Raw genomic sequence first — 68,789 nt, forward strand, 5'->3', positions numbered from 1 at the left:
TTATATCTTTTTGTTTAGTTTAAAAATAATGTTTATGACCATTATCGATCAAATATATGTAATATTTATTAGATGTTAATAAACATATATATAATTCTAGGTTCATCACGTACACCTTACCTTCCTAGTCCAATAATATATACAATAAACCTTATCAAAAATTACAAAACATAAAAATTAAAATCAAATATTTGGGAGCTTATTCTTCTTCTTTGTCAACTCAATTTTGGGCCAATCAATTTCCATAATTTATGAGCATCTCGATTGCTTCTCCCAAAAATCGAAATTTATTTGTTTCATATTGTTTGAGGCTCTATCTTTATCCATATCCTAAACTATTTGGATCATAGAATGAAATGATTAATGCATGATATATAATATATAGATAGTAAATATAATGATTTATATAACTTTTATCACTTATAAAACTATAACTGTACGAGGATGTAAGTGTAGAAACTAATAAGAGAATGATATTTTCACATATCTCAAAGAATGATGACATGAGATGTTTATATACAACAATAAAAACCTAAGAAATATAAAGATTACAAAGAATAAAAGATTACAAGATAAAAAAATATATAATATACAATACATATACAATATATTCCAATAGACCCCTCAAGATAGTGGGCTCATAGAGACACTAATCTTGGAACACGGTAGACGAAGACGAGAACCAGAGAGTGGCTTTGTTAAGGCATAAGCTAGCTGGTAAGAGGACGAGACATGAGAAACATGAATTTTGTGGCTCTGAACCAACTCGCGTAGAAAATGATAATCCAAAGCAATTTGCTTCATGCGAGAATGAAACACAGGATTCACACATAAATAAGTGTCACTGATGTTGTCACAATAGATAGAAAACTGAGAAGACGCACAAACAACACCAAGTTCAGCAAGAGGAGAGCCAACCCATTGTACCTCCGCAGCGACAAAGGTGACAACACGATACTCAGCTTCCGTATAAGATCGAGCAATAGAGCTCTGCTTTTTATAGCTCTAAGAAACTGGATTGGGACCCAGAAACACAATATAATCACCAGTGGACGTGCGACCATCCATATCACCAGCCTAGTGCGCATCACAGTAAGCATGGAGTGATAGACAATTGTGATGCTAGAGACAAAAACCATAGGAGCGCGTACAATTGAGGTTGCGCAGAAGCCGATTGACCACCCCCAATGAACAAATGATGAATAGTGCATAAACCGAGACAACTTGTTCACAACAAAAGCATTATCTGGGCGAATAAACGAAAGATATTGTAGACTACCAACCGTCTGACGATACACGGTGGCATTGGCAGGGGAAGAGCCATCAGACTGGTGGAGCGCAAGGGGAGGATGCCATAGGAGACTGCACCGGCTTTGATTTTTTCATGTTAACTCATGTAAGGATATCAAGCATATACTTTTTCCGAGAGATACGGAGGCCCCCTGCATAAAAATCCACTTCAACACCAAGAAATTAAGACAAGGAGCCCAGATCCTTGACAGAGAACCGACGGCTTAACTGATCAATGAATTCCTGGATGACGCCATAATTATTTCCTATGAGAATCAAGTCATCAACATAGACAAAAAGATATATAGTAACACCTCGAGAACAATAAATAAATATAGATGCGTCAGAATGGGAGGCAATAAAGCCAAGACTGACTAAAAATTACCGAAGGGCCATCTACCAAGCGCGGGCGCCTGCTTAAGACCATAAATGGCTTTGTAACTCGCAGACATAGGAGGAAACATTAGGATAAAAAAACCCAGGCGGCTAAGACATATACGCACAGTCATCGATTTGACCCTGCAGAAAAGCATTATTGACATACATCTCATGGAGAGGTCACCCATAGGAAAGGACAAGGGATAATAGAATGCGAACTGTAGTGGGTTTCGCCACATGACTGAAAGTATCAGTGTAGTTAAATCCAGGGAGTTGATGAAATCCCTTCGCAACAAGGCGAGCTTTGTAACCATCAACAGAGCCATCTGGTTTCCACTTAATAAGAAACACTCATTTTCATCCGACCACATTTTGAGATGTTACAGATGGAACAAGATTCCAGGTGCCATTACGAAGAAGAACATCAAACTCCTCAAACATTGCGGCACGCCAACGGTGATCCTTGAGAGTTGTAGTGTGCGAGGATGGATCAGATGGAGTGGTGTTAGTGATAGCAAAGCGAGGGTAGGGCTTGAATATATTATTTCTATAGGGGGTAACCATAAGATAAGAGGTCGAGGGTATGAGTGGGGTGGTTGCGGCCGTTTCGAGAGGTGGCTCATGAGGCCTAGGAATAGTGGGGCAAGGTTCAGCGACGGGTGGAGGCTGGATGGAGAATGTGGGGGGAATGATGTACAGTGCAGGAGGACAAGGAGGTGAAGAATCGCGAGATTGGGAATCCTTCACAAAGACTCTATCAGGCAGAACTTCAGGAGGAGAACTAGCACCAGCACCACCACTAGCAAAAATAAACGCAGACTCAACAAAAACAACATGACGCGGGAAAAAGATTTTTCCAGAGGAAGTCTCAAGACACATATAGGCACTCTGGGTAAGGGATTAGCCAAGGAAGACATGGGGATATGAGCGATGAGAGAGCTTATGTGAAGCGTAGATGCAAAACCAAGGATGTCACATATACCAAAAAATACGAAGCTTGGATAGATTAGGAAGAGCAGCGAAAATGCATTCAAAAGAGGACTTGTAGGAAAGGTTGTTTTTAGGTAGCCGATTAATGAGATAGATTGCAGTGGCAAAGCGTACGACCAGAACTGAGTAGGTACCGATGCATGGTGAAGGAGGACAAGACCTATTTCAACAACATGACAGTGATGACATTTGGAGTAGCCATTATGCTCAAGAGTGTGAGGGGGTGTGGTTAGGTGAGAAATACCTTGCAAACCAATAAATTCTTTGAAGGCCAGGAATTCACCACCATTGTCAGTGTATAAGGTGAGAATAAGAAGATTAAACCATTTTTCGACGAGAGATTTAAAACATCGGAATACAGAAAGAACGTACAATTTTCGTTTTAAGGGATAAATCCATATATATTTACTGTAATGGTCAACAAATATAACATAGTATTTATAACCATTGCAGGAGAGAACTGGCGAAGTCCAAACATCAGAGAAAACTAAATCAAGTGGAAATTGCGAAGAAATAGATGAGTCATGAAAGGGTAATTTATGACTTTTATTGCACTGACATGAATTAAATTAAATTGACGCAACAGAGAACTAAAAGATGATAATGACTTAGACAAGACTAACTAACATAAGAATCGATCAGATGGATGACCAAGACGACTGTGCCAGACATGCAATGACACAACAGAGGATGAGAATGCCAGTGGTGGAGAAGGCGTGTATGCGGTCCACGAGTAAACATCGCCCTTAAGTGGACCCTGATGGAGAATGACCTCGGTTTGAGGATCCTTCACATTAAAGAAAGTGGAAGAGAAAACAACAACAACATCATAGATTTGAAAAGTTGAGAGACATATAAAAGTTGCTTATTAATGGAGGGAACACAAAGGGCATGTGAAAACTTCAGGGAGAACGGAGTAGAGGGCGGTAAGAGACAACCTGTGTGAGTGATGGGAAGACCAGCACCATCACCAACAAAAACACCATCGGAGCCAACATAGGGAGCATGAATGTAGAAATTGGCAAGATCATATGTCACATGGTGAGTGACACCATAATCAAGGATCTAGTCAGACAGAGAGGATGAGATAAGCGTGTAGGCAACAACATGGGAGGCAGACGATCCAGAGTGAGGCGCATTCGTAGGTGCAGGAGCTGACATATAATGAAAATCCAGATAGCGGAGAGCAGAGTGGCCCTGAAGACTGCAGAGCTAGCATCGCCCGAGATACGGGCGCGGGGCATGCTGACCAGGCGCTGACTGGTTGGGATTTGAAGACGGTCTAAAGAGCCAAGAGCCAGGATGGCGGCTGACGGCGACGTGTTGTGGGACAGCGAAAGAAAACGGACTTAGGTAAGAGCCGTTAGATCGGGCAGATGATAGTGTCGTGACTGGAAGTGAAACGAAAACATCCTAGCAAGCAATAACATTTGGATTATGATTGAGGAGTTTTTCATGTAATTCCTCAAACGAGATTGCAGTGTCCGTGCCTGAATAACATTGGTGAGTTCCTTGTAGTCATCATCCAGACCATGGAGAACCTTGATTGTAAGGTCCTCAATATCAAGAGATGCATTCATGAGAGCGAGTTCATCAGCTTTGGATTTGATAAACTGCATAAATTCAGTGATGGACTGAGAGCCCTTTATCGGATTTTGAAATTGCGTCTTGAGTTGAGTGATGGGACCACGAGAGGTCTTGCCATAGGTGATGACAAGAGTGTTCCAGGCGGAAGCAGAGGTGGTGGCAGTTGCAATAAACGAAATCAAGGAAGGAGAAAACGATCCAATGACGATATTCAGGATCAACTGGCGGATCCAGGAGGTGCACTCAAGATTGAGAAAGTGAGTGGCAGCAGTGGTGATGGTCTTGAACAGACAAGGATGAGAACCATCAATAAAGCCAAAGAGATCGTGACCTGTGAGGAGGGTCGTGAACTGCAGACTCCAAGAGAGCTAGTTCGACAAAGTGAGCTTCAAGGGCGCGCGCGTGGGCATCAACATTGAAGAAGATTGGAGAAGAAACAATTCTGGTGGCATCCATGGAGTCGATCAGAAAAAAAGAAAAAGATTTTCCGGTGACGGGATGGCGGCGACGATGATGGCTGCTGGAGTCTGGGGTTAGGATTTAGTGACGTAGACCGTGGGCTCTTGATACCATATAGAAACTAATGAGAGAATGCTATATCATATATCTCAGAGAATTATTACATGATATGTTTATATACAACAATAAAGACATAAGAAAGATAAAATTACAAAAAATAAAAGATTACAAGATAAAAAAAAACATAATACCGTTTGGTACATGTTATTATTAATATATGTATAACTTATCTCATCCAATCTCGTGTTCTTCTCATCATATTATTTATTTATCTATTAATTATTAATTTTACATCAATCAAATCATTACTAATTTATCTTACATCAATCAAATTATTGAATTTAAATTACTATTTTATCCCTTATAAATAATATTATTTATAATTTATTTAATATTAAAAGGGAAAAAAGTCATTTAACATTTTTATATAAATTAAAATTTAATCAATAAAATCAAATAAATTATAATTTATCAATCAAATCCAATACTATATTAACTATAATTTTTTATTTATTTTTATTACATTTTATTACTTATCTATGTATTATTTATCTTATCTCTCAATTACCAAACGGTACTAAATATACAATATATTCCAATAGTTAGCGTAACACCATAATCCCAAACTATAGATGTGAGTGTAATTTGGCTAATGAACAGTGGAGAAAAATGAACAATATAATTGAGAAACTAAAGAAATAATGAAAAACTGAACAAATATTATAAATAGTTGCGGAAATCATAATAACTGAGAAAAGGATTGCATGAATTTTCAGAAATGGTTGTTCTTCACAGATTTGGCCAATTAATTTGATGCTATTGTTCAGACGATGAATTTTCAGACTATTGTTCAGACGATATACAGAATTAGAGTGACTCAGATATGCTTCTCGACCCGTTCATGATTTGGGTTCCGTTTGGACATGTGATTTAAAAATATTTTTGTTGTTTTATAAGTGAAAAAAAGTTAAAATATGTGTTTGAATAAAATTTATGTAAAATGTTTTTGAAAAATATTTTTTAAAAAGTATTCTTCAAGTATATTTTTTGAAGAACACTTAAGATGTGTTTTTAGATTTTTTTAAGAATAGAACTATAGAAGACAGAAATGAACAACATTATTTTTTAAATATTAAAATATTTTTATATAATAGTTGTTCAAACATATATTTATTTTTAAAACAACTTTTAAAATATTTTATAAAAATTTTTAAAAAACACTTTTATAAAAACATTTTATAATTACTCCTACGAATGAAACCTTGTTATTGACTGGTTGAAGCAAACCGGATTAACAATGAATTAAATATGAATAAATATTAATTAGGTGTATTATTCGGAGTTGACCATGTTGTTTTCTTTTTAATTATTTCATGTAATTAGATCAAAGCCACTTGAGATCTTACTTTTCATGAAATAAACAATGACTTCGAATATGATACCCGTGAACGGATCCAGGATTTTATATTAGGATAGACTGCATTTAATATAATAAATTATAAATTTTTAGTGGAAATATAATATATAAAAATTAATATATATAATAAATTAAATGTATCAAAACTGTAAATATTTAAATATTAAATGCAATAAAAAATAATTTAAAAAATTTATAGTAGGTTTGTTTTTGAGGTATTTTTGAATATATTTTTAACAATCATATAAATATATATAATAACATATGCATAGTTTGACTAATATTTAAGCCAACTATTATTTTTTTTAAAAAAACCCTTGAGTTAATTTGGATTGATTAATATTTTATTAAAAAAAAACATGGCATATTTAAAAAAAAATTTAAGTCAATTTGGATTGATTAATATTAATATATTATTTAAAAAACATAGCATAATTAAGTAATAATAATTTCACTACCATTTATATATACATTTCAAGTCCAACCACATATATTTAAATAATATATTAATATTATTCAATCAAAATTGACTTAAAGATTTTTTTAAATATGCTATGTTCACATGTATTTGATTAAGTCCAAATTAAGCCCAACCCAACACATAAAAAATTAAGTAATAGACTATATATTCACACCAAGCCCAAGAATTGGGGTGGGCTTGATACCACTTGGAAATGTTTAGTTGCTGATTCTAACAAGTTTTCAATATGTTTATATATAAAATATAAATTAATTTTAATAACCAAGATAAGCTAAGGTAGTGTTTGTGAAAGCTTTTAGGAAGCACTTCTCAGATTCTCCATCACAATAATTTGAAATTTGTTGAAAGAAAAGTTGACAAGTGCTATCTATAAGCTCTCTCAAATACTATCTGAATCTATTGTCTACTAGTTCGCAACCACCACCACAACATTTTAGCAAAAAATAATTTGTTATTTTATTTCAACATGCATGTGTGAGTTGAATAAATTCTGATATGAATTCGATATTGTAGGGTGATATTGGACATGTTTAGCTAAAAGAGAATCTGTGTTGTCTACAGTGTTAGCAACGTTAAAAAATAACATGCAGCGAAAATAGTAAAACACCAAAAATAACATGCAACGTAATATTCTTCACAGATATATATCATTGGTTGCAGCTCAAATTTACGTTTGCTATTTTATTACTCCAACTGATATGATGACATTAGATGGAAAATTAATGGGAGGATAACGCATCCCCTGATTGAGATCGTAAACCAACTCCTTGAATTGTTCTTATTTTGAGGTGATAAATTTTGAATCTTGATTATTTAAAGAAGAAAGAAAAAGACAGGCTGCTGACATTCTTCTCCAATTCTCTGTTTCTTCTTTGTTTAAGCTTTAGTAGTTGATCAATGGATTTTGTAATTCTTAAAATGCAAATTTAAGTCAGTCAACTCCCAATTTATTTGCCATGGCCAACTTATTATTATTATTATTTTTTAATACTATTTTATCGCTCCAACGTAACTGATCATGTCATGTCGTTCTTCGATCAACTTGATGAATTTTATTTCTGCAACAGCTTATTTGTTGCTAGCTTTCGAATTGCACTCCTGATCAATGTGCCTAGCTCACCAACATTTTCAAGCAGCTAAGGGCTTAATCGTTCGACGCTGGGTCTAGCTAGGAATCGAGACAAGACCATATTAATTCCTAATATATATAAGAAGAAGTTTACGCCTTAGGCATGCAGAGTAGAGTTTTGGCGCAACATGCAATGCAAAACAAACCTTTTAAAAGTGAGGCACTCATGATGATCATATACTAGAATCTACCTAGTTATGCAAAGAGAAATAATTAAAACGAGTACTACATGCTATCAAATATATCCTTGTCTTTTTATTTCTTTTTTATCCAATATCTCCACATATGAGGTGTGCTTCCGGAGCGCGCGCTTGAAAAGCAGACCAAGGAGCAAGCATGAGAATTCTTCATGGTTACGGCGAACTTCATTGGACGGGTACATGACCAACTTGAGTTGTAGTGCAAGAGTTAGGATTTTCAGAGCCTCGAGCCTAAACACGTTTCACTAATCCTTTACTGTTCGGATAAATCTTGTTCTGCCTTTTTTTTTTTTTTACTGATCTTGAAGTAGTTGAGAATTAAAGGAATAGAAAATAATTAATTAGTTGACGTTGAAAAGTATAATACATATCAGCCAGTTTGCAGCTATATATATATGGTGGTTTGTATTGTGTATGCATTAGATTTGTTGGATATCATAAGTAGCAAAGATGCTCACAAAACTAATTCTTGTGTATGCCCTTTTGTATCATCTACCAATGCTGCAAATTTCCCTGCAGGTGCATTCTGAAGAAACCAACACAACCCAACCCCTCACAAACATCACAAAAGGTGACAATATCGCCAAGCCTGGATGCCAAAGCAAGTGCGGGAATTTGACCGTTCCATATCCTTTTGGCATTGGCTTAGGCTCAGGTTGTTCGGTAGATCCTTCGTTTGACATCAACTGCAATACTTCTTTCAACCCTCCCAAGCCCTATATCACTGAAAATCTTGAGGTGGTTGATATATCAAACTCCCAAGTGAGAGTCAAGAACTGGTTAGCAACTCGCTGTTTCGACAAACAGGGCAACGTGACCTCATCCAACCCGTTCTCTATCGAGCTAGACCCCTACTTCAGCTTCTCTGAGGTAAACAAGTTCACAATCATCGGATGTGACGATCTCGCTATAATATTAGGAACACAAGGAGCTAATTTTACCACAGGGTGCATTTCCACTTGCTCTGCAAAAGAGGATCTTCTGGATGGATTTTGCACTGGAATTGGATGCTGCCAGACCTCAATTCCCAGAGGACTACAGAGCTTTGATGCAGCTTTAGGTAGCCTTCGTAATCACACACGAGTGTGGTCCTTTGACCCTTGTGGTTATGCCTTTCTAGGTGAGCAAGACAGATTCACCTTTCGCGTGTCTGATCTTTCTGACCCGACGTTTGAAAACAGAACAACAGAAAATGTCCCCATAGTCCTGGAGTGGGTGATTGGGAACAAAACTTGCGCCGAAGCTCGGAAATCCAATGATTTTTCTTGTGGTCAGAACACTAGTTGCATTGATACGGATACCAAACTTGGAGGATACAGCTGCAGCTGCTTTGATGGATACGAGGGGAATGCATATTTGGAGCCGGGCTGCAAAGGTTAGCTTCTATATATACCACGATTAATTAAGTTGTCTGAAACAAATTCATGTCTGATACTGTGATGTTAGCAGATATAAATGAATGCCTGAATAATCCCTGCGATCCACGGGGAAGCTGCATCAATACTCCGGGTAATTATAACTGTTCGTGCCCCGGCGGATTTGACGGTGATGGCCGAATCAATGGACGTGGCTGCACCAAACGTCCTTCACAAAAACAAGTAACGGGGCTCTCTTTAGGTACTTACCATTGTTCGTTAATAAGCTTTTGTGTCTCTCCTTTCCTTTCCCCAAAAAAATATTGTTTCTTTTTTGTTGCCATTAATTTATTCATTTTTATGTTTGATAACTGACTTTAATTTACGAATGTAGTTGTTCAATTATTGATGTAACACGGGTCACGTCAACAATTAACAAAAACGATGAAATTAATAGTTAATGTACAAAAACCAAAATTTTAAACTTATTAATGAATCAAAACTCAAAATTGAACGATTTAGTACTGAACCAAAAAATATTATCTCTCGTTTGTTTAGTTAGATCGTAGAGGAAGCTCGACGTTCTTTAGGGGCTGAAATGAGAAATGATTAAGTGTCAACTTTTTTTTTTTTAATATGAACATATTGTTTTTATATTTAATAACAAAAGAAAATTAGTTTAAAAAATAATATAATTTGTGTATATTGTTTAAGGTTTTTTTTTTTATTCATCTTCTCTAATCTGAGTAAAATAATAATTTTTGAGTTGACTTGATTTGATTATATATAATTTATTTGTATTTTTGTACTGCAAGAATACAAATGCAAACAATATAGAAAAGCACCACCACTCTTAATAATTATTCATTCATATTTATACACAAAAATCCTATAAAGACTTTTATATATCTAATCTATATATAATTATTATACCAGTTTCCATTCTAAAAATCCAATTGATAGAAATTTAAAATAAAAAATTTAATAATATGAAAATTAAAAATAATAAAAAAGGGAAAATTTTTAATAAATATTTTGTCGTTGGATTTTTGTGAAAAAAATGGTTATATTATGATATATGTGTTGTATTTTAACAAAGGGGAGTGTTATTTACACTTCAAAAGTGTTAATCACACTCCAATTCATGTATTTAATTTTTTAGATTGACATTATTAGCCTTGCATATTCTTTCCTAATTTTGTGTTGAAAATCTATCATTTTAAAATTTACACACTTTCCTATTTCGTTTCTTTTTTTTAATGACAAAAGGTTATATTTAATATAAACTACAAATACAACTTTCCTATAAAATAAATTTTTTAATGAAACTAATTTTCAAATTACAAAATATTTTATATAATAAATTATCTCTAAATATCATCGTATTATTGTGAAAGATTTTATTTGAAAATATCTCAAATAAGTTATGTCACTAATTTTCTTTTTAAAAAAATGTCACCAAAATGATTGTACTCACGAACTAATTATATTATATTTCTTATTATAATCACAAACTATTATTATTATTTCTAAATGATATTATATTATATTCAAATGTATAATAATAAATAATAATATTTTAATTAGCATGATAATATTTTTTTTATTAAATATGCTAGATTTTGTGATATTGGTTTTTAATATATATTATAAAATTAATATAGTAATTATGTGTAAGAATGTTACTTGATTTGATTACCAATTAAATCAAATGAGTTTAATTTAATTTTTGAATAAAAAATATTTTCATTTAGAACTTTTATCAAAATTTTTGATCGATTTTGAAATTTTTAATAAATTGAAAAGAAATAAAAAAAATTAATTTTAAAATAAAAATAAAAAATTAGATAATTGAATCTGGCTAATTATAAGTATATTTTTATTTTGATGATTAATTTGATTAATTATATGAACTTTCGGTAAAACTTGAGATATAAATATAAACATATTAAAAATTTAAACTTACAGTGAAATCATATAAAATATGAACTAAATTAAAATATCAAAAGATTTTTCCACAATAATAAGACTAATAGTTAATATGGGAAAATATAAGTTTAGATTTTGAAGGATCAATTAAAGTTTTGTATGTAAAGAAATATTTGTATATAAAGAAAGTTATATGTGAGGGTATGTTTGTTAACTAATGAAATAAAAATATGAAATGAAGTGTTATTAACATTTTTTGGAGTGTAAATAACACTTTTCTTTAACAAATCCAAAAATTATTATAATCATATAGTGGCATTTTGTACCAAATGTTTTATATTCTCAAAAAAATGCATACCAATTTTAGGAAAGACGCGTGTCAACCAACTCATAATCAGAAGCGTAAAAAGTACAATGCCTGATAAATTTGTACAAAGAAAGAATAACACATTTTTAATATTTCATAGGAATATTTGATGTAAAAAACTATTTTCATAAAAGATTTTAAAGTTGTTTTAAGAATAAATACGTGTTTGGACGATTATTCTTTAAAAACCTTTTCATAGTTAAAAATATTTAAAAAGGTATTTAAAAAACTATCTTATTGTAATTTTCTTTCTTCTCGTTTTTTCTTGTTTGTGATATATTGCCCATTTTACTCACTTTTTTCTATTTTAAAATACCATAAAAATATTTCTCAATTCTTCTTTAAAAATTATATTAGGAGAACAATTTTTTTAAAAAATAATTATTATTATTTTTTTTAAAAAAAATCTTATCTAAAAACATACTGTTAAGTGTTTTTATTTATTTGTCCAACAAAGCCTAAGGTTTCTTTAACTTAAAACTCTAAGAATATGTTGTTAACTATGTTTTAAAAGACATCGCGCCTAGGCAGTGGGCGGTCACTCAGTGTCCTGATTTTGCTGTGCTGAAAAAATCGATCGCCTAGCCGGTTCATTTTTTTAAAAAAATATTAAATTTAAAAAAATATATAAATTTTTTAACGAAAATAGTTAAAAAAATTTGTTGAAATATGCACATAAAAAATTATTCATATTAGTAAGCATTAATACTAAAGAATATTAATGAAAATGTTGAACACAGTTATGCATATGGATTAATTTTAGATATTGTAAAATTATATATATTTTTTAAAAAAAAAAAAAAAAACTGTCTAGCGCTAGTGGAGGATGGGCTGTTCGTCCGGGCATTACGCTTTTTAGAACCTTGGTTTTTAAGGTACTTGTGCAAAGAGGAGAAATGTAAATTATGAACTTGATAAAATTTTGTAGAGCAGACGATGCCAAAGATTGGAGCAGTTGTTGGGATAAAAATTTGTGAATGTCATACACCATTGGAGCGATGAATAATCAACCAGTCACCACAGCATTCTTGCCTTGAAACTTCTTGTCATGAATCATGAAACTGTATGTATTTGAACATGGAAGCCCCGTTTGATACAAAGATGAGATAACTCATAGATTAGAATGTTGATTGACAAGTGAGGAAAAATAAATATGTATTTGATAGTTTTTTTTAATGTTTGATATGTTTTTTAAAAGTGAGATAAGTTAGTATAAATAATTTAGGTTGACCAAAATGCCTTTCACTCAATTATTATTATTAAAAACAAAGTTATTCAAAAGAGTTGTGTTTTTTATTATTTATAGTGAAGGGATATTTTGGTAAATTACTTTTGTAATCAATGTGGATAAATATAATCCAACCTAGATTGTGTTGATGGGTTGTCAATGAGCTAGTCCAACTTTTATCAATCCATATCATAGTCCAACTATAAAAATCAATTCAAACACGGGCTTCTATAACAATGCAGGCTTAATCAAGCTTACTAAACTGAGCCGGAGAGTTATATATATCATTGGAACATGAGCAGTGTGACTCTAATATGTGCCAAGTTGATGTTGCTAGCTTCCATGTCTCTATCTTAGTGTGTTTGTTCTGTGCTCCGAAATGTAAATTTTTCAGGCTTGAGCTTTGGCATATTGGTCTTGATGATTGGCATTGCTGGTTCATACTTGATCATCCAGAAGAGGAAACTAGCTAAACTGAGAGAGAAATTCTTCCTGCAAAATGGCGGTGTGCTACTAAGGCAGCAGCTTTCTTCAAACGAGAGCATGACGGAATCAGCTAAAGTCTTTTCGGCTGGAGAACTCGAAAAAGCCACCAACAATTACGCTGAGGATCGCATTCTTGGTCGAGGTGGTTATGGAACAGTTTACAAAGGGATCCTCAGTGATAATCGTATAGTCGCGATTAAGAAGTCAAAAATAATGGATCAGAGCCAAATAGAGCTGTTTATCAATGAGGTTGTTATTTTGACTCAAGTTAACCACAGAAATGTGGTGAAACTTTTAGGTTGCTGTTTGGAAACCGAGGTGCCTTTGCTCGTCTACGAGTATGTTTCCAATGGAACAGTCTTTCACCATATACATAACAGTGGAGGAATGCCTTGGTTTTCATGGGAAAATCGGCTCAGGATCGCCACGGAGTCTGCTGGTGCACTTGCCTACCTTCATTCCTCAGCGGCCATGCCTGTTATTCACAGAGACGTAAAATCTCCCAATATACTGTTAGACGATAGCTACACCGCGAAAATAGCAGATTTTGGAGCATCGAGATTAGTCCCACTCGATCAAACGCAAGTGACCACTCTGGTACAGGGGACGTTGGGATATCTTGATCCAGAGTATTTCCAAACAAGCAATTTGACAGAGAAAAGCGACGTTTACAGCTTTGGAGTCGTCTTGGCAGAGCTGATGACAGGGAGAAAACCTCTTTCGCCCGAAAAGAGTGAGCAGGAAAGGAACCTGTCCACTTATTTTGTCATGGCCATCAAGGAAAATCGCCTGTTCCAGATTGTGGATCCCCGAATTCTGAGAGAAGGGAGTTTGGAACAACTTCAGGCAGTCGCGGAGCTTGTTAGACGATGCATCAAGCTAAATGGTGAGGAAAGGCCGACGATGAAAGAAGTGACGATGGAATTGGAGATGCTGAGAAAGTATAATGTAGTACATTCCAATAAGCAAGATGTGATCATTGAAACAAGCATTGGTTCGAAAACTGTCGAAACGGATCTCTTCCCGCCCCCGGTGTCAACGAGTCCTGATTTTTTTACTGGGGAGTACTCGGGACTTTATAGTTTGGAGAGCCACATGTTGCCTTCCAACAATGTCCCTCGCTAGACACCACAGATTCGAGGATAAGTTCTGCATTCTTGGTTTGGTTCTTCCTGTCCGTCTGTCTCAACTCTCCCATTCTATGCCAATTATGTGCATAAAGACTCTGTTTTGTTCTGTTCCGTTCCATTTTGGTGCGAATAAGTACGTGCTTTTGTTTATAACAAAAGTAGTTTTGTAAAAAATCAATTGTTATTTTATTTCAAGTTAAATATATTTTAATATGAGTTCAAATATTCAATATCATTGGGTGGGGGAAAGACTCGGTTCAATTTCAAATCTTCCGCTCCATTATCGATTTGGTCTTAAATATTTTGGTATTCTGGCTTTAGTACCAAATGTTTAAAAATTTTGACTGAGTTAGTCAATCTGTCAATTTTAATGATTAAAACTAAGGATAGACATGTCATGTGATAGTTACGTCCTTAAAACAGAGGTCGTGAGGCTAACAAGAAGATAAAACAAGTGGAACAAAAAAAAAAGAAAAGAAAAGAAAAACCAGCGGAGTACTCGTTTTGGGGATTTCAGGGGCTTGACTACAAATGTCATGTCTACGGATAATTTAAACTATTAAATTGATGGAAGAATCAATTTAGTCAAAAATTGTAAATGTAAGTATTCTTCGCCTAATGAACAGTGGAGACTGGAGAATAATTAACCATATAATTCAGGCGGAAACAAAAGAAATGACGAAAAACAGAACAAATGTTATAAATAATGGTGGAAATCATAATAACTGAGAAAACGACTGTATGGATATTCAGAAATGGCCGTTCTTCAACAGATTTAGCCAATTAATTTGATGCAATTTTTCAGATGAAATATAGATCTAGAGTGACACGGATATGCTTCCCGGCCGGCCATGATAATTATTTGTTCTTGACTGGTTAAAGTCTACCTGATTCACAATGAATTAAATAGGCGTATTATTCGGAGTTGACAATGTTGCTTTCATTCTAATTTTTTCATGTTAGATCAAAGCTATTTAGGATCTTACTTTTGTTCATGAATAAACAATGACTTCAAATTTGACTAATACCACTTGGAAATGTTCAGTTGCTGATTCTAACAAGTTTTCAATATGTTTATAAAATATAAATTAATATACTAAATTGTAGTAACCTTGTTTGAACAAATAAGTTTTTACTTGCTACAACTTGCAGTTAAATGTTCTAACATGTGTGGATTCATTTCGGGTCATTCGTTTTCAGATTAAATTCTTTGGTAATTAATAGATAATAGATGAGTTAAATCTATTGAGTATTGTCTCATTCGCAACCACAACAAAATGCAACAGTTTAGCAAAAAATAAATTGTTGTTTTGTTTTGGAGCATGTGTGAGAATCCATGTCGAGTTAAATAAATTCCAATATGAACTCGATATCATTGGTTGCAGCTCAAAAATCTACGCTTTGCTATTATATTACTCCGAGTGATGTATATGATGTCATTAGATAGAAAATTAACGCCTCCCCTGATTCAGATTGTAAACCAACTCCTTGAATTGTTCTTATTTTGAGGGTGATACGTTATGAATCTTGATTATTTATAGAAGAAAGAAAAAGACAGCCGCAGTTGACATTCTTCTCCAATTCTATGTTTCTTCTTTGTTTAAGCTTTACTAATTCTTAAGATGCAAATTAAAGTCAGTCAACTCCCAATTTATTTGCCATGGCCAATCTATGTTTTTTTTTACTATCTTATTGCTCCAACTGATCATGTCATGACATTCTTGGATCAACTTGCTGAATTTCATATTTGGGCAGCTTAATTATTTGTTGCATCTGAATGCACTTCTGATTAATGTACCTGCTCGTTAACATTTTAAGCAACCAATGGTTTTTTCACCATTAGTAGGTACAGCACTCAAATAAGGGGATTCATGTTGAGCTAACATTCAACGGTGGGTCTAGGAATCGAGACAAGAACATATTCCTACGCCTTAGGCAGATTAGAGTCTTGGCGCAACATGCAATGCAAAGAAAGCCTTTTAAAAGTGAGGCACTCATGATAATCATATACTAGAATCTAATTATGCAAAGAGAAATAACACCAGTACAACGTACTATCAAATATACTTTAGAAGCTGTTAAAATGGTAGCGAAATGGTTTATCCTTGTCTCCACATATGGGGTGTGCCTCGTGAGCCTTAAAAGCAGATCAAGGATGGGGCTTGTTAATGGTTAAGGCACACTTCTTATGGATTTTTATTGACTTTGGACAAAACATCATTTTCACGTCACAAATTTGTTCTCAAGTGACCAATTCAATTGGCTTCTCAGTAATTCTTTAGTGTTCTGATACACTGGTTTTGCCCTTTTTTTAATGATCTACCTGACGTAGTCGAGAAAGGAATAGAAAATAGTTGATTAGTTGGCATAGAAAAGTATAATCCAAATCTGCTGTGTTTTTGGCTGTAGCTTCATGCTATATATTGTGGTTTATATTGTGAATGCATTTATTTGTTGAATATCATCAGCAAAGATGTTCACAAAACTTCTTCTGTATGCTTTTTGGTATCATTTAGCAATGCTGCAAATCTCCCTGGTACATTCTGAAAAAACCAACACAACCCAACCCCTCACAAACATCACAAAAGGCGCCAATATCGCCAAGCCTGGATGCCAAAGCAAGTGCGGGAACTTGACCGTTCCATACCCTTTTGGCATTGGCTTAGGTTCAGGTTGCTCAGTAGATCCATCGTTTGATATCAACTGCAATACTTCTTTCAACCCTCCCAAGCCCTATAGCATGGGAAATCTTGAGGTAGTCGATATATCAAACTCCGAAGTGAGAGTCAAGAACTGGTTAGCAACTCGCTGTTTCAACCAACAGGGCAATCTGACCTTATCTAACTCGTTTTATATCAATCTAGAAACATACTTCAGCTTTTCTGACAAAAATAAGTTCACAATCGTCGGATGTGATGATCTCGCTATAATATTAGGAACAAAAGGAGCTAATTTTAGCACGGGGTGTGTTTCCACGTGTGCTGCAAAAGAGGATCTTCAGGATGGATTTTGCACAGGAATTGGATGCTGCCAGACCTCAATACCCAGAGGCCTACAGAGCTTCGCCGCAGGTTTAGGTAGCCTTTACAATCACACAGTTGTGTGGCCCTTTGACCGTTGTGGTTATGCCTTTCTAGGTGACCAAGATAGCTTCACCTTTCGTGTATCTGATCTTTCTGACCCGACATTTAAAAACCGAACAATAGAAAATGTCCCTATAGTCCTGGAGTGGGTGATCGGGAACAAAACTTGCAGCGAAGCTCGGAAATCCAATGATTTTTCTTGTCATCAAAACAGTAGTTGCATTGATACTGATACCAAACTTGGAGGATACAGCTGCAGCTGCTTTAATGGATACGAGGGGAATCCATATTTGGAGCCAGGCTGCAAAGGTTAGCTTCTATATATACCACAATTAAGTTGTCTGAACCAAATTCATGTCTGATGCTGTGATGATACTTGTGGTTATCAGATATAAATGAATGCCTGGATAGCCCCTGCGATCCACTTGGAATCTGCGTTAATACTCTGGGTAGTTTTAACTGTTCATGCCCTGTTGGATTCGATGGCGATGGCCGCAGCAATGGGCGTGGGTGCACAAAACGTCCTTCACAAAAACAAGTGACGGGGCTCTCTTTAGGTGCTTACCATTATTCGTTAATAAAGCTTTGTGACCGTCCTTTCGTTTCCCCAAAATGATTTTTTTCCTTAACTTGTTCATTTTTCTGTTTGATTATTAACTTTTGAAAGTTTAGTTTTGGTTTTTGGTACACCAACTTTTAATTTTCTACCGTGGTTCAATTATTGACATAACACGTCAATATTTTCCGGAGTCACATCAACCAGTTGTAACAAAAACGAGGAAAATTAAGAATTAGTATACCAAAACCAAACTTTGAAAACTTCAATTCAAAACTCATAATTGAAATGAGTTGATGAACAAAAAAACTATTTTCCCTCTCTTCTGTTTAGTTAGATTGGAGAGGAAGCTCGACCTTTGTTTAGGGGCTGAAAGGAGAAATGATAAAAATTGTCATTCACTGTAGGAGCTATAACTAATCAATCAGTCACCAGAGCATTCTTGTCTTGAAACTTCTTGTCATGAATCATGAAATTGTATGTCTTTGAACTGGTCTTTGTTTATGTTAAACCAAGAGAGGCACACTTCCAGACGGTGTAGTTTACACGAGATGCTCACATGAATATCTGAACTGAAAACAAAAAAGTACTGATAGACCCTACATGTTTCATTTTTGTGTATGATATTCACATGAATATCTTTTGTAAAACTACATCTAGAGTGTTACTTGGAACGAGAGTGGTGTCTACTATATACCAAGTTGATGTTGCTTCCATGTCTCTATCTTAGAGTGTTTATCTGTGCTCCGAAATGTAAATTTTTCAGGCTTGAGCTTTGGCTTATTGGCCTTGATGATTGGCATTACCGGTTCATACTTCATCATCCAGAAGAGGAAACTAGCTAAACTGAGAGAGAAATTCTTCCTGCAAAATGGCGGCGTGCTAATGAGGCAGCAGCTTTCTTCAAATGAGAGTATGACGGAAGCAGCTAAAATCTTTTCGGCCGGAGAACTCGAAAAAGCCACCAACAAGTACGCTGAGGATCGCATTCTTGGTCGAGGTGGTTATGGAACAGTTTACAAAGGGATCCTTAGTGATAATCGTATAGTCGCGATTAAGAAGTCAAAAATAATGGATCAGAGCCAAATAGAGCTGTTCATCAATGAGGTTGTTATTTTGACTCAAGTTAACCACAGAAATGTGGTGAAACTTTTAGGTTGTTGTTTGGAGACCGAGGTGCCTTTGCTTGTGTATGAGTATGTTTCCAATGGCACAGTCTTTCACCACATCCATAACAGTGGAGGAATGCCGTGGTTCACATGGGAAAATCGACTCAGGATCGCCACGGAGTCTGCTGGTGCACTTGCTTATCTTCATTCCTCAGCGGCCATGCCTGTTATTCACAGAGACGTAAAATCCCCCAATATACTGTTAGACGATAGCTACACCGCGAAAATAGCAGATTTTGGAGCATCGAGATTAGTCCCACTCGATCAAACACAAGTGACCACTCTGGTACAGGGGACGTTAGGCTATCTTGATCCAGAGTATTTCCAAACAAGCCAACTGACAGAGAAAAGCGACGTTTACAGCTTTGGAGTCGTCTTGGCAGAGCTGATGACAGGGAGAAAACCTCTTTCGCCCGAAAAGAGTGAGCAGGAAAGGAACCTGTCCACTTATTTTGTCATGGCCATCAAGGAAAATCGCCTGTTCCAGATTGTGGATCCCCGCATTCTGAGAGAAGGGAGTTTGGAACAACTTCAGGCAGTCGCGGAGCTTGTTAGACGATGCCTCAAGTTAAATGGCGAGGAAAGGCCGACGATGAAAGAAGTGACGATGGAATTGGAGAGGTTTAGAAAGTATAATGTACATTCCAGTTATAAGCATGATGTGATAATTGAAACAAGCATTAGTTCAAAAACTGTTGAAACGGATCTCTTCCCGGTGTCGTTGAGTCCTGAATTTTTCACTGGGGAGTACTCCGGACAATATAGTTTGGACAGCCAAATGTTCCCTCTCAAAAATGTCCCCCGCTAGACACCGCTGATTCGAGGATTTCGCTGATAAGTTCTGCATTCTTGGTTTGGTTCTTTCTGTCCATCTGTTTCAACTGTCCATTCTATGCACATCATGGTGTAAGTCTATACTACACCCACCCTCCTCTTTTTGTTTCTTATATTCATGTGAACATCTCACCGTAAAACAAAAAATATAGAGTATATCAATACATTTTTGTTTGACAACTGAGATGTTTCCATGAACATCTTATACAAACTTGGGGCGTGGCATAAATTGTCACCCCTACTATGTGCATTACATAGTCTGTTTTGTTTCCTTCCATTCTGCTGTAAATAAGTACGGTCCGCTTCTGTTTATAACATGTAATGCGTACTGAATCTTGATCAGGTTTGCAAATAATTAGTGATTTCGTTTTGATATGGTAAAACACTACTTTTTTGTTCTCCTATTGTGAACCTTCTTTGTACAAATACAAAAAAAAAAAGTGAAATATAAGCCTAGACCTGGTAGTCACCCGGTGGGTACGTGGGGTTGTATAAGGTGGAACATCACTTTCTTTCATTTGTTTAGATTTTTATGGCTTTTGGTGTGGTTTTAGATGGTAAAAAATCAATATTCTAACACTATAATCATAAATTTTATACTAGACTAAGGTAGTGTTTGGATGTTTTTTTAGAAAGCGCTTCTAGCTTTTCCTTGACAAAATTTTGAAGAGCTTTTAAGAAGTATTTTTCGATTTTTTCTGAACAAAATTTTGTTTAAAAAAAAACTTTAGACTTCCTAATTTTGTTATGGAAAATCTGATAAACGCCTTCTAAAAATTCTCTCAAATACTACTTAATTGAGTGAACTACTTGGAAAACTAGGAATGAAGGTTGATTGAGCACATCAATTCCATATCATGAATATTGTTCTCAAGATAATAAATCAAAATCCTTATGTAATCTTTGCACATTTCACGTAAGGTTACTTCTGCGATCGAATATTTGATTCGATCTATATGTATTTATTTATTTTTTTATAATAAGATCTTAATATTTATTGGTTAAATTTGAAGTTATTTCTTGCGCTTGAGTTCAATTCAAATTTAACTCAATTGAAATCCAACCATAAAAAAATACTTTTGTCGCAAAACAATATTGTTCCGAAGGATTACAAGTTGAGTTATATATTATACTTTAAGACATAATTTGGTACACATAATAAGAGAGTGATTAATAAATTATCCTTCTCTATCTCATTCTTGGTACATTTTTAAAAAGCCCATGATAAATCAATGGACCCTTGATAAATGATTTGACAAGGGGACTATGTATCCCTTTGATTTGATGTGATAAATTTAATACAACTAAAAAAATACCATAAAAAGACATGATTACCCTCCACATATAAAAACATCTAAAATTTATACATGCCTCATTCTCCTCCACATTACGGTAGGGTTAATTTGGTCATTAAATTCGAATATATAAATTTAATCACTCTTATTAAAATCATATCAAACATTCAATATAACATCCTACCATTTTACTTATCCTTAATTTATCTTATCCTATGTACCAAACTATGCCTAAATTACAAAATTATCAATCTATTTTATTTGAAAAACCCTTTTAAAAATAGATTAAGAATAATAATATAATTTCAAATACATATATAACTTAACATGTACATGTATGCTTCAAGAACACTGTGTACATGCATGCATGACTCAATATGGGTTAAGAACACTTGGCAGGATAAGATGATGGATGGGTGTCTTCTCCCACGGCGGTGAGAGAGTGAATCAGCAATGGCATGCCGCCATTAAATTCTTTCTTCTGTCACACCTCAGCTGCGTGCATGCATGCATTACACCTGGTGTCTCGTTCCAGCAATAATCTCACATTGGTGCAGTTTCTTGATTATAAATATTAGAGAACACTTGGCAGAATTTTGAGGAAGAAACATCACAAGTATGGCATCTGACCAGAATCGAGGCGAGCTTGACGCGAGGGCCAGGCAAGGGGACACCGTTATCCCCGGCGGCACTGGAGGCAAGACCCTGGAAGCTCAGGAGCACCTAGCTGAAGGTGATGATTCTGTATCTGATATATATAATATTTTTCTTCTTACATGATTAATCTGAACTTTTGAAGAACATGCGTTGTAATTTACGGGCGAATGCAGGAAGAAGCCGAGGAGGGCAGACTAGGAAGGAGCAGCTGGGGACAGAAGGATACCAGGAGATTGGGCGACAGGGAGGGCAAACCCGAAAAGAGCAGCTCGGGAAAGAAGGGTATCAGGAAATAGGTCGAAAAGGTGGGCTCAGCACCAATAACAAGTCTGGTGGCGAGCGTGCGGCTGAGCAAGGGAGGGAGGATTCAGATTGATGAATCTAAGAATCCTGATCAAATACACCATTTCCCTATCGTGTATATATGTATGTATATATGGTTGTCTCGTAATAAATAAAACCATTTATAAATAAATGGTGTTCACTTCATGTTTTCTTGACAGGGATTTCATTGGTAAAAAATTTGAACTGATGATTGAAATAATTGAGCATGTCAGCGGCCAAAAATGCGGCAGGAATACATGTAAAATTACAGGCTATTTGCTCTCTCGTGCCAAGATAATCAATGGCTGGTCGCCAAAGCCGTGACCAATAGTCCGAGAACAAGAAATGGTTGTGCACTAGCCTGATAAACAAATCGAATAAGACTATTGTATCAGAATCAAGTACAATCAAAATTTTAATTTTCAAAATATATTTCATAAAGAAGTTAATTGCATCCCATTACCTTGTGAAATCCTATTATTTACTAAAAAAAATCACATAAATAATGCACATGTTCATGTTTTCATCTCTCGAGTAAATTTACACGTCTCTAATGTTTTCGAGGCATGTCTTCAAGAGGTATGTGTGGCCTGTTCAATGTGTTGTGTTTAAAAGTTATGTTTAAAAACATAAAAGGAGTTGATAATCAAATAGGGATTTTCAGCGTCAGAATTTCACAGGGCACTGGGATCAAATTTCAATGCAAATTGCAGAATGTTGTGAGCTTGGATCGTGTTGCCCTCGTGTCCTGTGTAATGCAACACATGTATTTTCATATTTTGTTACAAAGACGAAAAGTACCTGATATTGGACATCGTATTTCACTGGGTCTTTGAGGAAGTATTTGAACTGTATCAGAAGATAGTTGTATCCACAAGTTAGATCCACCACACGTGATTTTTTTTTTATAAGAAGCATTCCAATAAAATACAAGAAACTGCATCAACTAATACCAAAAACGGGTACATTTTTCGTAACTCCACATACGGTCTAGTTTACCTGGAAAAAGACTTGTGGGGCGATTAAGCCTAGAAGTGCTAAACCATAGTATGGTTTACCAGAACCTACAAGATAGCCTGCAGCAATATAATATTGATTTAGTGATCTAAACCATAAAGAAAATTAGTAATTGTCAACTTTATTTCCTTAATGCCATGTTTGAAGAATGATTGGCAATCGGCCTAAGCCTTTTTAGACCTAAGCACTTAGACGGAGATGATGTTTTTTTTTTTGGCTTTTAAATCATAAGCCCAATAACGAAACACTGACGAGAAGTCTTTGTCCCACTCAGTGAGATTGACTGACTACTCCAACTGTAAACTACTCCATGTAAATATGAATGTTATCCAGTTTTAAAGTCGCGAGCTAACGATTTCCGTCTTCCTCGGTTGATGCGAGTATATATCATTTAGTTTTTGTTACAATTAGAAACAAAATCAAATTTTATATTTCAGATCACTTCCATGAAATATTATGTCATTGCATGAAAAGGCGCCCAGAAAGCAAAGAACGTATTTTGGAAATAAATTTGGATGACTAAAATACGATATATCTTCCATATGATTGGACTACAATTTAGTTTGAGAAAAATTCCCTGATATCTCAATGCCTTTTCACATGCATATAGAGGTTGCCAGGTCGGGATAATAATCTAAACTAATAAATTGTGTCGTGGCCGCAGGTTCTTATGGCCAAATCAAGTAAATTTTTGTGTTGTGTACTCTCTTAACTATAATTTTTATCTACTTGAACATTCGAAAATAGCAATGAAATTACCTGCTACAGATAACTGAGTTATATCAATAGCTCCAACACAGATCCATTTTGCAGTCTCGGTGCCAAAAGCCACAGGAAGAGACTAAAAAAGTAGTAACAGAATGTAGGATATATTGTCAAGATTGAGCCAACTTGGATACAGAGGAGGCCAGAGCTTAAAAAATACTATTTTAAACTCGGTGTCCTTCAGTGTTTTTGTTTAAGAAGACGAGCAGCTGGAGCAGTTTTTATGGTTGAATACAGTTGTGAAAAGGAGAGTTGTTGAGCATTTTTAGAAGAGATTCTTTGGTATCCAAGTATCAGATTTCTAAAATAAAACACCTTTGAAACAAATTTGCGCTTATGATGAAAGAGCTGCTCAATCGAAACACAATGATCAAATGAAAGCTAAATCACCTGTAATCCCATTTTTCTATCTCCTTCAATGCTCTTGAAGTCATTTACAATTGCAATTCCCAGCTAAAACAAAAGACGAGACAAATAAGAATCAATTTTTATACGAAGCCTTTATAAAATGTCGAATTAATATTACAGATGATACATACACCAGCTATGCTGTAAAGTAGTGTTAGAACAATAACATCAGGTGTAAGTGTCCCAAACAATGCTTGACCAGCCCACCTAAAATCCGGGAAAATTCAGAGTGTTATTGTAGTTGAAGAACTTAGGCAACACAAATTAATGAAACTGTAGCTGAACTTAAAGAATGGTACCAAGGCAAGCTTATGTAGCTTGATCCCAGTGCAAAATTGCCTAGCCACCCATTCTGTTTAAGCTGAAAATACAGGTATATGGAGTCAGGGTAATGGTTGCTTTCTTGTCATTCTCTCACGTTTAGTAGCTGATAATTTAGCCAATTCAGCTTTCTATGGTCAGAATCCAATGGGGTTTTCCGAGACAAACAATATTGAGGCTTTTATTTTAGTTAGCAATGGATAGCTTTTCATTAGAATCATATCTTGTAATGTTGCCTTGCATCCTATTTTGCCCAAAATGGTGTTCCAAAAAAAAAAAACTGGGATGAATACCTTTAAGGGCGGAGCTGAGTATATGTAAGACAGCAAGGATCCACCAAGGGCAAGGTAAAATATCACCGGAAAATCATGTCCAGCCTACAAGGTGGGCCTTATTAGATGAAATTTACTGCATTAACAAGAGGACATACACGTATTTCGAAGACATACCCACACATCAAGTAGACAAGCCAAACCGAGGCCTCCAAGGAGCAGCACCCAGATTTGTGTAATCACCTGTATACCTTGGCGGTTAGAAGATAATAGTTCATTCGGGAAAAAAAGGAAGTGGAACTGAGCATACCTCCTGTTCTGATACTGCTCCTGAGGGGATCGGGCGATAGGGTTCGTTAATGGCATCAATCTCTTTGTCGTACCAGTCATTTATCGTCTAAAAATTGAGTGACTAGTTAAATAAATGAGATGCTGAAGCACACTCTTGAATTTCAATACTCGAGTTAAACATGAGAAGCACCTGAGTGTAGCCAGTAAGACAAGGCCCAGACATCATCATACAGACAATCGATTTAGCTACATCTTCCAAAGTCCAGTGGAAGTTACCTGCAAGAAAGTACAAATATAAATAATACTACATTGTGGTGATAAGGGCTAAAAGCCAATGCGTAGAAGGAATAAAAGATCCAGAAATTACCCGATGCAGCAGCTCCACACACTACACCCCAAACCAGAGGTGGCCATGTAACAGGTTTAGTGAGCTGAACTCGAATTTTCCACTTATCCTGAAGAAGTTCATGCAATTAGTAGTCGAACTATAATACAATCGTATACATGGAAGAAATGAGAAGGCTCAAAGCCTCACAGTTAAAGGTAATGTTATGCTATAACCTTGATTACCCTATCCATCACCACGCATGTTCGTAAAATAAAGTTGTCCAAATCACAATATTCGAACAATTTGATGCTGTTCAGATCTTTCATTCTTTCATACTTAATGGGGTTTACATATGCATACACTCGCTGTATCAAGCTCTTAATTCAATCTACACTCCATCATACAAAATTGCAACATGAAAATTAAGCAAAAATTCTACTCAAATAAATCTTGACATAAAACAACTATGATTGATGACTCACAGTCTCTTGCTTGGCTCCTTTGATACCAAGAATCTGATTCATGCTTGAGCCACTCTCCGCCGGTGCCGTATCTGGTGCCTTGGCTCCAACTGCCACACATTACTCTTTAACATATCAAAAACCAGTTTAAATTATTCAAACAAACACACCCCACAATCATTCTTTCGAATATATTTTCCCATTTGAGAAAGTCACTCATAGATCTAAAATAAGCTCCAAACCCAATAAAATAAAGCATATTACAAAAATAATCAGAAAAAGAAAATCCACAAAACCTTCATTAGTATCCGTTTCTGTAGCTCTCACCACAAGCCTCCGTCCTGAGATGATCCATTATATACAATTAAATACTCCTAACAGTAAAACAGGCAACTAACAAGCAGAACTAAATTGGCCCAGAAAATTTTTTTAACGAAAAAAGATAATTCTTGAAAGCTTGGAAGTGAAAAGCTTACTGCTGAAAGACGAAGCGAGATGTGGAGTTCTGAATGCGTTCGAAAGAGAAGATAATTTAGTTGAGTAGACAGTGTTGATTAAGGCAGCCATAGCTGATACTTTGGAGAGCTCACTCAGTTTCCCAGGATTGTGTAGTTTTGCGATAACTTGTCTTTTTCCTTTCTTATTTTTTTTCAGGATTTAATTCATATTGATGATGGAAGTGTTCTGCTGCTTTGGACTTATGGTTTTTGGTACACCCTCTGCTCACGTGGCATTTCTCCATTCGTCAGAGTTGACTGAATTAAAATCTCGAAATTATTATTAGTATTAGTGTATTACATATTTTTCATGTGACGTCGCTGATGGCACTTATTTTTTTTAAAATGAAAATATGTCAATATTAGTTGATTTTTCAAAGGGTAATATTATGAGTATGTTTGTTTTACTTTTGACATTTCTATAAAATATTTCCTATAGACATTTTCAAAATTTAATTGCGAAATATAATAAATGATTTAATTACACTTTCTTTATAATTTCTTTAGAATGAGTTTTCTACAACGAATGCAAATAAATACAGAATAATGATTCTTCAAAAAAAAAATACAGAATAATAATATTCAATACAGGCCAGGAGAAATAATAGACATTCAAATAGAGCACTTTATTCTTCGGTATTATCATAGAAAAATTGTAGCTGAAAATGAGTCGAGAGTCTTATAGAAGTAAACCTCTTTCAGAAACGCCTTCGAAAAGATATAATTTAATCTCAAAACTCGTGTCATTCCAGCAGAATATGTAAAATCTATGCCTTGACCTTTTGTTTTGCTTTACTTATTTCCAGAATGACTCCATTGGTAAGTGAAGTAATATCTTCATTCTTTCCAAAGAACTTCACAAATTGCATGCTTGGGTCCATCAGGTACCTGCATATTTTGGTTTAGTATATGCAAATGTCAAGCAAGATATACGAAGAAAAGCATGCCCGTTTGTGTTAGTTATTATATATATCGCAATCTCGCCAAACATGACCGAAAAATTCATAATTCTTTTCTCGTGAAAAATAAGAAAGAAGATGAATTCAGACGGTTGGACTAATCAGTGTCAAACTTAGCCTAAGTGAAGTGGTGTAGGACAATACGTACATGACTATAGAGTGATCGACAAGATAATCTGAACCTTCATCTTCCGTCTTCATATAGTACACACGATAAGCACGTGCAGTTTTCTTGACTTCGTCTGGGGTACCAGTCAGGCCAATTAAGTTTGGGTGGAATTCTGCAAGAGGCATGTCATGGCAAATTTTCAGGGGAAAAAACATTTTGGTTTGTGTTGCAAATATTTAACTTGATTATCACACATAAAAATTTACCTTTAACATATTCACGAACTTGTTCAACCGTATCCCTCTCCGGGTCAACTGAAATGAAGATGGGCACTACTTCTATCCCAGAGTTTTCTTCTGGAAATACAGAAAAATTAGAACCCAAGAATGACGGAAGTGCACAAGAAATGTCGCATCTCAGCCAAAGAAATGCTACTCCGTGAACTTACTTATTTTATCAATAGCCGACGCCAGTTTTTGTAGCTCATCTGGGCATATATCAGGGCAGTGAGTGAATCCAAAATAAATCAAGTTCCACTTTCCCATAAAGTTCTTTTCAGATACTGATGTTCCATTGTGGTCAATAAGGTTAAATGGACCTCCAATAGATGGTTTACCAACAGAAGGTCCCTGTTTTACTTCATTTGAAGCACTAGTTATTCCTGCAAGACTGCAACAGTCAAACTCCATACGTGCCAATAGAATTGCAATAAACAATTCTGGAAAAGCACATTATATATAGCAAAATTAATCAAAGAAGACACCTTATTCAGTATTTATGCCAGTACCACTTCTAGATTTGGTACAAGACTATATGTATATTTTACGCCAGCAAAAACCCATTTGGTTAACAGGTTAAATGTGAGCTCACTTAATTTGGTCTTTGATTTTTTCCTATTTCATAATAAATTTCTAGTTGAAATTGGCATCAGTTCGCATATGTTTGAACTAGATCTGAAAAATTAACAAACATAAAACAACTTCAAAATCTTGCCATCAGTGGAGAAATCCAATATCATAATAGTAACAAAAATTGTCATATTATCATACCCCAACCAACTAACTAAAAGAAATAGGAGCATTGTATAACAACCACTAAAGACTACAACAAACCAATCCTTCACAATTAGATTAGGACTTATTTGGAAATACTACTAGAAGTTAGGAAATCAATTACAACCAAACTGATGGAAGCATTCATCTTATTCTGCTGCATTCCCCAAATCCATATACCCAAACAAATCAGCCACAAACAAACAAACATGAAATTAATAAAATCCCTGCATACATACAACAATCCAGAAACATCATCCAACTCACCATAGTAATCTAACCTTCAATATGCCGCCTCTTTTCTTTGTCATAGTAGAATATCAATCCAACTCCAGTGCAAATAAGCAAAAAAAAGCTCATCCACGAAACAGGCTGCCATCAAATTTGCAACTTAGTTATTTAGCATCAGAAAAATCTAATACTTGCCAACTGCACTACAATACAATCCGAATATATTATATTTTTAAAGGAGTTAAAAAGCAAACGAATGCATGAATAACTGTAAGGATCGTAAGAATATACATTACAATGGCAACAACAAAATGAATGAGAAAATGAGAGTAAGTTACCCCGCCTCGGATAGGCTTTCCTTGCTGAGAAGTATCCTGTGATCCCGCTGAACCCTGCCCCCCACTATTTCCACTTTCAGAATTCCCCTCGGCCAAACCACTCGACGGCGTCACGGTAGTGGTCGAACTTGGCGATTGATTAGCAGCAGAATTAGCAGCGGTGGTGCACAAAAATCGATGATTTAACTCAAAAGCACTCAGCAATTTGTATCTACCAACAAGAAATTCCGGCCAGAGCGAGGAACGGTGGGAGTTCTGGATGGGCATTTCGGGTAGACTATGAATTGGGTTTCTCAAGGAACGCAAATGAGAATCGAAGGATCTGCAGAGGAGTCGAAGGCGAACATTTCTTGATAATGCCGAGGCCATTGCTGAAGTTTGAGAAATGCTTCGCGTCAGATTCCGGGCTCTTTCTAAAACCCTAGCACAGCAAGGAAGGGTTTATTATAATCAAAATCAATAGCCATTTATATTTTATAATTATAATATAATATAATATAATATAATGGCTATAAATTTCTATTTTTTGTTTTTTATGACAATTGTTTCTTATTAGTTGATTTTTATATAAAATTACGACAAAATTTATTTCAAATATTCATGATTATTTTGTTTCAGTTCGTAATTTTTGTTTCGATATCGTACTATTTTATTTTTTTTTTTTTTCAGAAAAGTAATGATGCAACTACACTAAAATAGGTTTACATGATATTATTATTACATAAAAGAAGGTTTTTTTGAGTTGGGTGGATGTTATTTCGTAAAATTCAAATGGTGGGTGGATGTTACCATATGCACAAAAAAATTTACAGAAATATAGATTTTTTATATACGAGGGAAAAAGTGTCCGACTCTGTATATCTTACTCAACTTCAATAGAAATTTAGAATATCCTTAGACAAGGCAAAAGAACGAAAGTTCATAATACATATCATTTTTCCCATTCTCAACAGAATACAAAATATGCACATTAAGCTATAGATAGCTTCGAGACATCAGCACTTGACAAGCAAACCCTAAGGTGGAATCGATATCTTGGGATGGGGAGAACAATTCAAAAGTCGAGAGTGAAAGTGCATGGCTGGGAGCTAGCACAGAAAATGAATAGCACAAGATAGAAAAAACCGAAAACATTCTACTGCGATATGCAACATTATCAACACAACCATATCTAACACTATCCTAGACAGCTCAGTCAATAAAACATTCGGTCTGAAGATTACATGAGTTTGTTACTACATAATTGGGACCGATTTGGACTCATAAATATTTTGTCAAATTCAGGTTAGAATCTCAGCTCTGACTCGACATAGCTTCATCTTCTTGTCAAAACCGAAATCTTGTGCCCATACATCAGCAACGAGCGTCACTGTTTCTTGAATGACTGTTTAGTTAAACATCCAAATTAGAACTTGTAAGAAATTGAGACTAGGACCTAACTCACCTCAAAAGGTTTGCCCTTGTTCGTATAAAGAGGTCCAGATTATTTAGCCAACTTATGTGGGACATAAATCAATACACCAACACACCCCTCTCACGCCCAGGAATGAAACGACTGGAGCGTGGATATATTAAATGGGTGGCCAACTATGGGACGGGTGAGGCCAACTATGAGCCGTCCAACAAATAACGGGAACCCGGGCTTTGATACCATGTTAGAAATTAAACTTAGACCTAACTCACCTCAAAAGCTAGCTGGGGAGGTTTGTCCAAGCCTATATATTGAACTCCCAGGCAATTCATTCAACCGATGTGGGATCATGAGCTAGCTTTTGAGGTGAGTTAGGTCCAAGTTTAATTTCTAACAGAACTCAAGTTATTGAAGGATTTTGAAAATACCAAAGCAGATTCTAGGCCAAAAAATGATTACACAAACCTCAAAGTTCTTGGACACATCCTTGATTTGCTCAGCTAGTTCTTTCTTCTTTTGAGCAGCTGAACCAGGCAATATATTTTAGTACAAGGGCATCCAAAGTCTAAAACCAAAACAAAATGCACATGAAATATGTGGATACCAATATTAGATAGTTCCCCCATCGTCTTTGACGTCCTTACAGCAAACCTCTGGAATGTTGGACTACGACACGTGAGGAGATAAAATGTCAGGAGAAACAATGCTGAAATACACACGAAGAGTAAAGAAAACAGCTTCCACTCAGTCCCAAACAAAAAATTCTAATTGTTATCCGCAAACAGGATGTAATAGGAGGGGAAAAACTAAGAAAATAAAGACATCGCTACAAAAAATTTCGAGTAAATGATGTTGTACAAACCCATGGTCATAGCCCCAAGACATTTTCCCTAATAAATTCTGCCATGAGAAATTCGAGATGCAGCTTTTGCAACCCATGAACGCATACAATATTTTCGAATATGAATCAGAGGTAGATTGGAGGAGGGTTTCCCCAAACAAAAAGCATCGGAACAGAACATTTCTCATGAAGTTATTTTCTCTCAAAATCGTAGGAATTACGAAATAAGCAAATAATGTCAAACACAAAATGCTGAAATGAAAAAAGCAGGAGCCTCAGACCGATAAAATTTAGCAAAAAAGATAGCGATCATCTCCGCAATCAGTACAAGCCTACGGAAGTCCTCATCGGCAAACACCCCTCGACTCAAAATCAAACAAAAAAGATCGACAGAAAAGCTTTCCAAAAAAGAAAGAAAGGTCGAGGTTGACGTTAAAATCGAATCACCTGTTTGCAAGACCGTTGACAAGAAACTCATTGGCCACGTAAGAAATGACCCTGTGAATGAAATTTCCACCGCCAGCCATTCTTCAAACCAAGGCAAGAAACGAAACAAGGAGCAATTCAGCTTCGAGTTAAGCAGAATACACAACATACAAAATTAGGGCGAGATTACATTTCCACTACCTGAAGGCGATCCGGGAAATGAAACCCTAACTCAAAGCTCGGTGGATGGATTGGATTGACGTACAATCTTTCTCGCGCCTCATTTCGCCTGCTATGAATGGATTTCATTGGCTAGCGCTAGGTCTTCGCGGGCCGAATCTCAATAAAGTGTTGGGCTTTAGAGTGAAAAATTAATTGGTTCAAACAGAGCCCATTGTTTTAAAATTTCATCATTTAATAATTTAGGGAACTTTATGCTTGATTTTTGAACGCATTTGGTTTAAAGATAATTTTTTTTATATATATAGAACGTTTCCTTGTCGATTTCTTTAATAATATTTAAAAAATTGAATTTTTGTTACCTCGTACTACCAAATTTCCTAAAGAGAAATGCATCAATAGGACATACAGATAGATGGTCAGAAAATGAAATACAGAGTTAACGGAGACACAATACATCATTGGCATCTTGTTGCCGAAATGACTCGAAAAAATTTAGAAAAAAAACATCAATCATTCAATTTCTTCTTCTTCTTCTTAGATACATGTGCTACAACAAATGAGCATAAAGTATTTGATTCCATGTATCAGGAACTCCCGGCAAGCACCAATGTATGCAATCTGCATGGTGCAGAGGATCGGCCTTTTCGTCATCTGTCAACAATCTTCCTCCCGACTCGGTGTAAATCGAAGAGTGTGCATCGATTCTGTATTCAGATAACTGAGTGATGTTCAGCAAGATCACAGGCGTTTTCATCCGGCGGATCACGCCTTTCACCACGCCCATGATCTGCTTATCTGAGCCTGTCCCCCAGTGTCTTTTCTTCATCACTGGCTTCGTTTCGTTGAAGCATTTGATCCCTTTTTCGCGCCCCCAGTCCGCGCTCCTGAAACAAAGTTGTGTTTGTATAGATATGCATATGATCTGGTTCAATATTTCTAGCTAGATCAATATGAGTTCATTGGGAGGCAATGTGACTACAGGTGTCATTAGATGGCAGTTCTTTTCGCGTCGCGACCGTGGTTTTCAATGGGGACATCGATATTGGTTTGGTGAAAGAATTAGGTGCGAAAAATGAACTGACCTTTGGTGCGTAGGGGACATTGTAGTGAAAAAGACTCGAGTTTTGTTGGGATCAATGTTTGAATCCACCCAATTTGCCCATGTCTTCAGTCCTATTCGGTAAGAAACAGATGCATCTAGTTCTTCAAATCCTTCTTCGCCGTTTGAGAAAGAACCCCATCTGCGCTTCATTAGGCGATTAATGTATAGGTACTTTATTTTTTGAGTTATGAATGGAAAGAGTTTACAGGGAAAGAATTTACAATGAGTTGATCCTGAGGCCACTCATCCACCAAACGTACGTATTGAAAACGAGTATATCGACTCCTATCCAATGTTTGGCATGTTTCTCCACTGAATCAACTCTCAGAATTCTTTTCTTTGGATCTGTTATAATGTTCAAATCAGTGTTGGATTCTACTAAAAAGGGAGCCCAATAGAACTCAATTGTGGCATTGTACTCCTGAAAAACCAAGAACACAGTTCAGTTCTAGCCCTATATAGCAAAATGATAATATTTCAGTCCATATTCATATATCTGATGTACCTTGGCTCTGAAAACTGTATGAACACGGCCACGTTTGATCGATTTCTTCCCTTCAGGTATCACAGACTCCACGAGGCAAACGAAGGATTGCCACTGTCCTCTTTGCAAAGAATCCCCAATGAACATTAACCTCTTCCCTTCAAGTTTACGCAGAGCTGTTACAGGATTGAACCTAGGGAATAAAATTATTAACATACATTAATCAGTAATGTTGGACCATGGTAGCTCAAGGTTTTGGGAGAAGTCGCTCTGGAGTGGGATCAGAGCTAGTGTTTTTGACCCCTTGTGTGCAATCCTCTTTATGTTTTTGAGTTGGCCGCGGGTCTCGTTAGTTCTACATTTTTGTTGCTCAACACCAGAGCAACTTTCAAGAATTGAGTGTTCATTCAGTATAATGTATTCTTTTAGTCCCCAACTTACACTTCAAGGGATGGAAAAATACAGGAAATTAATGAAGAATGATAAATATATATTGCTTTATGGTCACATCATTGCCGTTTGTAGATGAGAACTAGAATACCTAGGCAGGAAACAATCATCAGGCTGCCATTCCCAATGCCTGTAATCCGAATCCAGCCGTCCATTCTTGACACATGAAACCTGTCTGTCCAGATATGGGCATGTCCTGTCGGTATACAAAGGCTTAATCGAACGGTTGAACGTCCATTTTCCATCCACAAGGCTGCACTCTTCTGGATCAAACTCAAACCGATCATCGGCTGCATAGTTCAATGCACTACCATGCACATTTCTCCCACCTGTACGATACAACCAAAGGACAAAATTTTAAGACTTTCAGACATGGAAACTAAATAAAACTCAAAAAATAAACTAAGCATTATAGTAGATATACACCTGACACAGACTTCTTAGCAGCCTTTCTCTTAGTACAAGGCTTAAACCCGAACTTGGATGAAAAGGAGCTGACTATTTCTGTGTACAAAAGTGCAAAAAAGGCAAGCCCGCATACCACAACGATAAGTACTGACAAAGGAAGCTTCCCCCGCGGCCTTGGGGTGCCCATCACAAGAAAAAGGCTGAAGATGGGACACTCTGGAGAGGGAAAAGTTGAGAGATATAGGGAGGCCTGAGGGGGTGATGAAATGCAAGTGCAGCAGGATGATGAGGAAATTGATTAAGCTTTAGGAACATTTTGAGGATTAATTTATTGGTTCTTGAGTAGAAGTGAAGTTAAAGTCATGTCTGATTCAGCAATACATTCTACTTTTTAGGGGAACAAATTAAAAGCCAATTAGGCAGCAAGTTGCAAGCTTACCTTATATTTTTTCAGATGATCGTGTTGATTAGGTGCAATTGCGTGCCAGTAAACTCCATGTTTCTTTTCTTGGATTAACTTTCTTACATTTTCAGTACATTTAGGAACTTTTCACAATTCCTAGCTCGGATCTACCCCAGGCAAGATCATATAACCTATTCGATAAGGGTCGATAAAGCCATATATGTATCGGTATAGACTCATTTATACTCGAGTTTCGAAGAACGATACACATGATCCATCATGTATATGAGAATTGCATTGACAGTAATAATATTGTATGGGTATCAACTCACTGCCATCACAGGTTCGACTTATCAATCGAACAGGCTCTTGTATGGTGCAAATGAGGTACCTTGGAGTTGTAAGATTTAAGAATGTATGTTTTTTTTAGTAGATATAATATATTATGTACACTAGCTAGCTAAGCTAGCAGAATATAATAACAGATTTGTATATAAACAATTTTTGTTAAATTCATGAAGATTCTATCAAATTTAGTCATTATCCAATAATAATTTCTTTTTTTTTTAGTAATTCTAGACATATACATGTAGATATCGATCTAAGGCTCATAACAGGATATAAACATTGACGAAACTGATTTTCTTCTCTTCGATAAGCTTTTTCCTTGAACAATCATTGAATGATTTGATAAGCGACTTCTGAGCTTCAATAACTTTTGATCATTTAGTAATTAAATTAACTTAATTAGTATTATAATATAATTATACACTGATTCACACTAAAATAGTTATACTTAAGTATTTATTCTTAATATAAGTTAATGTATAATTAAAAATTAAATGAAAATAATAATATCACTAGGGTGTGTAAGAACAGATATATATAAGTGATACTCGAATTTATTTTTTCAAGCACTTAAATCGGTGAATTGATGGACGATATATATACATCGATATTAATGAATAATTTGAGATGTGAAAGAAGAAATTATGTCAACACAGACATGTGACAATGTAATATTGTTATGAATGAAAAGTGTTTAAAAGTAATCAATTCAATTAATCATATATCTTTGTACATCACTTGATTAATGAATATACAGCTCAACAACTACAGGGGATTTTTACTGTTAGATGGGTACTATTAAGGAAGAAGCTGAGAAGTCATTTATCAATTAGACAGGCACCTGCTGCGGGTCCAACCTTAATCTTTCTCATAATTACTATGCCCAAATTAATACTTGTTAATAATACTAATAAGGCCTGCTCCATTTTCTGTTAATTTGTTAATTAATGTATCATCCCACTAGCAAATGTACATATTTTACATTTTCACTTGAATAAAAAAAATAAAATTTCGATTATCTAACTTTAAGTTTTTTTTTTCCTTTTAGTCGTGTAACTAATCAAATTTGGTACTGATCGTATAACTTTTTTTTTTTTTTTTGCTATTTTGATCCTTTTTTTATCAGAATATCTAATTTTAACTAATATAAATTGAGATGTAAAATTCGATGACATGACAAGAAATTTAGATATTTTCAATTTGATAGGAAATAATCCTAGTGGAATATAATGCTACCTAAAATTCCACCACATTAAACTGAAATTATAAATTATTCTTTTTACGCAAAAAATAGGACAAATCCCAAAATTTGTTGTCATATGATCGAATTTTACAGTATAGTCAGCATTATTTTTCAACTGTGATTGGACAGTTAGGTTAAAATCAGACCAAAATAGCCAAAATTTGAAAATTCGAAGATCAACATCCAAGTTTGACTAATTTTGGGACTAAAAGATAAAACAAGTACAGTTAATGCTAAAAAAAGGAAAGAAAAGAGACCAAGAGTTATACATGCAATATCGACTTAATTAATTCTTAGTTTATTTTAAAATAGTAATATATATATGATGATAATCCCATATGGGTTACATTAAATATATAACACTTGATTTTGGTTACTTTACTCATAACTATTGCTCCTTAGCTTAATTGACTTGTGGCTGAGGAAGCACATGTTGTTTGCCATGGGCTAAGCAAGAAGTGACACAAGTAATCTCAGCAGCGCCACAATTCTCGTAGCAGGCAAGAGCCTGGTTCTTACTGCTTCCACAAGTAGTAGAGCAAAGAGTTGACTCCTCCCCACACTTTATCAAGCACTCTCCTACTTCTTGGAACTGCCCCTCGACCAGATGCGTCGTCCAGCTCGAGACGAAAACCATTGCCACAAGTACTGTGATCATAACTATCAGATCACTTTTAGTCATTGGTAACTTATAAATTTCGAGCCCAGAATAGCTAGTATATATCAATCGAGTTTTGGTTCATCGAGAGTTTAAGAGTATAATTTGTGTCATTTTATAGCGTACATGGTTTTATTTAAACTCTAGGATAGGATGTGTGCTTACATCTGTTGTGTCAATGAGAATTGCATGCGAGCTTGATTTAAGGAATGCATAGGTTACGTTACCATTTGGGAAAAATACAACTTCCTCTTCCCTTTTTCATGCTACTAATGTGATTTAATTTGTTCCCCCTGCCCCTATATATTCCTTTTGAATTCGCATTATTTAATCTGTTTTCTTTTTATTAAAAGATAAATACGTTTTTAGAATTAATAACAAGATGGTTGTACAGATATGGCTAAAGACGACAAGGTGAACGCCTATATATCTATATTCCTATGACATGATCTCAAATGAGGAGGAAACATCAAATATTGGGTCGCACTTGATTTGGGCTCATTTGGCCCAAGACCTCAAAATCTCCCGGCCCCATTTTGTTTTTTAAGCACCTTTTGATTTGTATGATGGGTAAGTGAATGAAATATAATAAGAGCTACTCAAAAATGAAAGGCAAGAATAAATAAAACATTAGGATATATATAATTGTGCATGGTGTTTAATTAAGTGTGATTTAAATTGATTGATTAATTATGTTATTTGTATTGTGATTATCAAAATGCTCTCATCATATATTAATTAGTAATAGATCTTTAAATAATTAAAATTCCTAGAATTAAAAAAATTAATAACAAAATAAAAATATTATATTAATTATTAAATTTTCACTAATTTCGATTTAATAAATACAAGAACTAAAAATATTAATTAGCAATATAGAAAATAGTTAAATTTAATGATAACCTAAATATGCATTTATTGAAAAAAAATTAAATAAAAATTAAAACAGTATACTGATAGGAAAATTAAATGTCGGTTAGGAACAATTAATACAATAAAATATCAATAATAATAATTAAAGTATGACTAATAATATTTAAATTAAATAATATGAGCATTATAAATTATATTTATGTATTGCTTAATTAAATTTGTTGAATTTATAATTAGTTTAAATTTTTTAAGACATTATAGATATTCATATAAATAAATTAATCAAGCATCATCCCTCCTCCTCCATTCCTCAAGGTATCATTTAAATTTTAAACACTTGACATGGCAACATGTGGATAATAATGTCCACACTCTACAGTGCAGGTAGCTAGCTAGGGTGCGGGATCAACTGGTCAATCACAATCTTAATCATGCATATCAAAGACATGAAAATCAATCCTCCCTTATCATGTACACCAAACAATCGCAATATATGAGCCTAATTCATAACTGTATTATAGGTTCTTGTCGAGTTTAGGCATCCAATTACTTGATCTATGCAACATTTGGTGTTGCATGTGATGTGTGCATCTTTTAATTAGTCGTCTGCGCGCGCTCCAAGCGGGATCATATCATTTCTCCCAAAGAAAAGCATCAGTGGCACTGGAATATACATAGTTCATGGTTTGGAGACTTGATCCATATATATGATGAGGGCAGCATAAATCACATTTTTAAGGAGTCCACAAGGTGTGTGCCAGCATGGATGCGAAGGTTATATATAACTGGGAGTTTTTAGTTACTTTAATTTAATTCTAATGTTTGGATATAATAATGAAAAATAATCCTTTCGTGTTTCGGAAGAAGTTTAATATATAGAAGCCCAAGGGCCTGTTTCATTACCGTGCTCTTAAAACAAAAAAAACAAAAAGCCTTAATTTTCAAGGATAATAAATGATGAAAAATCTGTTTTATTCAAACACGGTCTCAAGTGTTTGTTCTTGGGTTGCCTGCCACTTCCACCATGAGAATTTCTACTCACATCTGCTTCCTTATCCTCTTATCTCCATTATGTGTTTCTTTTTTGCTTGGTGCCTTGTTCTTAACTTCTTTATCATCCATTTGTCTTTCGGCGTATTTATATATCCTGCCAGATGGCTATGAACAACGTCCATTAATTCCACCGAATAGAATAATGTTTTTTCACTCGTGGACAGGAGACGGCAGTAGTGAGTAGACACGTGTAAATCTCCCGCCTAATAAAAGCTGCACATCTATGTTACTTTCTTTTCCACGATCAAACCCGCAAGCCGATATTTTTGGATTTACATCATATTATCGCCTAGAAAGTGTTGGATAAAAAGAATCGAACTCATTACTATCGACCAAACGCTCACCTATTGCATCAATCTAGACTTCTTTCAGGGTTTATGTTCATTTTCTTGCACTCAGGGACCGGGCAGGAAATCTAATTAAGGGGGACGAAAATGATTTTTGTATCAGACGAGAGGAGCGACAGTGGGTAAATCATTTAAGAAAAAAATTGTTGTTACAAATTTAGAATATAGCATACTATAGATGAAACAAAGTTGATGGGAGCGAGTGCAACCACCGCGCGCAGCTCCATCCCAGCTTGCCCTTGCATGTACACAATAAAATGTTTCATCCAAGATTCGAAAATTTTTATTTTAATTTTTCGTCATGATCCATCACTTATATGTGTGACTTAACATTGAATATTTATCTATGTTACACCGAGAACATGTACGTCTTGTTATGGCGTGGATGCAAGTGTCGTACGTGCGCGGGTGGGTGGGTGTGAATTGTGATACACATGATACATTGCGTACTTGTAAGTTTGATGGCCACATAAAAATGCGGCTTCTGGTATAAAGTGGCAAGCAAAGAAGAATGAGCAGTCTTCTAGTTGTATTGCAACTTTTGCCTTTTGATTCATTCGAAAGCGGCAGTATAATTGGCATCTTATCTAAGTTCCATGAATGGGATATTTTTCGAGATATTTCTTTATATTTATATCACTCTTCATAAACAAATACTATTGTTGTTGGCTTTTTTTTCCCCCTATTTCTAAAATCATCCAATTACAGATTATATTAATTTGTTTCAATATTAAACGCGGTAGATTTCAACCTAGCATATGAGTAATATTCCCATGATAGATCTAATGTTCCATGATTTGTCATGTCAACAATATATAATTAATTATGTCTATGTATAAAAATACGGACCGTTGGATGCATGATTTGAGTATTACTCATATTCTAGGATATCATCTACCATTAAACGCACTTGAGTTTAACGGGGCCGTCGGCTCGTCACTTTACCATATTAATTAACGTAATGAAAATATTGTCGCTCATGCTTTAGAAAAAAAAATTTATTTCTTCTCCTTCGCATTTTTATGGGGCGTATGTTAGCTAGTTAAACTTGTACATAATGACATTGTGTTCATTCAATAAAGCTTTACAAGTTTTTCATGTCCAAAAAAAGAATTTTAAAAATATACATCAGATCAAGGCTCAAAACCAATAATGCAATCAAACGAAACCCAAAATCTTGTTTTGGCCATCAATAACTCATTCATGTGGTTTGGTTTGATATTCAATAAATCAATAAATTTGATTCGGTTTAAATGTTTGTAGATAACTCAATGAAGATACATATGTGCCAAATGTCTCTTGGTTTAATGAGTACTCTCGTCTTTATTATTATTATTATTATTTATTATTATTATTATTATTATTATTATTATTATTATTATTATTATTATTATTGTTGTTGTTGTTATTGTTATTATTATTGTTATTATTATTATTGAATTTCTCATCAATTAGTTTGTAAGAGGCCAGATATTGCACGATTGGACAAAACAAATATAAAAAAAAAAAGCATGTGAATTAAGTGCATATTAATTCATTTTTATTGTTGTGGTTTGGTTGAAATAATTAATTAAAAACCATTAGCTGGGAAGCACACAACTCACACTCGTATTGGTCCATCATTATCGCATGCTGATCAAAACAAATATATAATTAATTGATTATGCTTTAAGAGCTTTTTATATAATATATACTAAGAGGTTTAGAAAATCATGGCATTGCCTAACTAATAATGGCAACTTCTATTTAAACTTATATATTTTAATATTAATATAATATATAATATTAATAATATACAATTTAGAAGTTAGTTTTACATATTCCCATGAGTTTTTTGCACCCCCCCCCGCTAATTTTTGTTTCTTCTCAAAAGCATTTCAATTGGGGTACTTGGCTTTATTTTGGCTCGAAAATTCAATCACGAATTAATTTTCTAGTAACTATGAATTTTGTTAACATTGCATTGCTCGAAGGTCAAACGTATCTTAGTAACAAATTTAAAATTATATATATATATTCAACCGGCGTTTATCATGTTGGAGGTGACTCACTTTCCGACCACAAAGGAATTAAACAGAATCTGTTCCCACTAAATATCCATGATTCCGGGTGATTCACTTTCCCCTAGCTCATGACACAAAGGTTTCTTTTGGGTCAATGCGATGTTATTTTGGGTGGATGTAGGATTTGAAGTTTAGGAGCTACTTACGAGCAGTGATGTGATGATGTCGGAGTTACCAATGTTTAGAGTGGATTGCTAGTTTCGTTCTTCAGACTTATTGTAGTTAGTTTTCTAAACTTCTATTTTGGTATGATAAATATGGGCAAGGAAAAAATTGATAACTAAGTAACACGAACCTAGCTTGAGTCCAGATGGGGAAAAAAAAGGAAAAAAAAAAAAAAGAAAGAGATATCATCAAATAATAAATATATATTAGAGTGTCAATAAATAAATATATACTAGAAAAAAAATTATATGGCAATAAGGTTTTTTTAAATTGCGATGCATGGAGTTTGCTACTGCTAACGAAATTAGATTTAACTTAATTAAACCCAGATTTTTTTTATTTCCATTCTCTTTCCTTTGTTCTATTTTAAAATTTATTTTTTAAAATTTTATTTAAAATCGATAAAGTATTTTGTTACTAATTTTTTTAAAAAAATCTTTTTTGATACAACAAAAAAAAAAAAAGAGTGAGATATAGAATTAAAAGGTTAGTCAAGTGAAATGGTCCAATTGAAAAGGATTGAAAATATGATAGCTGATTAACCCATTAAACCTAATAGACAAATAAATAACAATTTAAAATTTTGTGTGAAGAGCTTTGAACCATGCATTTCTAGCTAGACTCTAGGCTAGGAATTAGCCCCTTGTCGTTGAAAGTTAGCTGGGCCCTTTAATGGTAACTTTTCTAAATATTATATATATATATATGAAAAATTTTATATAATAATAACACTTCTAAAACTTGTCGAGACATCCTGACTGTACTGCTATTTGGGAGCGTTTGCAAAACATTATGTTTTTGTAGAAATAATTAAATTTATAGATTATAAAAAAGTTAAGAAAAATCAAAAGTTAGTAGTGTTTGAAAACAAATGTGAAAATCTAAAAATCAAAGTTGGGTAGTGATTTTAACATTGACATTTTTATTAGAATCAATTTTGAAGAGTTATAATCACTGTATGACTAGCTTTTGAATTTTAATTAAGTTAAATATAAGTTAACACATAATATGGGTTGAAAAAAAACACAAAATTGATTTTTAAGTCAAAATCTAACAATCACTTTTTTTAATGATTGCAAACACTCTCTAATTAGTACAAAGACAATAAGTAGTACTGACTAATATCATATCTAATGATTTTAGTTATAATTTAGCTACGCGATACTCATTAATTTTTATGGATCTCACATGTCTAAATCACGTAAAAATTATGCTAATTATATATCAATTATTAATTTTACATACCTAGAAAATTTGAGACAATAGTCTCGTTGAAAAATTTGTAATGGAATTTGCCCCCTAAGAGTCGAGGTTGTGGCTATGTCCTAGGTGATGAGCTGTCTCTAATATAGTTTTTTTTTTTTTTTTGAAACAGTGTCTGATATAGTTGAAATATATATATATATATTATTATGTTTATATCTTCCGAGTGACGAATGAATTATGTATAAATCACGTGTAGATGATGGCCTACAAGGCTACAATGCAAGAAGCATAAAAATGAAATAAAGAAGTCACGTTATCTAAACTGAACCAAAATAACAATTGTCTCGAAGTCCAAAAAATTGGCCGGAATACATTAATAAATAACACAACGACGATTGAAGTAAAAGTAAAAGTGAAGCCTAAAGTTGCAGTATAGAAACTGCGGAATGGATCAGTTTTATAGTAAATTTTGTACACTCCGCCCATAAAGCTACTGTGACTCACTTGCATGACATGTTTCCCATCTCCCTTCAATTATTACACCACCCAAATAAATTTATTCAAAAAGTCCAATATTTTTTTTAAAATCCAACTTAAAAAATATAACCCTCTACACAAAATCAATAATACTTCCAAAAAAAATCAATAAATCTCGTGCTTTAAACATCGGGCATAAACTCGTGAATGATTTTTAAAAAATATAGGGTTCTAAGTAACATTTAATTTTACATATTTGTTTTTATTTATCCATTTACAAATCTAAAAAAAAAAAATATTGCAGCAACTGGTACTACCAGATGTGAAACCAAATTTTGCACATGTTTTTAATTAGGGTGAGGTTGGGATATATTCCCCTCCAGCCTGGATGGTGCATGAACAGTGCATGCTCGCCCATTTCTAGCATAACATTGTTCATGTGCTAATGCTACAACGTTTTTAAATTATTTTTATTTGTTTGTTTGTTTTTTTTCTTATTGATATTTTAATTTTAAAATAAGCTTGAACCATTAATTTTTTGAATTTCAGTTTAGTTACGTTATCTTTTAATGTTCAATTATTTTGATTCAATTGTTGACGTGATGTAGAACAAGTTAGTAATTTTTTGTGTCACGTCAGCATTTTTCAATGTCAATGTCAGTACTTAGGCGAAACATAACTGAAATTAAGAAGAAAAAAATAAAGTTAGAACACCAAAATCAAATTTAGAAAAATTAGTAGATCAAGATCCAAATTAATTCAAAAAGTTTATGGACAAAATTTTTTTAAAAAAATTTAAGAAAAAAAATAAAGTTAGAACACCAAAATCAAATTTAGAAAAATTAGTAGATCAAGATCCAAATTTAAAAAGTTTATGGACAAAAAAAATTAATTTCCCATATTTTAATTAGTTTAGTATATATAACTTTAATTGATTTACTTATTTTAGATAGTTAATTTGTATAAATAATTGTCATATAATATTAGTACATTTATAACCCTTAATATTAATTATTTTAATTGATTAAACGTAATAATTATAAGAAATATATTAACATATTTATTAATATAGGTTAACATGATTTGTGGTTATATGATAATTATTGGATATATCCTCTAGGCAACAGGTATAATATGAGATTAGTATTCATGACAATCATGTAAGATCGATCGATAAATCAGAGAACACACGCCTCTCTTTTTTCTTTTCTTTTTTTTTTTTAAAAATCGAAAACACACGCACTTGAATTTAGCTTTAAGATAAGATATTTGTTATAATTTTATTTTCAACCATATTAATAATGATGTTTTTTTTGACAAATAATGATGTTATTATGACTTGTAGTTCATCCTCCATATTAAGGAACTTATTTATTATTATTATTATTATTATTATTATTATTATTATTATTATTATTATTATTATTATTATTATTATTATTGTTTTTGTTTTTGTTATTTAAACGATGGAACTGAAAGTAGCCTGTAAATCATATTAACAAAATAAATCAACAGGATTTTATGTTTTATCGTATCTTAAGATTTTTTTCGATTTTTTAAAACCCAAACTTGCAATTTAATTCATGAAAATTAAATTTTGTTTATGATCTTGTCTAATATGGTTAAATTAGACATCCATGACCTCTTTCGATATGGTTGAACCGGAAAATATATATAACCCAATGTGGTATGTTTAAATAAGATAGGTACGACTTTTTCTAGTAGGACTATACACGAAATTATCATCACCTCTAATAGGGTGAATCTGGATAAAATCGTTTGGAAATTTTGTAATCTGATTCTATGAAATTTCTATATTTTTATAGATCGAAGTTTTAAACTGGAAGAATCCGTCTGCTCTATTTTATCGAGTTACCTTCATTCAATCACCCCTTTGCATCATGTTGCAATTTGCATATATCAATACATGCATCATTCATAACACTGATGGTGGTGTCTCGTGGCCCGGCCCGGGGCGAGGCATTTTCCTTGTATATGGAGCACTGTCTCCATGCAGATTATCAATATATATGATGTCTAATATTTTTTTTAGTGAACCTCGTAAATATTGATAATCTACACCCTTAAACACATCATTGGTGTAGTCTGTAAAGGTATGATGAAATTATCCATAGTATATGGGACTAAAGCCTAAACTCTCGGTATCAAGGAATAGGTCGAAACCCGATAGGCACCTCAATTGCGCCTTGGTTGGCTAGCTGTTACTTGGTCTCACCATTTTGAACCATGTCCGAGTAGGCAAGGTCACAGTGAACAATGTTTGGTTGAGACATGGTTTAGCTAGTACACTTAATTGCCACATGATTACTTGGCTGCAGGATAATAACTCACATGACAAAGCAAGCAGCAGCTGGCGGAGCCATCACATGCATGTAGAACCACATAATTTTCATCGTCAAATATAGAGTAAAAAAGTATTTTATAATTGATTAAGTTTTTAAAGTTTGATTCAAAAAAAAAAAAAGTTTTTAAAGTTGACTCGATCGTGCCCGATAGTGGATTAGGTTAATGTGCACAGTTTTTCTTTTCTTTTTTCTTTTTTTTTTAGCGGGGTGATTAGCTATCTAGCTAGAGCCTAGAAATGGTTCAAGCCACCCACATGTTAGTCACGTATGGCCTCCCATTTACGATTTCTTTACAAGTAAAAAGTAGATTTATTGATAAAAACACAAATAAAAACAAATTGGGAAAATCGTATTTTGGTTGTGTATGTTGCCTACGAGACTCTTGTCACAAATGAAAAAAATGAAAGCCTTAAAATACGTTTAAAATGAGATACAATAGACTTGTATAGCAACTTATGTTAATCATTTTCGTAAAACGACGACGATTACGAAGTAGTTGTAATAGGAACTCATTGTGCAGTCGCGCAAGCACGGGCCTGGGCTCGGGGCGTGACATTGCCTCTTTGCGATCTTGGTTGTCGATGTCATAAATTTCAGTTTTAGTCCACTATTTTTTTTATTAAAAAAAATTAGTTTTTTATAACATAACGCTGATACGATACTGAAATGACGTTTGACATGTGTATCGTCATCCTACTTGGACGTTTTCTTGAGCCATTGAAATGTGGTATCTTGGTATGGAATAAGAGATGTAAAGCCACTGCCTACATGTTTACTTTGATAGATCAATTTTGTGATTGATATTATGATTAATTGACGAGTTATAATTTTTTTCTTTGCTTATAATATATAATCTTATTTTTAGTTTTTATTTATAAAATTGAGATTGTGATTTTTATTGAATAATGTAAATTATTATTTATCCACATGTAAATTATTTTAATTGACCAAAATTATTGAGTATAAATATTATTTATTTTTTAAAACAAAATTTAATAAATTGAGTTAAATTTTTTTTCCATGAATAAGGATGAAATCCAATGAAATGTATTAATCATATCTTAAATTATTAGAATTTTTATTCATGTTTTATAATTTTAAAATTGATCTTTCATATATTAAAATCAAATAAAATGTATTAAAATATCTTAAAGTAGTGGGGTTTTCATATATTATTTTTTTGGAAAGTAAAGGATATTAGTATAATTTTTTTACAATTGGAACATAATTAGTTAAAAATGATTATTTATCACACCATTTATTTGTGATAAATCATCAAGGTTTAAAGTTTAAATTAGGTAAATATGGATGGACTTTATGAGTTAATACGAGTCCTCAAAAAGCAAGTAAATATGAGATTAATAAGATCATTAATATAAGAGAAAACTGCAAATTTGGCCATGTATTTGGTCCTGTATGTTTGTTACTTTGCGATTTTGGTCCTCTATATTTTAATATTTCGGTTTTAGTCCTGTATGTTCTGATTTTTGGCAATTTCGGTTCTTTTTATTCGAAAATGCTTACGTGGCACTGCACACATCAGCTCCACATCAGCACTGAATTGGTGCCACCTCAGCGCCACGTCGAAAAAAGACTAAAATTACCAAAAAAATAAAGATAACAGACTAAAATTAAAATCTGAAAATATAAAGGACTGAAATCGTAAAGTGACAAACATACAGGACCAAAAAAGCAATTTTCCCTCAATATAATCATATTCTTATCATAGCAAGTAAATGCACTCTAACAGTATTCACATTAACTAGTACTATGAGTATAGAATTGAGGGAGTGTTTACAAATTGCAACCGATCGATTTTTTTGTTTTTGAAGAAGTTATTAAATTTATAGATTATGAAAAAATGAGAAAAATTCAAAAAATGTAGTACTTGAAAAAAAATGGAAAAGCTGAAAATCAAAGTGATAGTGTTTGATAAATAAAAAAAAAATTGAATGTAATAGTAAATTTTTTACCAAATCTCTTTAGAAACTGGATGAGCGTCCAACAACATTTAGAATTCAATTAAATTAAATAAAAGCAAACACAGAATCTGGATTTAAGGAAAATAAATAACCAAATTTTTTATGGATTCCGTTTGGATTAAAAAGTTGAGGATAAAGGTGTTTTTTTATTTAAAAAAATCTTTTATAATTTTATGTGTTTGGATGAGTGCTTAAAAAACACTTAATGAATCTAAATTAAGTTTTTTTTAAATCTCAAATTTATATCTTTTCAACGTACGCTTCTCTATTAATAAAAACTAGAAACACAAAAAATAAAGTCAAGATCCAAAAATCAATTATTTGTCGTGCATTGCAAAACACTTGTCAAAAGCCAAACCACTTCTTTATAAATACGAATCTTCACTAAAGTACTCGATCGGTGTGCTGGTTTATTAAAATGTTATCAATCAAATTAGTAATATTGCTTCCTTTCGAATTCAAAATGAATCCGATGTCCAAAATTTACATGAATGCACGTATTGTTTGATACCAAAAGAGAGATTCTATTGCATAATTTTTTTAATCAAATCGAACCCCAATTCATAAGAATTTCTTATTTGATTCCAAAGAGAACGTACACAAAAACGAATACACGGCGCAACAAGAATAGAAAATATTTGAAGATTAATTTCAACCTTTTGATTTTGAATCAAATGTTTTTTTTTTTGTAAGTGGCTTGATCGATTTCAAATCATCCATTCTAAGTTCAACTTTTTTTTTTTGTAAGTGTTATTAATTCATGAGATTTCGAATATAACTACCCGAATATTCTCATCAAATCAAATTGGCCCATCGGAATCAAATCATTCTAAAGAAAAATAATACTAACTAGCATAAATTTCGAGTCCAAGTTACATTCTAATACGACGTACAAGAACTAATTAAGATGCATCATGCAAGTGAAAAGTAAGTCTAGCGAGGGTTAATTTGAGGAACTCAAAACTTGTAACTGTCTCGCCAAAATTGGCAAGAGACAGCCTCACCTTTAAGTGTAGTCCACTCGATTCACCTTCAAACATGTGGTCCTTGTCAATTTACCACGACGCCAATACATAGAGATTAATTTGTAGATATATATTGCATGATATATATCCTTTTTTCGTAATAATGAATAATCACATGACCTAAATATTTTGTTCCTAAAAAATGAAAATCAACCATGTGAACTTTTGGTTGAGTTTGTATCGTTTTTTCGGATCTCATTTAGAAAAACAAAATACTTGTAAAACGTTTTTATAAAAGTGTTTTTTGATTTTTATAAATTGTTTTAAAAGTTGTTTCAAGAGTAAATATGTGTTTGGACAACTATTCTTTATTAAACATTTTAACATTTCAAAAGTAATGTGTTTTGATGCTCGTCATTTTCTTCAATTCTAAAAATATATCTTAATTATTTTTTAAAAACTACATTTGAATACACTTTTAAAAAAATACTTTAAAAAATATTTACAAAATTTCTTTTCAAACACATATTTTAAGTTTTTTTTTTTCACTTATAAAATACTAAAAAACTTTTTAAATTACTTATTTAAACAGATTCTTGAAGTGTTTCTTTAAGAATGCATCGACTAGGGAGGCATATCAAGAAACATGATAATTGGTATTCACTTGCAAGGAACTTATCAATCATAGCCCAACAATTACAAGATAATTAAAATCTCACAAGATTTAGTTAATAAATAGCTAATTATAGTGTTTGGTAATATTTTCATAATTCATCGGACACAAACCTTTCGTTTAATTTCTTCTTCTTCTTCTTCTTCTTCTTCTTTTTCTTTTTTCTATCTATATTTTTTTGAACGGGATGAATATCACTGAGTTAATTAGATCCTACCCGAATAATATACAGATGATAAATCAATATGCTTGAATATGATAATTATGCATGACATTAATTAATTTTTGGAAGAACTTGAGTCAAACATTGGACAAAACAATTAAGAATTGTCAATCAATGTGTTAGATCCACACCAAGTAGTGCTTTAAGATATTACTCAAATCATGTATCTGATTATTGTTGATATCTCAGCACATGGGTATAATTAGTGTTGTATGAGTCATTAGAACTACAATTAAAATAATACTCTTAAGATAGATTGAATTCTACCACATCATTGATAATTGATGTCATGCCAAGAAAGCTTCCAGCATTCTCTCACGATTTGTTACATGTTTTCAAACGATTGTGTCGCAACAAGGATATGATAGCTAGCTGGACTACCAACATGGTATCCAACCAAACAACACATGGAGAAAACCAATTTTAGGGAGCATAATGTATTATCATAGCTAGGTAATTGATTATTTATATATGTATAAAGTGTTACAATTTTTTTATTTTTTATTTTTGCTAAGCAACCTACATGTGATATGATCGAGTCATATGACGTAGCCTTGATGTACGGCAATAATATAATTCTATCAATCATATTATTACACGCTAGTATATCAAATAACTATCGAAGATTGAAAAAAAAAATTAGAAGAAAATATGCACGATAGTTGTCTGCTCGTTAATTAATTAGTTTATCGAATACTCAATGGAAGGTAACGACAGACGATAGCTGATTCTCATTAGAGTTGTTAGAACAAGTTAACGGGATAGGTCGACCATTAGATGGGTGGGGTGGGACGAGATGATTCACCTTTTAGATGGGTTAAAAAAACACAAACTCAACTCATGCTCAACCCACCTAGATATTAATTTTAAGTCGTAGAAGATGACTAATCTGGCGGATTTAGGTGTAATTTGATAGGCCAACTCGCAACCCGTCACAACTCACCATTAAATGGGGCGGGCGGATTGAGCCAACCCGGGGCCGATCCTATTAATTTTTAGGTTTGAGTCTAACTTAAAAAAAAGCCCTTGTGAACACTCATAATACTTCATAACAATTTTCTTAAATTAAATCAACAAAACTAAATACAATATTTATCACAATGCAATATTTCTATTATAACTAAACAATCATGCCAAACATATTGAAAATGGTCATTTAAACACAACCCGTCTAACAGTTTTGGTAGCAAAAATATTACTCAAATCTGTATAATCAAGTTGTTCAATAACTTCATTTTCAATTGATAGCATAACCAACCCATTCAATCTTTCTTGTGACATAGTCGATCCGAAAATGTTTTGATAAACTTCTACTTTGAAAAACTTCTTTCTGCACAAGATTTCTCAACTAATCTTGATAAATTATGATAAATAACTTAAAGTTGCAAGCCTCCAAAGCAGAGAAATATTTTTCTCAGAGAAACAAAAGGCAGAAAAGAAGCTTCGCAGTCCATCCTTCACGTAAAATGACAATGAATATTGAATGAGAAAGAATCTGGGCCGATTGAATTGGGACTATAATTTATTTTAATATAATTGAATCTTTTCACAATCACAAAATTAATGGACTTGTATTTATTATTATTACTATTATATACCTATATAAACCCAAAAAATAGGCCCTAAAAAAATTTTAAATTTTGGGGCCTGAGTCCATGGACTCTTCAGCCTAATCGAAAAACCGGTCTGAGCCAACTCACAAGTTTAATCCATTTTGACATATCTAATTCCCATGTACAAAAACATACAGAATCCTGTATATTTCATTGGCCATTAATTAAATTAAAATATTGTGTCCCTTTTTCAATATAATATATTATATTGCAATTGTACACTATAGTTATTTTATTTATTTGACTATTTTAATTTAATCCATGGAATAAATCATCGTTTTAAAAGTTAATATATCATATATTATTTGGTATATTAAAATATTGAAACTAATCTAACACAATAATTTAAAAAACTGATGAACCGAAGTACCGAACTACTTTGTCATTTACAAGAATACTTCAAACAAGTACTTGGTATATGTATGTAAATTAAATTAAAGAAATGTGATATGAAGGAAATTAAGATAGTGTTTGTGACTGAAAATCGACGTGTACGTAGTTTGTTATGTGAAAACAGGCAGTGTTGTACTTGAAGTTATAACATCAACGAAAACACAGTGCAGCGGAAATTAAAGCGTAAATAAAACATAAGTAATTAATTGCACGAGTATAAAAACTCGTGTGGGCCCCTTAGGGCTAAATATCACTAAAAAAAGTAAGATCAGTCTTACAAAGCAATACTAGTAATTTTACGAAAAAATCATTAAATTCTAAATTTTCCAACAAGTTGAGAAATCAAACTTTGTATCCTAAATAAATCAAAGTAAAACAAATAGATGCAACTCCCGTAGCCTAAATTTGAAAAGACATTAAAGATCTTCGAACAACACTATTCCCACAGTGTTGTCTTTGATGTCTTTAACACTAACGGCAACACGGGGACATGCAACAACGAAGGATGCAAAACCTTGCTTCAGAAATCTTCAATTCTTCAACCAGAATTCTTCGATCGTAGCTCTTACAATCATACGTCTGAAGCGTGTCTTTCTTGTGCATAGAAATCCTTCTTTTATAGATTGGAATTCAAGTTTAGAAGGTTCCTTAGATAGAGTTCTACAAAAATAAAAAAACAATTATATGTAGAAATAAAACTCTATCAAATCATATCAAATTATATCTTGATAATATTATATATGAAATATCTATTAAATACCTTATCAAGATATAATTAAGCATATCAAATATATTTCTCAAGATTTTCGAATTATACATAATATATTTACCAAATCTTTTAATTTTTCTAGAAAACAAAATCAAATATTAATCAATTTAATTTAGGTCGAGAATTTCAAGGAATTAAAATTCCTTTCAGTGACTTCTAAAAATAAGTGATTATGGACCCGTTTGGTTTCAAAAGCTAGGCCAAAAAAATACTTTTTTAAGTGCTTTTCATTTAATAAAGTGTTTGGTTGACCAAAAAAATGCTTAAATAAGCACTTTTTAAAGTCAAAATTAGAGCTTTTTCAAAAGCCAAAAATTATAGCTTAAAAAGTGTTTTTTTAAAAAAATGTCTACCAAATCCAAACGGGGCCTATGAATTTTTTTCTTCACAAATTTGTTAAGAAAAAATCTATAATCACTTGTTTTTAGAGTTTTTAATTAATGTTATAAAATAATAATTACATTAATTAACTCATTTTTTTCCCGAAGCCGCCTGTTGTGGCAGGAGTTAGGCGGACCCCTACCCGTTTATTAGAGAAAAATAAAAAAAATACAAGAGAGGGAAACTAGACCAAATCCTCTCAAGAAATTACAAGAGCAATAAATAAAATGCGATGCAACAAATTAAATCAAGTTCGAGTTGGTATAACATATGAAAAATCAATCCTATCTAGTCTACAAATTTCTTTAAGCTACCCCTGCATATCTTCTGGCCGAAGTGTAGTCTGCCCTGGTTCCAGCTCTAGATTTGTCAGTTCATCTGCCGCCACATTCGTCTCTCTGAAGATATGAAACTTGCGCACAACACTAGTGACCTTAAATAAAATTTTTTGAATCAAAGTAAGAGTATTACTGTGATCCCAACTAATTGTATTCGCTTCAATGATGTTAAACACGACCATAAAATCCACTTCAAGCCATAATGAAATTAACTAATAAAAGATGTCGACCCATCCATTATGTATTCATGTAATTAATTATCCACGTGCTGCATATAATATGACTATGGATTATTGTTTGACGTGACACAGAGAATCATAGTTTGATGTCGGCCAAACCTTATCTCAAGACAAACTTTCCAAATAAATATATATACTCACGTATATATGATTACGTATAACAATTGATTCGATCCCGCATGTCCATTAATAAATTTAATAATATATATTTTAAATTTTGACAGTAGCCAAAATTTTATTTACACAATCTAGCTTAGCTTAATTTTTTTTCACGTTTAGTTTAGTTTAGTTTAGTTTAGTTCTCCTTTACATGATTCTGATTTGAAATTGGATAAGATGAAAAAAATGATAAAATATTATTTATTGAAATTTATAATAATAATAATAATAATAATAATAATAATAATAATAATAATAATAATAATAATAATAATAATAATAACTTAGTGGACCAATTTGATAAAAACTCGTATATATGATTACAAAGTATTTGCCCAATCGGTTTCAAGAAAAAAAAAGGGGAAGGATCATGAAAGAAACTTGCCTGGGGCTGGAGTTGACGATTTGATGTAATTTAATTTTAAGATTTTAAGTATAATTACAAATATTTTTTATTAGCATATATCTATAGAAAATATAAATTTATTCATTCAACTTAGAAAAGTCTCCATGACTGAAAAATCACCATCAATCAAGATTGATAACCCCTAATTAATCCAAAAACATTTTTTTAAAAAATGGAGATCCGGCCATTTGTTTGACTTTGTTGGGAGATTTGTTACCTTTTCTCTAATACATCCTTTTTTCATTATAATTGTCATTATCAAAACAAATGAGTATAAATAAGATATACTAATGCCTCTTCACAGTTCACACGCTATACGTGCGTATATATTAAATTTTTTAGTGTTTAACATTTTTTTTTTGTGAATTTTAGATATTATATTACAATTTAAATCTTTAAAAATGTTTTAATAATAATTTTTTATGTTATGAATTATATGATTAATTATCTAATTTAAAATTCAAAAGTAAATATTAACATAAATAAATATGTTATTAAGGTATGAATGACATAGATAAGACGAAAATGTATTAAAATAGGTTTAAAGATATTTTTTATTAAATAAAAATAGAATATTTTTTTAATTCGAGAAAATGAATATTTTTAATTTATCAAAAAAATATATCAAAAAAATTATGAAAAACGGAAAATGAAACCAAATTTAGGCTGTGTTTGAGAGAGTTTCTAAGGAGCACTAGTTATCAGTTTTTTTTTCACAAAATTTCAACATTTTGTAAAAGAAAAAAATGAGAAGAGCTTGCTAAAAACTCTCTCAAACACTATCTTAGTTACTCTATGTGTCTCAAACATAGATAGTATAGATTTTTTTTATGCACATGTGTTTATGAACATAAGTTACCTAGATAAGGGTATAAAATTAAATATTAACTTTGATTTTGAACGACTATTTTGGCGCATTTCTGATTTTTATTTTTTAAAATTTACTTCTGAATATTCAAGTGATGTTACATTTCAACCAAGACAAGGTTTTAATAAATCATTGGCCAAAAAACAATAAAACTAATTAAAATAACAAGTCACATACGACGAAACGTGAAGTAATTATATTCTTGTGTTCTAATGTTATTTTAAAATATTAATAATAACAGTTTTGAATTCTAATCCAAATTCAATTATGAAGACACTATTCTTGATTATAAATGTAAACTAGATATATACTCAAGGGGTGTCCAAGTTGGTGGAGCAGGTGAACTTTAGGCCAAAGGTCAGGAGTTCGATTCCCCCTGCCAACACTTTCTTGGACTAGCCTGTTACACAGGGTTTGCTCAGTGTGGCTTACCTGATTAGCGTAGTTTGCAGGCTATTGCGTTAGTCCGGGAGTTTATCCAAAACGCACCGAAAGGTAGCGGCTGCGGGTTCCCACATCACAAAAAAAAAATGTAAACTAGATATGTGACATGTGTACATGATGTGTAATATAAGTTGCACAAATATTCATCTCAATCAATAAAAATTAGATGTTGCCCTTGATGTAATGTTTTGAAAACGCATCAAACAAACCGCATTAGTTCTAATACACTCAGCCCACAATTTTTTTCAGCCTCATGATTTATAGCTTTGGTGTTACCCTTGATGTAATGTCTTAAAAATGCGTCAAAAGGCATCAAATAATGTTACAGGGTAACGCTACACGTATATTAATTTTTATAAGCAATTCTTATATCACAAAAAATTTAATATAAAAATTTTATTTGTCAAAATGTAATTATATATTGAACACAAAATCCGAATATATAATTGCAAAATCTACGATATAATATATACAAAATATACTGGATATATATTTAACATTATCAAAAAAACCTGTCAAAAAACATTATTCAAAAATAAATATGGACTGATTGATATCCTTAAAACATAGCTACGAGGCTAGTTAGCCCCGAACAACTCTTTAGTCACTTCATTTCTAGTTGAGTTCGATAATGTTGTAATTCGAAGTACATGCTGAGGCACAAACACATCGATCGATAACTTTTAAGAATTTTTTTTAAAATTCTAGGGTTAAAGCTGAAAGGAATATTTTATTTCTTAAAAACATCATAATATAAAAAGATTTTATTTAATATCTTTTGCCTTTCTTGGACATGAAGTAATCTTTATTTAAGTGTTTTATTTTATATTGATAAGCTGATTAGAATATTTATCATATCATATCTAATACTTATCTTTCCTTATTTTATGTAGATTTGATATGATCAAATAAAAGGAATCCTACGCCTACAAGAAAACATATTGAAGAAAGATTCTTTGCATATATATGAGATTAGAGATCGACGAAAGGAGATTGAATAGAGAGCTTCACATACGTACGTGAGAACTGAAGAACTTCTGAAGCTTGTCACGATCGTGGTTGCTTGAAGCCGTGAAGAACACTCGAAGATTGTTGATCAAAGAGTGTTTACATCTCACGTGTTTTGACTTCAAGTTTTTCTCCTTACTATGTTTTCGTTATTCTATTCCATATAAAACTTTTAGGAGAACTTTTATTCTTTATTTCTCACTTGTATTGAGAAATTTAATTTTACAATAATCACTAGTTTTAGGATTTGTAAAACTCTTTGAAAGTTTTTCTAGTGAAGTTTTGCCCTGAGGCGCTGCAAGAGTATTTTATACTCTTGCTTAAATCATTTGAGTCTATTTAATTGGTTGCTTGTTTATTTTATTTACGCTTTAATTATATTCCGCTGCAAATTATTCAAGATGTTATAGTAGGTGTTGTCAACACCTTGTGACAACACCTCAAACTGTTTATGTGCAACCCCCATTCCCTTACAAGTGGCATCAAAGACATATTCTTGATACACTAAGAACTGATCTTGGTTTGTTTATTTTATTACAGGGAATAAGATGGACTCATCGTCTGTTGCGAACTCGTTCCTGAAACCTCCGGTCCTTGATGGCACGAATTACACACTATGGAAGAATAGGATGCGATATACTGTTAAGGCTATGGATGTGCGTGCTTGGCAAAGTATTCTGACTATTTGGACTCCTCCAAAAACGCTAGATGAAGATGGAGACTACATCATCAAGCAAGAAGAAACTTGGACTGCCGAGGAAACACAAAGTTCAAGTTACAATGTTAAAGCACTCAATGCAATTTTTGCAACTCTGGATATGAGGATGTATGGAATCATAGCCGACTGCACTATTGCTAAGGTGCATGTGATGCTCTTCAAGAACACTGTGAAGGAACTGATAGTGTGAGAAGAACAAGATTGAGATTGTTAAACGCAAGATTTGAGAATATCAGGATGGATGAGAATGAAACTATTGCTGATTATGATAAGAAACTTAGGGAGATAGCTACAGAGACACATGCTCTTGGAGGACCTATTGCTAGTAAAACTATGGTGAACAAGGTTCTTCGATCCTTGCCTAAAAGATTTAATGGGAAGATTTGGGCGCTTGAAGAAATTAAAGACACTTCAAAGATGAAGATGACTGAACTGATTAGCATCCTTCAAGTTTTTGAGATGAACAATTCAGAACAAGAAAAGGATAAAGAAAAATCAATAGCCCTTCAAGCCTCAAAACCCTCATACGAGGAGTATGTTCAATTTCATCAAGAAGTTCATCAATCTGACTTGGAAGATGATTCGATCTCTCTTATGACTAAGAAATTCAATGATTATCTGAAGAAGATGAAAGAGTCAAGAAAGACGGATCAAAAACTCAAGGCTCCAATGTTCTCTAACAAGCCTTTAAGGATTACTGGACCAGAACAATCACCAAGGAAACCTGTTGATACTCCTAAGCCTCGACTGATGTTGGAAGGGAAGAAGAAGTTTGTCTCAAAGAAGTTGGACACTGTTCAATGTCATGCTTGTCAAGGTTTTGGACACTATGCAAATAGTGTGCCAACACGCTTAGGAAAGGAATGAACACATCTTTGAGTAATGAAGAGTCTGAAGAAGAAGAACGTGAAGATGAAGAAAGTCATACTGCCTTATCTGCCCTACTGAAGAGCAAAAAAAGTTTCAAGTGAATCATTTAGGTGTTGCCGCAGGTGTTGCCACACCTGGCCGCAACATCTCCCAAAGGTCAGTGTGTTTGAATTCCTCCATTACTGATAACATGTGTGATAATGATACATGTGAAGAGACAATGTCCATGGAAGAAGCTCGGATGATGTTTGAAGAGTTACATACTGATTGGGTTGAAAGGAATCAGATGAATACTATTCTTTCGAAGGAAAATTCTGATCTAAAGGCTGATGTGTCAAGACTGGAAGTCATGCTGAGTAAGAAAGAAATGGAACTAAGCCAAGTGAAGAAAGAACTTGGAAAAGAAAATGCTACATTGGCCAAGTTTAATTCAAACACTTCCAAGCTTGATTCTTTACTCATGATGGGAAGAGATGGTACGACTGGTTTAAGTTTTGAAAACATCATATTTGAGGTTGGTGAAAGTTCAAAAGACCCTGTGTTTGTCAAGGAAAGCAGCAGTGCAAAAAGCTCAAGCAAAAAGGCCTCACCAAGTGATCCTCCAAAATCAAAGCCACAGCTTGCTGCCCCTTCAAAATCTAGAAGGGAACATAAGTACATCTGTCATTACTGTCATAGACCAGGTCATATCAAACCATACTGTTTTAAGCTGCAGAAAGACTACAGGTATAGATCTACATCGAAGGTGTTGCCTAAGGTGTTGCCAACATCTCCCCACAACATCCCTAGAAACATATCTTATGTAAGAAAGATTTGGGTACCAAAAGCTGATATTCAAAGTCATATGATTTATACTGCTTTGAGAACCAATGTTTCAGGTGCATGGTACTTTGATAGCGGTAGCTCTCGTCACATGACAGGTTCCAAAAAGTTTCTCACTGACTATGTTGAATAGAAAAGTGGAAAAGTAACCTATGGTGGAGGTTCAAAGGGAAACATTGTTGGAAAAGGAACTCTGGATGTTGCTGATCTGCCCAAGCTTCGCAATGTGCTTCATGTTGAAGGATTAACCGCAAATCTAATAAGCATAAGCCAACTATGTGATGATAATTTGCATGTGCAATTTGATAAGAAATTATGCAAAGTTTTTGATGATTCAAATTTGTGTGTCATGACACGTACAAGGTCATCGGATAACTGCTATCAACTCGAAGAAGAGATGGCTTGTAGAAACACAAAATTGAATAAGTTTGATCTATGACATCAAAAATTGGGTCATGCAAACTTCAAGACTTTAAAGAACGTAAGTAAGTTAGATGCTGTCAGAGGTATGCCTAACTTAAAATCTGGTATTTCATTTATGTGTGAAGCGTGTCAGAAAGGGAAGCAGACTAGGGTGTCACACGAGGTGTTGCCAACATCTGTGACAACACGCTGCCTTGAGCTTTTACATATGGACTTGATGAGTCCAATGGATGTTGAAAGCTTTGGAAGTAAGAAATATTCTTTTGTTTGTGTGGATGATTTCTCACGATATACTTGGGTAAATTTTCTGAGAGAAAAATCGGACACATTTGATGCCTTCAAGAAACTGCTCACTAAGATTACGAATCTACATAATCTGAAGGTAATCCGTATTCGCACTGATCATGGTAAGGAGTTCGAAAACTCTTCTTTTGCTAGTCTGTGTGATAAGAAAGATATTTCTCATGAATTTTCTGCTCCTAAAACTCCACAACAAAATGGAATTGCTGAAAGGAAAAATAGGACTTTGCAAGAAATGGCAAGAGTGATGTTGAGTTCGAAAAATATTTCAAAACGTTTTTGGGCTGAAGCCTTGAATACTGCATGTCATATTTCAAATAGAGTTTATTTGAGGAATGGTACTACTATGACATCCTAATAAATTCTCATGGAAAAGAGGCCAAACCTTAAATATTTTCATGTTTTTGGATGTGTATGTCACGTTTTGAATGATAGGGATCATCTTGCTAAATTTGATGCAAAAAGTAATAAGTGTATGTTCTTGGGATATTCATCAAATAGCCGAGCCTATAGGATGTATAACTTGAGAACAAGGACTATTTTTGAGTCAATTAATGCTGTTTTTGATGACTTTGCAGATCTAAAGAAGAAAACAGCTGAGGATGAAATTAATGATCTGCTGGATAATTCTGGAAATTTAGATGCTATCAAAGGAGTGTTGCCAACACCTTCGAAAACACCTCCGACAGAAAATCCAAAATCAAAAGTTGAAAAGCCTACTGATGAGAACATTGATGAGAACAGTGAGGTAAATGAAGCTGGAAAGAATGTTCCAAGCAAAATTCAGAAGAATCACCCAACCTCACAGGTCATTGGAGATGTGCATGGAGACTTGCAAACTCGGAGGAAAGAGAAAGTGGATTATCGAAAGATGGCAGGTTTGTTGTGCATGAGTTCTACATACTCTCAGGTAAGATTCTCTTGTTTCGTGTCAAACATTGAACCCAAAAAGGTTGAAGAGGCTTTAAAAGATGAGTTTTGGGTCAATGCTATGCATGAAGAGTTAGAACAATTTGTTAAGAATGATGTTTGGTACTTGGTACCGTGTCCTGCTCATGGTAATGTCATAAGAACTAAATGGATTTTTAAAAATAAAACTGATGAGTCGGGAAATATCATTAGAAATAAAGCTAGGTTGGTAGCTCAAGGGTATACACAGGTTGAAGGGGTGGATTTTGATAAACCTTTGCTCCTGTAGCCCGCATTGAGTCAGTCCGACTTTTGCTTGCTATTTCATGTAACATGGGAATGAAGCTTTATCAAATGGATGTAAAAAGTTCATTTTTGAATGAGATCCTAAATGAAGAAGTCTTTGTGAAACAACCTAAGGGTTTTGAGGATCTAAATCATCTTGACTATGTATATAAGTTGAAAAAAGCATTGTATGGATTGAAGCAAGCACCACGTGCATGGTATGAGAGACTTACTGAGTACTTGCTCAATATTGGCTTCAAAAGAGGTGAAGTTGATAAGACTTTGTTTGTGCAAAAGTCTCAAGGTAATATATTAATTTACCAAATTTATGTGGATGATATAATTTTTTGTGCTTCAAATGATAAACTTGTTGATGATTTTGTGAAGTGCATGTCGTCTACATTTGAGATGAGCATGGTTGGTGATTTAACATATTTCTTGGGATTGCAAGTGAAACAAATGCATGATGGTATATTTTTGTGTCAAAGAAAGTATGCTAAAAATCTTGTAAAGAAGTTTCTGAATGACAACACTAAACACATGCGCACACCTATGAGGTCTAATGAAAAACTGTCTAGGGAGGATGTTGCCGAAGGTGTTGACAACACCCTCTACAGAAGCATGATTGGTATTCTTTTATATTTAAGTGCTACTAGACCTGATATCATGTATAGTGTTTGTCTGTGTGCTAGATACCAGTCTAACCCAAAAATTACTCACTTGAAGGCCGTAAAACGTATACTGAAATATGTGGCTGGAACTTTGAATTTGGGTTTGTGGTACACTAAAGAAACCAATTCAAATTTGGTAGGATTTAGTGATGCTGATTGGGCTGGAGATTTAGATGAGAGAAAGAGCACTTCGGGAGGATTTTTCTACTTGGGGAATAACTTAGTGTCATGGTATAGTAAGAAACAAAATTGTGTCTCACTGTCTACTACTGAATCTGAGTATGTTGTTGTTGGTAGTTGTTGCTCACAACTCCTTTGGATGAATCAAATGCTAAATGATTATGATGTTAAGAGTGATACTCCTATTGTGTACTGTGATAATTCTAGTGCCATTGATATATCCAAAAATCCAGTACAACACTCTCGAACCAAACACATTGACATTAGACATCACTTTATTCGAGATTTGGTCGAGAAAAGCATGATCCTAATTGAGTTTGTTGGAACTAATAACCAATTAGCTGATATATTCACAAAAGCTTTGGATTTCGAGAGATTTTTCAGTCTAAGGAAGTTTTTCAGTATGTGTGCATTATAGACAGAACCGAGATGTTGTCAGGAGTGTTGCCAACACACTGTGACAACACCTTTTCATGCATGTGCATTTTTAGGATCTTAGGCATACTGCATTCATGCATTCATTCTGTTTTGTGATATGGTTGATACTTTGTAACCATTGACTAGTTTTCACTCAGGATTCTCACCAAAATTTTTTACAGCTTAATGTGGATTAATCAAAGAAGAGTTCTGACTTTGTCACGAAGTAGTGGAGGGACGTTCGTGTATTCCATGATCTTGTCCCAAGTAAAAAGTGACTTTGTAAATTCAGAATAACAAAAAAAAAAAAATGATGAAACTTGAATTGAATCAATCATCAAATTTGATTGATAATCAGAAGCAAATGGAAAAAGCTACCTAAAGGGGTCCATTTGAAGATCGTTCCTTTAGTGTGCAGGCTACCACTTCTGCAAAAATAATGAATTGGATATAATAATTTTTCTAAATCCTGAAGTGCTGCTGGGAGATGTTGCCAATATCGTGAATAACACATCATGTGTCAACATTTATTTGCGCATTGTTTTTCATTTTAATTTTTTGTCACACTTTGTTTTAGACATAATTAAGTCATGCATATTTTTTTTTGTGAATATACTAAGCCAAAAGGTTAAAAATTCTGATCGAACAAAATTTGTGATTTTTGCCCTATCCTCTGAATTTTTGAATTTGAATGAGATTGGATTTTGGTTCAGTGGTGTTATATTCTGATGAGGAGTTATATTTGGAAATATTTGGTAATATATTTTGGCCTAGAATATCGGTGAGAATCGAAGAGATTTGGTTTCCTAATTTAATTCAATTTGTTACCGTTTTGGGAGTGTTACCGTTGAAATTTATTACCGTTAGAGGGGCTGTAATTCGAGTTAGAATAGGAAGGGCTGTGTGTGTGGTATTTATTTGTGTAATTATCTATTTTCAAAAATATTCTTATCTTCTTAAACCCTCGAATTTCTCATATCTCTTTGTGCCCCTGTTTTTTATCATTCATCTGTCTTAAATATTTTTCTCGTATACAAATGGCAGAAAAAGGGTTTTGATCCCCAAGATATTCGTTCTGAGATGGGATATACGGAAGATGCTGCTGAAGGTGTCACAACACCTACATCACCATACCCCGTGGTTGAGCAAGCAATCATTCCTGTTGCAGAGGAACCTGTGCCTCTGGACTCCATCGCTCCAGAAGAGCCTGGCAATGCCATCGATGTAGAGAATTTACCAGATATGAGCGTGCTGAATAAGGTGTTTCCCACGAAACCCTTAACTCGTCGTTCCAAGAGACAAGCTGGATATAACCCAGATTACACCGCCTCCAAGCGATTCCGTGGGAAGGGTCAACCATCCAGACCTTCACTTGTTGACACCGAATTCTCTTCTGGTGATGCAAGTTCTGACGAGGATTTCAAGCTGGTGCATCGAAAGAGGGGAAAAGCAAGCGCCATGGAACTATCTGTTCCAACTATCCCCGTGCCATTTGAGTCGTCAAAGAAAGATTCGTCTTCTGAGGATGAATCTACAGAGTCAGAAACTCAATCTGTTGCTGCTGAAAAGAAAGATGCATCTGCATCAATTCCTACTGTTGAGGGACCATCATCTATTGCTCCTCCTGTTCTATCTGATGATGAGGAGATTTCAATAGCCCAATTCATGGCTAAGATGAAGAAATCAAAAACCAAGAAGACTGCTGAGGAAGTCCCTGTTCCAGAAGCTGAAGATGAACCAGACGAGGAGATGCTCGCTGAATTTGCTGACAACCATCCCCAACCTTCTGATAGCTCCAGCTCTAATTCGAGTAAAGATTCAGAAGCTGAAAAGGAGTTGGAAGAAGAGTCAGATTCTGATGACTCTGAAGAAGAAGTGGAAGGTGCTGAGAAGGTGTTGCCGACACCCTGGACAACACCTTGGGTGAAGAATATCGGGTAAACTCATCCTACTCATCTACTTTTTATTCCAAGGAAATTGCTGACTGCTGGGATAAGTATTCTGATCGTGAGTTCCTTGAGGAACGTAATATTTATGTGGAGAGCTATGAAGCTCAAAATTTGGTCAGATTCTTTGAAGTGAGAAATCTGCTGGCCACCATCTCTACTGCTGGTCCGTATTGCAGGGAAATTGTTCGAGAATTATACTGTAATTTGACTGAGGCTGTGAAGGACCCGCGGTATGTAAGTATGGGAAGGTGTATGTGCGATGACATATTTTTTCCTTCAGTCCTGCTATGATAAATGGACTCCTCCATACTCTTACTTGTGATGATGCTGCACTACCTTCTATGGATGAGATGACCTCTGTCATTACTGGAGGTCAAGTCACTGTCTTTCCCTCTCACCCGAAGAAGTTGCAGGCTGCCAAGCTCACCTCCTTATACTCTGTTTTACACAAGATCGCTGTCAAGACATGGACTCCATCTGGGAATTCCACTATTGTTACCAAGCATCAGGCTCCAGTCTTGTACGCCATTGGCACAGGAAGCAATTTCAACTATGGCCAATTTGTGTTTGACACTGTCATGGCCTTTGCAGATTGTGCACAACCAACATTGAAGCTGCCGTATCCATCACTCATCTATTCTATGTTGTTGTCTCAAGAGATTGAGAAGGATGATGATGAAGCACTTATTGCTCCGGGAGAGTTGCTGAAGATCGCACCTGCATTGCTCAAGGTAAATAGGAAGATAGACCTTCCTTGGTCTAAGTCTGCTGATTACGCAGGTATTGTGGCAGGTGCTGCCAACACCTCCGCTTCCACTGCTGTTTTTGTACCTCCCTCTACTGCTCATGATGTTGATCCTGCATTCATACAAGCTCAATTGGTGCATGCTGAGCAGAAGATCGCACAAGCAAAGGCTGACTTAGCCTATTATGAAGGGTTAAAGACTCACTATGAATCACTACTAAGCGGAGCTGGCCCTTCTGAACAAAAAGGGGAAGAAAGTGAAGCAGAAGAAGCTGAATTTTAATTGTTTTGCAAATTTCTTTTTGGTTTTGCTAGTTTTTTTTTATTTTTTTAGTTTTTGTTTTTGCTCTGGTCCTAATCAAAACTGCTTTGTGTGTTAACTCTGATATGTTTTGTTTTTGTTTCTCCTTGCACTTATGATTTCTGATTTAAGGTGTCATAGCTAGATGTTGCCAACATCTCGAGACAACACCTCTGCATATACTTAGGGGAGAATCTATTCAGGGGGAGTTTTGATTAAGGGGGAGCTTAGTTGATCTGTTAGTGTATTAGATGTGTTTTGTCCAGAAAGGCAAAAAGGGGGAGATTGAAAGGAATATTTTATTCCTTAAAAACATCCTAATATAAAAAGATTTTATTTAATATCTTTTGCCTTTCTTGGACATGAAGTAATCTTTATTTAAGTGTTTTATTTCATATTGATAAGCTAATTAGAATATTTATCATATCATATCTAATACTTATCTTTTCTTATTTTATGTAGATTTGATATGATCAAATAAAAGGAATCCTACGCCTACAAGAAAACATATTGAAGAAGGATTCTTTGCATATATATGAGATTAGAGATCGACGAAAGGAGATTGAATAGAGAGCTTCACATACGTACGTGAGAAGTGAAGAACTTCTGAAGCTTGTCACGATCGTGGTTGCTTGAAGCCGTGAAGAACACTCGAAGATTGTTGATCGAAAAGTGTTTACATCTCACGTGTTTTGACTTCAAGTTTTCTCCTTACTATGTTTTCGTTATTCCATTCCATATAGAATTTTTAGGAGAACTTTTATTCTTTATTTCTCACTTGTATTGAGAAATTAAATTTTTCAATAATCACTAGTTTTAGGGTTTGTAAAACTCTTTGAAAGTTTTTTTAGTGAAGTTTTGCCCTGAGGCGCTGCAAGAGTATTTTATACTCTTGCTTAAATCATTTGAGTCTATTTAATTGGTTGCTTGTTTATTTTATTTACGCTTTAATTATATTCCGCTGCAAATTATTCAAGGTGTTATAGTAGGTGTTGTCAACACCTTGTGACAACACCTCAAACTATTTATGTGTAACCCTCATTCCCTTACAAAAGCAATTTAAAATGGAAAAGTAAAGATAAGAAGACATTAATTAATTAATCATATTCTATGGTCTTAATTAGTTTAGTACTTTCGGTTAAGATGTCTCTTATAAGTTTGATAGAGTTTCTGAGAGTTTCATATATGAAATTGGACAATCCTCCTCCTCTGAGCTAGCTTTTGGGATTGAAGTTGAGTTCACGTACAAACTTAACATGGTACCAAAGTTCCAGCCCATGCCGTTATGCGTTGGATTGTTCATAGTTAAATCGTCCATAGTTGCGCCACCCGTTATATCTCAATGCTCCAAATGTTCATTCTTCGGTTGAATAGAGTTCCTAATCAAAGTTTCATATATGAACTTGAACAATCCTCAAATTAAAGTGTTTTAAGATGTCCCACATCGGCTAGTGTGTTAAGATCACATATCGACTGGATAGAGATGATGAGAGTTTCGTATATGAACTTGGACAATCATCTCACTTGAGCTAGTTTTGGCGATTGAAGTTTGATTTAGATCCAAATTTAAATCTTAACACTTCACCCCAAATATATAAGTTTGTTTATTTTTTTCTCACGCATTAAGAAGATAATTGAAAAATAAATTTGTATACAAATTACTTCCAATTTGTTCATATTTGATTCATTCAATAAAATGATTGCTCGTATTCCAAAAAATTTAATAGGGATATATTTAAATCAAGAACAAATGCAATTAAAAATGTAAAAATTAAACTATATATTTGAGGTAATCGAAAAAATGAAAAATATATAATTGAAACGAATGTAGCATATATTCGTTATCACGTGGCAAAGTAACAATTAAAGCATTTAATGCATTTATAATTTAAATGTTTTGAAATTTGAATAATAATATTTATTATTAATACAACAACAACAATGGAAGGTGGGGGAGTTTTGTCACCCAACATAGTTAATACATTATATATAAGTTTCTAGAAGGGAAAAAAGAAAAAAGAAAAAAGAAAAAAGAAAAAAGAAAACATGATATACAAGTCTTTACGTGTTTCATAAAACATTTTGGAATTATCTTGTTGCTAGAGCTATAGTAAAACATGTTACATATTTGATTTTACATCCGAATCAGATATTGTTTATTTACATCCCCGTGGTATCTTTATATTCTTAAAAGATTTGTGTAATATATTTTAAAATTTAAATCTATAAGGGGTAAAAATAAATAAATAAATAAATAAACTAAAACTGTAGTGTTTCTCTTACAACCACAACCAGAGAAGAACCATAAAAAGTAAATTTCTTGTTTTTACTTTTAAGTTAATTAGGGATGGGGATGGCAATTGGCATTGGGGACCCATACCCGATGTCCTACCCACTTCGTACCCGTCTTATGTGGGGCGGGTTCGGATAATTTTAATTTCCAAAAAAGGATCAAAAGTATAAAATAAATCTTTTTATTGCACCACTCGAACTTCGACGAGTTACTTAACCAAAAATTCATGAAAAATTGTCCAAATTACAGAAACAATTTTCAATATAAAAATCGGACAAAATAAAATCTTGTGAATGACAAAGATTAAGGTCGTGTTTGTAAACTCCAAAGACTTTTCAACAAATTTGCTAATAAAAAAAATAATCACTTATTTTTAAAAATTAGTATTACCAAAATAAGTTAGACCACTTTCTATCAGGAGGGTAGAAAAAATTTCACTTTTTTTATACTCACTTTGTCTCGATTATATAGTCATATTTTTTTTTCACACAGATTAAAAAAAATCATTGAGAAAACAAATTTTATTCAAACTTCCTATTGTATTCCTATTTAATGTATTAAAAAATGATTGCACAATTTTTAAAGTGTAGTTAATAAAAGTATATTAGTAAAAAAATGTAAAAAATATTACTAAATATGGTATATGACTATATATTTGGGACAAACAAAAAATAAAACGTGGACTATATAATGGAGACGGAGAGAGTATGTTTCTAGGGGGTGTTCATTTAATCCGAACCGAACCGAACCGAACCGAAATTCACCCGAAATCCGAAACCGAAAACCAAACCGAATTCATGGTTCGGTGAAAAACCGATTTTTTTGTTTTCGGTTTGGATTTCGGTTTAATCGAATTTTCAGTTTTTAATATTTATTTTTTATTAATAAAAATAAATAAACAATATTTTAAAATATAAAAATGAATTTTTAAAAAAAACAAAAAATCGGTTTTCGGTTCAGTTCGGTTGACCGAGCCAAAAAATCGAACCGAAAATCCAAAATTCAAAAAACTAAAAACCGAACCAAATTTATGTTTTGGTTTTCGGTTCAAACCGAATTTTTGATTTCGGATCGGCTCGAGCGGTTAACCAAACCATAAACACCCCTAGTTTATACTCCACTATTTCTTTAAAAATACAACAAATATAAAATATTTAAAACTAAAAAAATTTAATTAGTCGTCGTCGAAACTAAGAAAGAAAAATGTGATGCTACATGTATACAGAGGGTTATACGTTGGGTTGCAAGTTGCACTTGAAATTACATGAATATCCTTAATGTATTTTGGAAAGATTTTTTTTTTTCCAAATAAAATGGAGGGATAATTTTGTAATTTCATGTGTAGTGTGTAATCCAACGTGTAACTGAATGTGTATATATAACATTTCTCAAAAAAAAATATCTACGCTTCAAGTGTTGTTTCGTGACATGGAATAGAGGTGCCAATACGGGTTAGCGGGGCGGGCTGACCCACAATTCTTCATT

General features: G+C 33.7%; 6 protein-coding genes and 1 long non-coding RNA gene across 7 annotated transcripts; 3 read left to right on the forward strand and 4 right to left on the reverse strand.

The window, feature by feature from the left end:
* The first annotated feature begins 8,441 nt into the window (after nucleotides 1-8,441).
* LOC140890601 (wall-associated receptor kinase 2-like) lies at nucleotides 8,442-14,481 on the forward strand. The gene is made up of 3 exons (XM_073298508.1): nucleotides 8,442-9,366; nucleotides 9,441-9,608; nucleotides 13,265-14,481. The coding sequence occupies exons 1-3, from the start codon at nucleotides 8,442-8,444 to the stop codon at nucleotides 14,479-14,481; spliced, it is 2,310 nt and encodes a 769-aa protein (XP_073154609.1).
* Nucleotides 14,482-16,959: 2,478 nt separating this feature from the next.
* On the forward strand, nucleotides 16,960-20,102 carry LOC140888237 (wall-associated receptor kinase 2-like). The gene is made up of 3 exons (XM_073295927.1): nucleotides 16,960-17,878; nucleotides 17,959-18,126; nucleotides 18,892-20,102. Exons 1-3 carry the CDS (start codon nucleotides 16,960-16,962, stop codon nucleotides 20,100-20,102), a joined length of 2,298 nt encoding a protein of 765 aa, XP_073152028.1.
* A 1,474-nt stretch (nucleotides 20,103-21,576) lies between these two features.
* On the forward strand, nucleotides 21,577-22,460 carry LOC140890411 (late seed maturation protein P8B6-like). The gene is made up of 2 exons (XM_073298176.1): nucleotides 21,577-22,156; nucleotides 22,254-22,460. The coding sequence occupies exons 1-2, from the start codon at nucleotides 22,042-22,044 to the stop codon at nucleotides 22,454-22,456; spliced, it is 318 nt and encodes a 105-aa protein (XP_073154277.1). The 5' UTR covers nucleotides 21,577-22,041; the 3' UTR covers nucleotides 22,457-22,460.
* A 71-nt stretch (nucleotides 22,461-22,531) lies between these two features.
* LOC140890410 (chlorophyll synthase, chloroplastic-like) lies at nucleotides 22,532-26,904 on the reverse strand. Its single transcript, XM_073298175.1, has 15 exons — nucleotides 26,744-26,904; nucleotides 26,564-26,608; nucleotides 26,289-26,377; nucleotides 25,846-25,933; nucleotides 25,669-25,754; nucleotides 25,498-25,584; nucleotides 25,365-25,430; nucleotides 25,209-25,292; nucleotides 24,894-24,955; nucleotides 24,726-24,801; nucleotides 24,577-24,639; nucleotides 24,181-24,262; nucleotides 23,404-23,480; nucleotides 23,206-23,253; nucleotides 22,532-22,765 (listed from the first exon to the last, which is right to left on the reverse strand). The coding sequence occupies exons 1-15, from the start codon at nucleotides 26,832-26,834 to the stop codon at nucleotides 22,703-22,705; spliced, it is 1,107 nt and encodes a 368-aa protein (XP_073154276.1). The 5' UTR covers nucleotides 26,835-26,904; the 3' UTR covers nucleotides 22,532-22,702.
* A 464-nt stretch (nucleotides 26,905-27,368) lies between these two features.
* Nucleotides 27,369-29,869, reverse strand: LOC140892766 (protein SCO1 homolog 1, mitochondrial-like). The gene is made up of 6 exons (XM_073301753.1): nucleotides 29,454-29,869; nucleotides 29,166-29,256; nucleotides 28,281-28,493; nucleotides 28,099-28,188; nucleotides 27,872-28,004; nucleotides 27,369-27,652 (listed from the first exon to the last, which is right to left on the reverse strand). Exons 1-6 carry the CDS (start codon nucleotides 29,820-29,822, stop codon nucleotides 27,532-27,534), a joined length of 1,017 nt encoding a protein of 338 aa, XP_073157854.1. The 5' UTR covers nucleotides 29,823-29,869; the 3' UTR covers nucleotides 27,369-27,531.
* Nucleotides 29,870-30,290: 421 nt separating this feature from the next.
* On the reverse strand, nucleotides 30,291-32,433 carry LOC140892738 (uncharacterized). The gene is made up of 5 exons (XR_012152893.1): nucleotides 32,333-32,433; nucleotides 32,153-32,233; nucleotides 31,469-31,530; nucleotides 31,330-31,388; nucleotides 30,291-30,837 (listed from the first exon to the last, which is right to left on the reverse strand). It is a non-coding gene; the product is annotated as an uncharacterized lncRNA (long non-coding RNA).
* A 297-nt stretch (nucleotides 32,434-32,730) lies between these two features.
* On the reverse strand, nucleotides 32,731-35,025 carry LOC140892797 (protein trichome birefringence-like 3). Its single transcript, XM_073301799.1, has 6 exons — nucleotides 34,777-35,025; nucleotides 34,442-34,679; nucleotides 33,922-34,093; nucleotides 33,638-33,837; nucleotides 33,397-33,555; nucleotides 32,731-33,198 (listed from the first exon to the last, which is right to left on the reverse strand). Exons 1-6 carry the CDS (start codon nucleotides 34,943-34,945, stop codon nucleotides 32,862-32,864), a joined length of 1,275 nt encoding a protein of 424 aa, XP_073157900.1. The 5' UTR covers nucleotides 34,946-35,025; the 3' UTR covers nucleotides 32,731-32,861.
* Between the last annotated feature and the right edge of the window lie 33,764 nt (nucleotides 35,026-68,789).

Source organism: Henckelia pumila, chromosome 3, assembly GCF_033568475.1.
Source record: "Henckelia pumila isolate YLH828 chromosome 3, ASM3356847v2, whole genome shotgun sequence".
NCBI lineage: Eukaryota > Viridiplantae > Streptophyta > Magnoliopsida > Lamiales > Gesneriaceae > Henckelia > Henckelia pumila.

Coding starts and splice junctions, on each gene's coding strand:
- LOC140890410 (XM_073298175.1), bottom strand. CDS start 26,834: ATGGCTGCCTTAATCAACACTGTCTACTCAACTAAATTATCTTCTCTT. Junction 24,956..25,208: donor ACTCAGCTCCGCCCTTAAAG/GTATTCATCCCA, acceptor CTGTATTTTCAG/CTTAAACAGAATGGGTGGCT. Junction 24,802..24,893: donor AGCTACATAAGCTTGCCTTG/GTACCATTCTTT, acceptor CCCGGATTTTAG/GTGGGCTGGTCAAGCATTGT.
- LOC140888237 (XM_073295927.1), top strand. CDS start 16,960: ATGTTCACAAAACTTCTTCTGTATGCTTTTTGGTATCATTTAGCAATG. Junction 17,879..17,958: donor TTTGGAGCCAGGCTGCAAAG/GTTAGCTTCTAT, acceptor TGTGGTTATCAG/ATATAAATGAATGCCTGGAT. Junction 18,127..18,891: donor AGTGACGGGGCTCTCTTTAG/GTGCTTACCATT, acceptor TAAATTTTTCAG/GCTTGAGCTTTGGCTTATTG.
- LOC140892797 (XM_073301799.1), bottom strand. CDS start 34,945: ATGGGCACCCCAAGGCCGCGGGGGAAGCTTCCTTTGTCAGTACTTATC. Junction 34,680..34,776: donor TGCTAAGAAGTCTGTGTCAG/GTGTATATCTAC, acceptor TGTATCGTACAG/GTGGGAGAAATGTGCATGGT. Junction 33,838..33,921: donor ATACAGTTTTCAGAGCCAAG/GTACATCAGATA, acceptor TTGGTTTTTCAG/GAGTACAATGCCACAATTGA.
- LOC140890601 (XM_073298508.1), top strand. CDS start 8,442: ATGCTCACAAAACTAATTCTTGTGTATGCCCTTTTGTATCATCTACCA. Junction 9,367..9,440: donor TTTGGAGCCGGGCTGCAAAG/GTTAGCTTCTAT, acceptor TGATGTTAGCAG/ATATAAATGAATGCCTGAAT. Junction 9,609..13,264: donor AGTAACGGGGCTCTCTTTAG/GTACTTACCATT, acceptor TAAATTTTTCAG/GCTTGAGCTTTGGCATATTG.
- LOC140890411 (XM_073298176.1), top strand. CDS start 22,042: ATGGCATCTGACCAGAATCGAGGCGAGCTTGACGCGAGGGCCAGGCAA. Junction 22,157..22,253: donor TCAGGAGCACCTAGCTGAAG/GTGATGATTCTG, acceptor GGGCGAATGCAG/GAAGAAGCCGAGGAGGGCAG.
- LOC140892766 (XM_073301753.1), bottom strand. CDS start 29,822: ATGGCCTCGGCATTATCAAGAAATGTTCGCCTTCGACTCCTCTGCAGA. Junction 28,005..28,098: donor AGTTCGTGAATATGTTAAAG/GTAAATTTTTAT, acceptor TGCCTCTTGCAG/AATTCCACCCAAACTTAATT. Junction 27,653..27,871: donor GTCGATCACTCTATAGTCAT/GTACGTATTGTC, acceptor CAAAATATGCAG/GTACCTGATGGACCCAAGCA.